Below are 72,089 nucleotides of genomic sequence, written 5' to 3' on the forward strand. Positions count from 1 at the left end.
ATTATGTAATCTTGAGATACCATAGACACGTATACAATGTTTCGACCTATCATGTCGACACATCTATATATATTTCGGAACAACCATAGACACTCTATATGTGAATATTGGAGTTAGCTATACAGGGTTGAGGTTGATTCCAAAATATATATAGTTTGAGTTGTGATCAATACTGAGATACGTATACACTGGGTCGTGGATTGATTCAAGATAATATTTATCGATTTATTTCTGTACATCTAACTGTGGACAACTAGTTGTAGGTTACTAACGAGGACAGCTGACTTAATAAACTTAAAACATCAAAATATATTAAAAGTGTTGTAAATATATTTTGAACATACTTTGATATATATGTATATATTGTTATAGGTTCGTGAATCAACAAGTGGCCAAGTCTTACTTCCCGACGAAGTAAAAATCTGTGAAAGTGAGTTATAGTCCCACTTTTAAAATCTAATATTTTTGGGATGAGAATACATGCAGGTTTTATAAATGATTTACAAAATAGACACAAGTACGTGAAACTACATTCTATGGTTGAATTATCGAAATCGAATATGCCCCTTTTTATTAAGTCTGGTAATCTAAGAATTAGGGAACAGACACCCTAATTGACGCGAATCCTAAAGATAGATCTATTGGGCCTAACAAACCCCATCCAAAGTACCGGATGCTTTAGTACTTCGAAATTTATATCATATCCGAAGGGTGTCCCGGAATGATGGGGATATTCTTATATATGCATCTTGTTAATGTTGGTTACCAGGTGTTCACCATATGAATGATTTTTATCTCTATGTATGGGATGTGTATTGAAATATGAAATCTTGTGGTCTATTATTATGATTTGATAATATATAGGTTAAACCTATAACTCACCAACATTTTTGTTGACGTTTTAAGCATGTTTATTCTCAGGTGATTATTAAGAGCTTCCGCTGTTGCATACTTAAATAAGGACGAGATTTAGAGTCCATGCTTGTATGATATTGTGTAAAAACTGCATTCAAGAAACTTATTTCGTTGTAACATATTTGTATTGTAAACCATTATGTAATGGTCGCGTGTAAACAGGATATTTTAGATTATCATTATTTGATAATCTACGTAAATCTTTTTAAACCTTTATTGATGAAATAAAGGTTATGGTTTGTTTTAAAATGAATGCAGTCTTTGAAAAACGTCTCATATAGAGGTCAAAACCTCGCAACGAAATCAATTAATATGGAACGTTTTTAATCAATAAGAACGGGACATTTCACCTTGTACATAATTTCACCCCTGTTTTAATAATTCCATAGACTATTAATCCATTCCCGTGTCCGGTTAAATGAACGATTATTCGTACATATAAATACCCCGCCCATCGTGTCCGATCGAGTGTATATGGTTATTTATAGGGACGTCCAATTGTAAATCTTTATATTAAAATTAACAAACTATCATTTAGTTAAACAAATATAAAGCCCATTAATAGCCCATAGTCTAATTTCCACAAGTGTCGTTCTTTTGTCCAAATCCTAATTATGGTACAAAGCCCAATTACCCCGTCTTTAATATTTAGTCCAACATCATGATTACTTTAGTCCAACATCATGATTACTTTGGCTCAAATAAGCATAATAATAAATTAAGTACGAGACATTAATTTAAAAAGGAGAACATAACTTACATTGAGTATTTATCGCGTAGTGTTACACGGACAGAATTTCGACTTCAAAACCTGTAAAAATAACCTTTACATAACCCGAACTAATCTAATATAAAACTACCCTATATATATATATATATATATATATATATATATATATATATATATATATATATATATATATATATTATTATATATTACAGAGGAGAATTATTATTTTTATTTTATATTTTTAAACTCGACAGAATGCATGGCCTTTTATAGGCATTTCTGAAATTTCAAACTCCGCGAGTTGCGGCACTTTTACCCTTCAAACTCCGCGAGTCGCGGAGTTCGTAAATCCAGCTCATCCCAGTTTGGAACCTAGCTTGTCGACATAATATATATATAAATATAAAATATAAATAATTAATATAATGTTATAATATATAAATATATATATATAAATGGATAGTCAATTATTGATACACAAAAGTAATATTATTGTATTACCTAAACTTGTGATATTTTTGCTATAAATAGCCATGAATGCAAGCATTAAACTTGCACCATTTCTCACACTTACAAAGTGTTTCTTTCTTTCTCTCCATTATCATCTTTGTTCTTACACTTCATTATTAGTATTCTAAATCAAGAATCAAATCACTAAAGGTAGTTATAAGCCTACTGAATTATAACATCAAGAATCAAACCACTAAAGGTAGTTATAAGCCTACTGAATTATAACACGTTATCAGCACGATAATCTTAATACTAATTATGGTTGGCTCTGCCACCTAAATGATATATGGTCGGTTATACCACCTGAATAATATATGGTCGACACTGTCGTCTAATTATCATTTATGTTACTAACATTTATATTTCAATTATCTAACATTTATATGGCCGACACTGTCGCCTAATTATCATTTATGTTACTAACATTTATATTTCAATTATCTAACATTTATATGGCCGACACTGTCGCCTAATTATCATTTATGTTACTAACATTTATATTTCTATTATCTAACATTTATATGGCCGACACTGTCGCCTAATTATCATTTATGTTTACTAATATTTATATTTATGTTATATAACATTTATTAATGATTGCTTACATATGGTCGACACTGTCACCTACTTATCATTTATGTTATATTAAATTTATGTTTAATTTTTATATACTTATGAATATAAAGTGACTATAATTTATCATGTTGTTTGTTTTAATAGAAAATGTCGAATCTGGAAAAGCTTAAATTTACTCCTTTAGAATCAACTGGAAACAACTACATGCCATGGGTTATAAAAGTAAAAATGCATCTTAAATCAATGGGTATTCTTGAAGCCATAAATGAAAACAACACTTGTTCTGAAAAAGAACAAGCAACGGCATGTTGCTTTATTCATCAACATATTGATGAATGCTTACAAAATAATTATGTGACTGTAGAAGATCCCCATGTTTTATGGGAAGGTCTCAAAAGCAGATTCAATAATCAAAGAGAAATTTTACTTCCAGCTGCTATGGAACAATGGAGAACATTAAGGTTCCAAGACTTTAAGAAAGTAAATGAATATAGCTCAGCTCTGTATAATACATGTTCACAACTTAAATTCTGTGGACATGAAATAAGTGATGCAGACATGATGGAGAAAACTTTCTCCACAATGAATGCTGCAAACATCACAGTGCAAAGAAATTTGAGAATGCTAAAGTTCAAAACATATCCTGAACTTAATTCATATCTCTTAGTTGCAGAGCAAAATGATGAGCTATTAATGAAAAATCAGCAATCCCGTCCTACTGGTACACTTGCAATCCCTGAAGCAAATACTGCAAATAATTATAAACAGGGACAAGGACGCGGGCAAGGTCGTGGTTATAATAACCATCACCATCATCATGCCAAAAGCCATAACTATGGTAGAAACCATCCTTATGGTAATGGTAATGGGCGAGGACATGGTCGTGGTCGTTGCCGTGGTGGTCAAAGAAATAATAATCCACGAAAATATAAATATCAACCACAAAACAAGCCCACTAAACAAGATGTTGAAGAAAATTCTTCTAAAAATTCTGAAGAATCTTGCTACAGATGTGGTAGAATGGGCCACTGGGCTAATACTTGCCGAACATCTAAACATCTTGTTAAGATGTATCAGGATTCGCTGAAAGATAAAGAAAAGGAAGTAAACTTTGTGGATAACGTCGATCCAACAGTCACTGAGAAACCATCTGATTTATATGAAGATTTCTTGAATGTTTAAGTTGTGTGTCTTTCGAAAAATAAACGATTTAATATCGTCTGTCTTTGTCATTATGTTTGCTAAATGTTTCAGTACTATCTATTTGCGTTTAAAATATTGTGTAATATTAATGTACTCACTATTTATTTCTTATATATGAAGTTCAATATGAATTTTGCTGGAATACAACATCAATCAAGTGGTGGAGATCTCTGTATAGCAGACAGTGGAACTACACACACTATACTTAAATCCGAGAAATATTTTATTGATCTAAAACCAACGGAAGGAACTATACATACAATATCAGGACCTGCTAACTTGATAAAAGGGATAGGAAAGGCAAATTTCATACTACCAAATGGTACAAAATTTTTAATAAATGATGCCTTATTTTCTCCCAAGTCAAGCAGAAATTTATTGAGTTTCTCCGACATATACCTTAACGGGTATGATTATCAGTCAGTGACAACAGAAAATGAGAAATATTTAAGTATCACTGACAAGAGTCATGTGGTTGAAAAACTGCCAAGACTTAGTTCTGGATTACATTATACACATATAAATGTACCAGAAATACATATGGTAGTTAACGAAAAATATATTGATCCTGGTGTATTCAGTTTATGGCATAACAGATTAGGCCATCCAGGATCAACAATGATGAAAAGGATTATTGAATGTACTCATGGACATCCACTAAAGGATAGAAAAATCCATCATGATACAATGGTTCCATGTACATCTTGCTCTCTTGGAAAATTGATAACTAGACCCTCACCACTTAAGGTTGAGAAAGAATCACCAATGTTTCTTGAAAGAATTCAAGGTGATATATGTGGACCAATTCATCCACCATGTGGACCATTTAGATATTTCATGGTTCTAATAGACGCATCTAGCAGATGGTCTCATGTTTGTCTGTTATCAAGCCGTAATGTGGCATTTGCAAAATTTCTTGCCCAAATTATTAAATTGAGAGCTCATTTTCCTGATTACACCATTAAAAGGGTGAGACTTGATAATGCTGGTGAATTTACATCTCAAGCATTTAATGACTATTGCATGTCTATAGGAATTGTTGTTGAACATTCTGTTGCTCATGTGCATACACAAAATGGTTTAGCCGAGTCATTGATTAAACGTTTACAGTTAATCGCTAGACCATTGATAATGAGAACAAAACTCCCTGTATCTATATGGGGTTATGCAATTTTACATGCTGCTGCATTGATTCGCATCAGACCAAGTGCAAGTCATAAATATTCCCCCCTACAACTTGCTTTTGGTCAAGAGCCAAATATTTCCCATCTTAGAACATTTGGTTGTGCAGTGTATGTTCCAATTGCGACACCACAACGTACAAAAATGGGTCCTCAAAGGAGGTTGGGAATATATGTTGGATATGAAACATCTTCAATATTAAGGTATATTGAACCTATGACAGGTGACGTTTTTACAGCACGTTTTGCTGATTGTCATTTTAATGAAACATTGTTCCCTAGATTAGGGGGAGAAATGAAAAATAAAGAAAATGATGTTTCATGGTGTGAACCTCAATTAAAGTATCTTGATCCTCGCACAAAAGAATGCGAGACAGAAGTTCAAAAGACAATGCATATACAAGAACTTGCAAATCAATTGCCTGATGCATTTACAGATACAAAAACGGTGACAAAATCATATATACCAGCAGTAAATACTCCAGCTCGAATTGAAATTCCAAAAGCTGGCAATAACGTCACTCATGAATCTTTGCCACGTCAGAAACGTGGAAGACCAATTGGTTCAAAGGATAAAAATCCTCGAAAAAGAAAATCAGCTGATAATGAAGTAAAAGAAAGTGTTCAAGAAGAACCACAAATCAGTACTCCTACTGCAGAGGAGATTGATGATGTCAATACAGAAATTGCAATCAATTATGCATATTCAAAAATATTATGGAACCGAAATGAAATGAAAAATCTTGATGAGAAATTTTCATTTAATGTTGCATATGACATCATGAATAATGATGATGATCCAGAACCAACATCTATGGTTGAATGTCAAAATAGACATGATTGGGCTCAATGGAAAGAAGCAATACGAGCTGAATTAGAATCACTCAATAAAAGAAAAGTTTTCGGATCCATCATTCTCACTCCTAAAGATGTGAAACCTGTAGGATACAGATGGATTTTTGTCCGAAAAAGAAATGAGAAAAATGAAGTTACAAGGTATAAAGCTAGACTTGTAGCTCAAGGTTTTTCTCAAAGACCGGGAATTGATTATGAAGAAACTTATTCCCCTGTTATGGATGCAATTACTTTTAGGTACTTAATCAGTCTGGCAGTTTCTAAAAATTTAGAAATGCATCTCATGGATGTTGTGACTGCTTACCTATATGGATCACTTGATAGTGATATATATATGAAGATACCTGAAGGATTTAAGGTACCAGAAGCATCAAATGCAAAACCCAAAGAAATGTATTCGATTAAATTACAAAGATCTTTATATGGGTTAAAACAATCGGGACGTATGTGGTATAACCGATTAAGTGATTACTTGATAAGCAAAGGTTATACAAATAACCTTACTTGCCCTTGTGTTTTCATTAAGAAAACAACATCCGGATATGTGATCATAGCTGTTTATGTTGATGATCTTAACATCATAGGTACAAATAAAGAGATCTATGAAGCCATTCAACTTCTAAAGAAAGAATTTGAAATGAAAGATCTCGGAAAAACCAAGTATTGCCTTGGTTTACAAATTGAGCATATGCCTAATGGTTTACTTGTACATCAAACAACATATACTGAAAAGATTTTGAAACGTTTCAATATGGACAAGGCAAAACCATTAAGTACTCCTATGGTTGTTAGATCACTCAATGTTGAAACTGATCCATTTCGTCCATGTGAAGATCATGAAGATATTCTTGGACCAGAAGTACCATATCTTAGTGCAATTGGAGCTCTTATGTATCTTACAAATTGTACAAGACCTGACATTTCTTTTGCAGTTAATTTGTTGGCAAGGTTCAGCTCTGCTCCTACCAAAAGACACTGGAATGGGATCAAACACATATTTCGATACCTTCGAGGAACTACTGATTTAGGATTATTTTATTCTAACGAATCAAAACAAGATTTGGTTGGTTATGCTGATGCAGGTTATTTATCTGATCCACATAAAGCTAAATCTCAAACTGGATATGTATTCCTAAATGGAGGTACTGCAATATCATGGCGTTCTCAAAAACAAACACTTGTTGCTACATCATCAAATCATGCCGAAGTGATTGCATTACATGAAGCTACTCGGGAATGTTTTTGGTTGAGATCAATGACACAAATCATTACTGATTCTTGTGGACTAGAACGCGATAAAAGTCCAACAATTATCTATGAAGATAATGCAGCTTGCATAGCACAGATGAAAGAAGGGTATATCAAAAGTGACCGAACCAAACACATACCTCCTAGATTCTTCTCATACACTCAAAATCTCATTAAGGAAAACGAGATTGAAATGAGATATGTTCAATCCAGCAAAAACTCTGCTGATCTTTTCACGAAAGCACTTCCAACTGCTATTTTCAGAACACACGTTCATAACATTGGCATGAGACATGTTCAAAAGATGTAACAACCGAAGCGATGTCTACTTGAGGGGAAGTCAACTCCATGCTGCACTCTTTTTCCCTTAGCTAAAGTTTTTCCCACTGGGTTTTCTTTAGCAAGGTTTTTAACGAGGCAGTAACTTACAGTTGATCTTCAACAAACAAAATTGCTATCCAAGGGGGAGTGTTATAATATATAAATATATATATATAAATGGATAGTCAATTATTGATACACAAAAGTAATATTATTGTATTACCTAAACTTGTGATATTTTTGCTATAAATAGCCATGAATGCAAGCATTAAACTTGCACCATTTCTCACACTTACAAAGTGTTTCTTTCTTTCTCTCCATTATCATCTTTGTTCTTACACTTCATTATTAGTATTCTAAATCAAGAATCAAATCACTAAAGGTAGTTATAAGCCTACTGAATTATAACATCAAGAATCAAACCACTAAAGGTAGTTATAAGCCTACTGAATTATAACATATAATTATTTATATATTATAAATATTCTTGTGCATAGTAGACTTGTAATTTTTAGTCCGTTGCGTCGGGCGTTGATAGTTGACTCATGTCCCGGTTCCGGATTTTCGAACGTCCTTGCGTACAATTTAATATCTTGTACTTTGCGTTTTGTAACTTGTACTCTTGTCATTTTTAGACCTTTTTCATCAATAAATTGAACCTTTTAAATTGTATCTTGTACATTTGAGCTTTTTGGACGTTTGTGTCTTCAAATCTTCGTTTTCGCCTTTTGTCTTCGCACTTATTTATTTAAACAATTACAATGAAAATATAATACAATTACATATGAAAACCTATTATTTAGGAGGGATATTGCTATGAAATATATGTTCCTTTTTAGCCTTATCAATACACTTAGGAAATTTGTTTGTGTTTAATTAAGGAAACAAAATAAACTTATATATATATATATATATATATATATATATATATATATATATATATATATATATATATATATATATATATATATATATATAAATTGACATATACATATATATACTTGTAAAAAATAAATTTTTGTATATATATATATATATATATATATATATATATATATATTTATATATATACATGACATTATATACATATATATACTAAAACCCTAAACCCTAATTACACCTAAACTATACTACTTTAATCAAAACCCTAGTTATATTAAAAACCTAATTAATTATTAAACCCTAATTAATTAAACCTAAACTCTAGGACATTAATTACTAAACCCTAATTATTTATTACTACTTTAATTAACTAACCCTAATTAATGAAACCCTAATACTACTTATACTATTAAATAACATGTATACACTATTACTATTATTAGCACCTATAACCTACTACTTATATTGTAGCACTTAAGAACATTTTGGGATATGTATTAGAGATGTATAGATCTTCGAACTTTCTTGACGAATGGTTCCTACGAGACTCTAGGCAGAGGGTTTGGATTTCTGATTTAAAGGGTCCTATGGCTCAAGCCCCTAGATCTGAAATGGCCATTCGAAGGGAAAGGGGTGATTGGAAGCTTATCTAATATGACAAGTATCTTAAAATGGAAAACACTCTTTAAGTAGAAACTTTCTAAGTATAGAAACTTACTAAAATAGGGAACCTACTAAAATAAGAAACTTTCTAAAAATGGAAACTTTCTAACTTATTAGGAATAGAAACTTAGTGAAACAAACTATGCATAAACACGTACTTAAACTCAAACATGGGCAAAACACTTAACTACTCTTAAATGTCAATAGGTTGACTTTCCTGCTCACTCGTTCAACTCTCTATTCCGAGGAATAACTCTCTCTCTACTTACTAAAGTGAATTCATAGCCCCTCTTTACTGCTAGCAAACTTACTTACTTTACTTGGGGTGAGACACATGCTGTTTTTACTTTTTACAACTTAGACACAAGTACCAAACTGTTAAACTATGCTATACCCAGCTATGTCTGACTAAGTCCCTACAGTGATATTTTTAATTGTTGCTGCATGCTTAATTATTGGGGGTAGGCCTATCGGGAGTAACATCCCCGATACATTTGACTAATTCTTTGTATTACTTGATAATGAAATTAAAACCGACAAGGACAGACACAACTTGTCATGGGGCAAACTTGAACGTTTAGTCTAAATATCACGCTTTGGCATAACTTTAGATCCTTCAGGAGATCAACTTTACAAACTAAATTTTGTGGTCTAAAACAACGGTCAAACTTTTGTTAAACGTATGAACTTCACTCAACCTTTTTGGTTGACACTTTAGCATGTTTTGTCTCAGGTGCTGTTTGATTCAAGCTTACTTATCTACTGCTTATGTGATGCTACTTGGACATTGGATCAAGAGATTATCGCATATTTTACTATTGCATTTAAACATTTACTTTAATCCTTTGTAACGACATTTCATTTTCCGCTGCGTACTCATTAAAGTTAATTTTCTCATTTAGTATCGTTCTCGTTATTATAATATGTTGGTATATTTTGGTATTAAGCCACATTTCGCCCAGGCCCTAACTGGGGGTGTGATACAATTACCCTTCGACTATCTCCGACGTTTCACGAATAATTATTAGTAAATAGATACATATATATATATATATATATATATATATATATATATATATATATATATATATATATATATATATATATATATATATATATATATATATATATATATATATATATATATAGTATATTAAATGATTCTTTGATTACAGGTTTAGTCCTTGTGATTTGTCCACAGCCTTCTTCATAGTTTGCTCAATCCGTTTTTCAGTTCCAAACTTTTTCTGAGCTTTGTCAACACACTATTCTTTATCATCAAACTTTTGGCTGTTGAGGCTGTCTACAGTTTTTGCTGCTTCATTCAGCTTTTTCAGAACTCAAAGAATGGATTTACAGGCTGAGGTGCTTTTCAAAATTTCAGATTTGAAGTACATAAGTCCAGGAGGTAGACGTTATATGTATACATATAACTGTTGTTTTGGAAATGCTACGAACTTTAAAAATAATGATTGATGATTCCTAGTATTTGGTATGGCAATTATCATTACATGAGGCAGGTGAGTACATGATAGGGTTTCAATGAATAAATATAGTGATTTGTCAGAGAGACTTACGCTACAGAGTAATAAAGTTGCTGGTACGTTTTCTGTTAATATGGTGGGATGTAAAAGGTTCCCCGGTAACAAGGGCAAACGTATACGTCAAGGTAATAGTAAGGCTAGTCTGACTGAAAAGTCAAAGTTGCTGGTTGGAAGGGTGATAACACTAGATACATATATCTTGATAGATGCTGACTGGTTCACCATTGGGATCAGCATCAATTTTGATAGATGCTGCCATTGGAGTCCATATATCTTTTAAACAGGTCAGACCAAATTTCTTTAACATATCTTTGATATATTTATCTTGACTTATAAAAATTCCATCATCAAGTTGTTTAATTTGCAATCCTAAAAAGTATTGCAAATCTCTTTGTAAGCTCATTTCATATGTCTTTGACATAAGTTTTGAAAAATCTTGACAATGTTTCTCATTTTTAGATCCATAAATAATATCATCCACATATATCTTTACCAGCAAGAGATCACCATCTATCTCTTTTGAGAATAGAGTGGTATCAATTGTTCCAACTTTAAAACCTATACCAGTGAGATATACATGAAGTGTCTCATACCATGCTCTTAGTGCCTGTTTGAGGCCATAAAGAGCTTTGTCTAGTTTGTAGACATGGTCTGGATATTTAATGCTTACAAAACCAGGAGGCTGTTTGAGGTAAACTTCTTCTTGCAGCTTCCATTTAGAAATGCAGACTTAACATCCATCTGGAATACCCTAAAGTTCATCTTAGTAGCATGTGCCAAGAACAATTTGATAGCTTCCATCCTAGCCACTGGTGCATATGTCTCTCCATAATCCAATCCTTCTTCCTGTGATGACCCGAAAATTTCCGACCAAATTTAAACTTGATCTTTATATAATTCTGACACGATAAGCAAAGTCTGTGATGTTGAGTCTCAAAATTTTTGAACTGTTTTATTTCATTCATTTAACTTCGACCAGTTTTGACGATTCACGGACAATTAATTGTAAACAGATATGTGTGTGTATATATATATAAATGAAAGTATATATGATAAATGAGGAATAATAAAATATAATTTAAACATAAGAATTAAATATATAAAATCGGATACATTTAATTACTAATATTATTGTTATCATTATTAATATCAGTATTATTATATATAGTAGTAAAAATGATGATTTTGTTATTATTAAGATTTTTATTATTATTATTATTATTATTATTATTATTATTATTATTATTATTATTATTATTATTATTATTATTATTATTATTATTAGTATTAGTATTGTTATTAGTAATTATTATTATAATTATTATTATTATTATTATGTTATTACAAATATTAAAAATATAAATATTAGTATCATTATTATTATTAGTAAAATCATTATTTTTTATAGTTATTATTATTAGTATTCATTATTATTAAAAAGTAACATTTTTAAAGTATCATTTTTAATTAAGTTATCATTTTATCATTAATATTACAAGTATCATATCTAACTCTGTTATCATTATTATTATTTTATCATTACTAATATTATTTTAATATTATTATAATTTTAATAAACAAACAAACAATATATATATATATATATATATATATATATATATATATATATATATATATATATATATATATATATATATATATATAAATTTGTGCGATTATAGTTATGTGTGTTAATATATATGTAAATGATATAGGTTCGTGAATCCGAGGCCAACCCTAAACTTGTTCAATGCCGTCATATGTATTTTTATTACAAAATACAGTATTGTGAGTTTCATTTGCTCCCTTTTTAAATACTGTTGCAATATATATTTTTGGGACTGAGAATACATGCGCTATTTTTATAACTGTTTTACGAAATAGACACAAGTAATTGAAACTACATTCTATGGTTGAATTGTTATACCGGATATCTCCCTTGTTGAACTTGGTAGCCTAAGAATTGGTGTTTATTATAATTGCCACCAATTGACGCGGATCCTAAAGATAGATCTATGGGCTTTGACACGCCCCAGTCAGAGAATTCGAACTGCTTTAGTACTTCGATATTTATATATGGGGATATTCTAGATGCATTTTGTTAATGTCGGTTACCAGGTGTTCAATCTATATGAATGAATTTTAAACACTTGGGAGTGTATGATTATTGAATAAAGGAAATCTTGTGGTCTATTAAAATTATGAAAATGATTGATTACGATAAACTAATGAACTCACCAACCTTTTGGTTGACACTTTAAAGCATGTTTATTCTCAGGTATGAAAGAAATCTTCCACTGTGCATTTGCTCATTTTAGAGATATTACTTGGAGTCATTCATGACATATTTCAAAAGACGTTGCATTCGAGTCGTTGAGTTCATCAAGATTATTATTAAGTCAATTATAGTTGGATGTATTATGAAATGGTATGCATGCCTTCAACTTTCATTGAAATGAAAGTTTGTCTTTTAAAAACGAATGCAATGTTTGTAAAATGTATCATATAGAGGTCAAGTACCTCGCGATGTAATCAACTATTGTGAATTATTTATATTGTATATGAACGGGTCCCTTCAGTTGGTATCAGAGCGGTGGTCTTAGCGAACCAGGTCTGCATTAGTGTGACTAACTGATAAGTCATTAGGATGCATTAGTGAGTCTGGACTTCGACCGTGTCTGCATGTCAAAAGTTTTGCTTTTCATTTTTGTCGAAAATTGCCTACTTATTATTCTTAGTCTAGACACGTCTTATTGCATTAATTGCATGAATAGTGTATAGATAAAATTAATATCTTAGCGTATCTGCTAATTCATATCTTAGCGTATCTGTTACTGTAAAATTTGCCTGACATATTTCGTAAATTTCTCCGTAATCTGCGGGACCTTCTGTACTATACATTGATATTCTATATAATTAAAATACCATCCGATAGCCGGAAATCATTTCATATCGAAAAATCCTTTATTCAATCGTACGAAATGGAACTCGCCACTAGTTCAAGTTCTTCGGAACCCGACAGCTATTCCGACATGGATGTTCACCTAAGCTCAGAAAGCAGCGTCACCAGAATGAATCAACCAATCAACCATCCCCAATTCATCCGACGGATTCGTAGTCTACTTAATCATTGGAGACAAAAAGAAGGTGATCCTTTCCATCAACCGAATTCACCTCTTGATGAAAAACTCGAATCACTTACTAGCGAACCTGTTCGTAATACCATCTTCTCTCTCATTTCTAGAGTAGCTCGACACGATTATATTCTACCCACAATTCTAAACCTTATTCATCCACTCGTACCGACAAATAATCATCCCGGAATAATGGAAGAAGTCAACGAGCTTCGCTCTCGAGTAATCAATGTGGAGAATATGGTGCAAAACTTACCAGCTTCAGCAACATCACCAGTACCATCAACAATCCATGCCTCAACATCTTATTCTGTACCTTGAGTATAATCATCGTTCTACGTATCGTTCTACATCATTTATATTCGTTCGACATGGCGATTATGTAATCTCTAATATTTTAAAGATTATGTACTCTAGTTCTAACCGTAAAACAAATGAGATTAATATCATATTAACTCATTAAATATATATTACATCTAAAGAAAATATATATATGTAAGTATATTTTCATAAAGATTGTAATTAAAAATTCTGTTGTACAAACTGTTAATGGTGAAAATATTTTAACGGGTAGGTAATACCCGAGAAATATTTAGATTTCACATTAATAAGTTACACTGTACATTCTTCGAATCTGATTCAATAGTCATTTACTATCCTACTTACAACCACAAAAGTACGAATCCGTTCATCACAGAATAACCATTTTCATTCAATTTCATATTTGGATTTTGACCTATCAGAGTCCAACAAGTAGCATAATGAAGAAAACGTTGGACAAAAATAAAATTTGTTAGAAACAAACAATTTAACTATGAGAAGAATTTTGGTAGGAATCCACGCTAACTGTTCCTAGCTAACTGATTAATTCTGTATTACATTTTATTTATCGCAATTTATTTATCACAATTTAAATTCTCGCAATTTTATTTATCGTCATTTAATTTTTGTTATTTATTTTACGCACTTTAAGTATCGGGACACGTATACAAGGTTTTGACATATCATATCGACGCATATATATATATATATATATATATATATTATTTGGAATAACCATAGACACTCTATATGCAGTAATGTTTGAGTTAGCTATACAGGGTTAAGGTTGATTCTAAATAATATATATACTTTGAGTTGTGATCGAGTCTGAGACATGTATATAACGGGTCACGATACGTAATAATTAATTCGAATATTATATATTAAACTATATATGAATTATTGGACTGTTAACTGTGGACTATCGACTGGGGACTAATAACATTGAACAATTAAAATGAATTAAAATATTGATTATAACATATGAAACTAAACATTTCTTCAAGTTTGTCACTTGATTTCGTCTTAAACCTCATCTGTATCTTGACGATTACAATCTGCGTTCAAACCTTTCATGATTCTTGAAAACACCTCAATCGAAAGGATGAACCAACCGCACTTCATTTACGAAAGAAAAGATTGATGCATATAGTGATGCACCTGAAAACACTCTGAACCTGAGTAAACATTTAACACTTATCTGTGCTAGCTCCGTTGGCATTGTTATTACCGAAAATAACATTGCAATCCTTTTTCAAATTAACCATTTTTGTCACAGCTCCAGCAAATCAACTTCGACTTTCATTCGAATAAACTCTATTATAACTTTGATATATAAGTTCGCCTTTCGTCATCATTACAGGAGAACCGTTTATATTCCACCACATTAGCAGTAAACTTACCAGCAACTTCATTAATCATTGACTTTCCAAAAAATCATTCCATTCATCGAAACCCTGTCATATACTCATCCACATCTTGTGATGAGAATTGCCATATCAATTTCTGGTAATCAGCAATCAATATTTTGAATCTCGCCGCGCTTCTACATGAATAGTTAAATATATATATATATATATATATATATATATATATATATATATATATATATATATATATATATATATATATATATATATATATATATATATATATATATATATATATATATATATATAACATTTATCTCTTAGAATTATGATCTTCCATTCTGAAATTCCTGAAAAGCACTCTAGCTTATGAATCAGATCTCTGAGTTCTGAAAGAAAGCTAATGAAGCATCGAAAACTGAAGACTGTTTAAAAGTCAAAAGTTTGATAATAAAGAGCGACATACTAAAAGAGCTCAAGAGTTTTGATACTGAACAACGAGTTGAGAAAACCATGAAGGAGACTCTGAACAAAATCACAAGGATCAAACTCTGTATTTAAAGAATCCTGATAATTCTATTTCTGATAAAATCTTTAGCGAATACCTTACTTCTAAATTGCTCTAAATCATTGTGAATGAATTTCTTCATCACTCTATGATTCTAAAATTCTAGGATATCATCATATATTTCATTATAAATATCCTCCATATTTCTGAAGATAATTTCATAATTATTCTTACCTGAAATTATTTATCTCTTCGCGAAATTAGTGTTACATCAGAAATGAAACTGTGTTAGTTTCTAAATTCTGGAAAAAAATTAGAATTTGAATTATGAATGATTTTGAAGTAGTGTTGGAAATTGATGCATGAGTTAGTATAATATAATGACACTTGATCAACGTGATTATATTACGGTAAGTCATGCTGAGTTTCTAATGAGACGTGATGATTCACAGACTATAACTTCATCATGTGCCATGTTACACGACTCTTACATTCTACATAATCTCCAAACATGTCGAGAACATATCTTCCTGATAGTTCTATATTTTCTCTTAAATTCTGGTAATTTAACCAATCAAGATTGTGCTATTACAATCTCTCTCTCAGAACATTAGTTATATTCATTTGAAACTCCATAACTACGAATTCTGGACCATTATTCGCTTGACTTAAAGTCGGGAAGAGAAAGCAAAAGTGTGGAACTCCAAAATATAAAGGAAAGGAAGAGGGTGGATTTATAGTGAAATATCCGATAGGACAATCGAGACAGATCGTCGCATTTAATCAAGAAGATTCTAACTTCCTTAAATTTCAAAGGATCAAATCTTATATAGGTTTCAAATATTATCTTTAAATCTCTTGAATTCCGAAATTCAACCATGACTAGTTAAAAGTTATGATGAAATTTGTCTTTCTCATTTCACTATTTAGTGATAGCTTCATTCGTACTCTTCGAGTAATCGAATTGTCTTATTACTCAATGATGATAAAACTCTATTTATCAACTCATATTCATCATGAAAACATTTTTATTGTTAGCCATGACTACCTCACTCAAATTTCGGGATGAAATTTCTTTAATGGGTAGGTACTGTGACGACCCGAAAATTTCCGACCAACTTTAAACTTGATCTTTATATGATTCTGACACGATAAGCAAAGTCTGTGATGTTGAGTCTCAAAATTTTTGAACTGTTTTATTTCATTCATTTAACCTCGACCAGTTTTGACGATTCATGAACAATTAATTGTAAACAGATATGTGTGTGTGTATATATAAATGAAAGTATATATGATAAATGAGGAATAATAAAATATAATTTAAACATAAGAATTAAATATATAAAATCGGAAAAATTTAATTACTAATATTATTGTTATCATTATTAATATCAGTATTATTATATATCGTAGTAAAAATGATGATTTTGTTATTATTAAGATTTTTATTATTATTATTATTATTATTATTATTATTATTATTATTATTATTATTATTATTATTATTATTATTATTATTATTATTATTATTATTATTATTATTATTATTATTATTATTAGTAATTATTATTATTATTATTATTATTATTATTATTATGTTATTACAAATATTAAAAATATAAATATTAGTATCATTATTATTATTAGTAAAATCATTATTTTTTTATAGTTATTATTATTAGTATTCATTATTATTAAAAAGTAACATTTTTAAATTATTTTTTTTAATTAAGTTATCATTTTATCATTAATATTACAAGTATCATATCTAACTCTATTATCATTATTATTATTTTATCATTACTAATATTATTTTAATATTATTATAATTTTAATAAACAAACAAACATATATATATATATATATATATATATATATATATATATATATATATATATATATATATATATATATATATATATACACACACACACACACAAAGATATACTTAATACACATAACATAACATAACAAAAGTAATATTTTTATTTATTTTAAATATATAAAAAGTATATATGAAACATATAGATTATTAATATAACTAGTAAATTTATATATATATATATATATATATATATATATATATATATATATATATATATATATATATATATATATAATTTGTGCAATTATAATTATGTGTGTTAATATATATATATATATATATATATATATATATATATATATATATATATATATATATATATATATATATATATATATATATATATATATATGATATAGGTTCGTGAAACCGAGGCCAACCCTACACTTGTTCAATGCCGTCATATGTATTTTTACTACAAAATACAGTATTGTGAGTTTCATTTGCTCCCTTTTTAAATGCTTTTGCACTATATATTTTTGGGACAGAGAATACATGCGCTATTTTTATAACTGTTTTACGAAATAGACACAAGTAATTGAAACTACATTCTATGGTTGAATTGTTATACCGGATATCGCCCTTGTTGAACTTGGTAGCCTAAGAATTGGTGTTTATTATAATTGCCACCAATTAACGCGAATCCTAAAGATAGATCTATGGGCTTTGACACGCCCCAGTCAGAGAATTTGAACTGCTTTAGTACGTCGATATTTATATATGGGGATATTCTAGATGCATTTTGTTAATGTCGGTTACCAGGTGTTCAATCCATATGAATGAATTTTAAACACTTGTGAGTGTATGATTATTGAATAAAGGAAATCTTGTGGTCTATTAAAATTATCAAAATGATTGATTACGATAAACTAATGAACTCACCAACCTTTTGGTTGACACTTTAAAGCATGTTTATTCTCAGGTATGAAAGAAATCTTGTGCATTTGCTCATTTTAGAGATATTACTTGGAGTTATTCATGACATATTTCAAAAGACGTTGCATTCGAGTCATTGAGTTCATCAAGATTATTATTAAGTCAATTATAGTTGGATGTATTATGAAATGGTATGCATGCCTTCAACTTTCATTGAAATGAAAGTTTGTCTTTTAAAAACGAATGCAATGTTTGTAAAATGTATCATATAGAGGTCAAGTATCTCGCGATGTAATCAACTATTGTGAATTGTTTATATTGTATATAAACGGGTCCCTTCACTTCCTGTTTGAAACGTTGAGCTACCAATCTAGCTTTGTTTCTGATCACAATCTCATCTTCATCAATCTTATTTTTGAAAACCCAATTGGTACCAATGATCTTTTTAGTTTCATCATCAGGTTGAGTTACCAATGTCCAAACCTTATTCCTATCAAACTGGGAGATCTCTTCTTACATAGCTCCTGCCCAGCTCGGATCTTTGATTGCTTCTTCATGACATGTAGGTTCAATGGTAGATACAAAGTTTACATGCATACAAAAATTGCTGGTTGCATGTCTTCTTGTTTTAACACCACTGGCCAGATTACCAATAATTTATTCAATTAAATGCTCCTTTGTCCATCTAGTGTTATGAACAGGTGAGCTTGTTGTGGAACACACATCATCTTGATCATCAGCTGGCTCAGAGGAATGAGCAGCAGTGGGAGACAGCTATTTATTATGAGTGTAACCAGTACCAGCTTGAGATCCTTCGGAACCAGTAGACCTATGCTCAAGTTGTAAAACTTCAGTAGAGCCAGTAGGTCCACCGGGTTTAGACACAGATGGAACATAGTGTTCCATCTCATCATCAGAGAACCCAGCAACATGGATTGGTGAGGGATTTGCTGCTGGTTCTTCTTCATCATCTAGAGCTTGCTGAGTTGGCTCTTCAAACAGTAAATCCTTATCTTCTTGACCAGAAGATGAAGTAGGGGCAGTTTCATCAAATGTAACATTAATAGATTCTTCAAAATAGCCCTTTCTTTTATTGAAAACCCTATATGCCTTTGACATGTTGGAACATCCAAGAAATATACCTTCATCAGCCTTAGCATCAAACTTGCCTAGCTGATCCATATTGTTTAAAATGAAACAGGGAGTGCCAAATACATGAAGAAATGAAATTGAGGGTCTTCTGCCTTTGAGAACTTCATAAGCAGTTTTCTGGTGTCTTTTCACTATTAAAGATCTATTCTGGGTAAAACAAGCAGTGTTCACAACTTCTGCCCAGTATGAATTTTTCAGCCCAGACTTAGCCAACATAGATCTTACTGCTTCAATGAGAGTTCTATTTCTTCTTTCTGCAACACCATTCTGTTGAGGTGTTCTCACAGCAGAAAAGTTATGTGAAATACCTTTGTCAGCACAAAATTCTTCCAATGTAGCATTTCTGAATTCTGTACCATGATCACTTCTAAGTTGCTTCACCAGTTGCCCATTCAGTAGTTCCATTCTTTTGATAAAATTGATAATTTCATCAGCAGCTTCACTCTTTTGCTTCAAAAAGAATACCCAAGTGTACCTGGAATATTCATCAACAATCACCAGTGTATACTTCTTTCCACTACAGCTGGCTATATTAACAGGATCAAACAGATCCATATGAAGTAGGTGAAATGGTTTCTCAACAGATGAAATCTGCTTTGACTTGAATGAGGCATGGTGATGCTTCCCTTTTTCACAACCAGGACACAATCTGTCCTTCACATAAGACATTGTGAGTAGCCCAGACACCAAACTTTTACTAGATAATATGTGAATATCTTTAAAGTTAAGATGTGAGAGTCTCTTGTGCCATAACCATTTGAGGTTGTCTGCTGCCTTTAAATAAAAATAAGTATCAGTTTTTGTGACTGCTGTGTTCAAGTTAATTTGATACATGTTCTCATGTCTTTTAGCTGTCAGCAGTGGCTTCCATGTCTTATCAAAAATAGTGCCAATTTTTCTTCTGAATTGAACTATCTTATTTTTGCTTGTCAGTTGGCTTATGCTGAGTAAGTTGTGTTTAAGCCCAACGACATATGCTACATTTGAAAATGTAACATTCCCATTTGTTAAAGTACCAAAACCCTTTGTGTAACCCAACGAATTATCTCCATATGAAACAACTGGACCATCCTTTTCTTGATAGTCCATTAGCAGGGACTTACTTCCGGTCATATGTCTCGAACATCCACTATCGAGATACCAGATTTGCTTGTTTTGAATTTCATGCACAGTAGCTAAGAGATTAGTTCTTTTTGAGAACCCATCTAAGGATGCGTTCTGGAAGGGTCATCTTTGATGATCTCTACCTGTCTGCTGGTTTGCTTGAAGAGGCAGCAGCAGATGGGGTTAGGGTTAGAGTACACCAGTTAGCTAAGTGAAACTTACTGCCACACTTGTAGCATTTTCTCACATTTGGTATTGGTGACTGGTCATACACTGAGTAAATGGGTGCAGTAAGATCAGGTATGCTTTCAGATATGGCAGCTATGAGCTGGTCAAGCTTGACATTCATTATCTCAGTGATAGATGACTCAGCACATGATTCCACAATTTGGTTCACTTTAGCTTTTCCCTTAAGGGCAGCTTTCTTCTTAGAACCAGTACCATAATCATGATACACTGCTTTGCCTTTATTGTTTGACGAGCCAGTGTGGGAAGTTACTGACCCGTCAGCTGATACCGGTCGATTCGTATGAATCTTGACTGCTGCCTTTGACTTGCCATTATTGCGTTTTGCTGGCTTGTCAGCAGCTATTGGTTGACCAGTACAAATTTCATCAGCTGGCTTGAAATGTCCCGTTCATATTTATTATAAACGTTTCATATTAATTGATTTCGTTGCGAGGTTTTGACCTCTATATGAGACGTTTTTCAAAGACTGCATTCGATTTTTAAAACAACCATAACCTTTATTTTATCGATAAAGGTTTTTAAAACATTACGAAGATTATCAAATAATGATAATCTAAAATATAGCGTTTCCACACGACCATTACATAATGGTTTACAATTAATATTACACATCGACATAAATCTTCGAATGCAGATTTTAAACAATATTATACAAGCATGCAGACTCCAATCTTGTCTTTATGTAGCATGTAACGGCGGAAGCTTCTTAATAATCACCTGAGAATAAACATGCTTAAAACGTCAACAAAAATTTTGGTGAGTTATAGGTTTAACCTATGTGTTATCAATTCATAATAATAGACCACAAGATTTCATTTTTCAAAAGTAACATACAGGCATATAGCTATCTGTATATAAATCATTCATATGGTGAACACCTGGTAACCGACATTAACAAGATGCATATAGAATATCCCCATCATTCCGGGACACCCATCGGACATGATAAACTCGAAGTACTAAAGCATTCCAAATTCCAGAATGGGGGTTGTTAGTTCCCGTAGATCTACCTTTAGGATTCGCGTCAATTAGGGGTCAGTTCCCTAATTCTTAGGCTACCAAGCTAAAAGGGGCATATTCGATTTCGATCATTCAACCATAAAATATAGTTTCACGTACTTGTGTCTATTTTGTAAAACATTTATAAAACTGCATGTATTCTCATCCCAAAAATATTAGATTTTAAAAGTGAGACTATAACTCACTTTCACAGATTTTTACTTCGTCGGAATTTAAGACTTGGCCACGGATCGATTCACGAACCTATAACAAATATATACATATATATCAAAGTATGATTGAAATATATTCACAACATTTTTATTACCTTTTTAATGATTTAAGTTTATTAAATTAGCGGTCCAACGTTAGTAATCTACAACTAGTTATCTACAGTTAGATGTACATAAATAAATCAATATATATTATCTCGAATCAATCCACAACCCAGTGTCTACAAGTCTCAGACTCGATCACAACTCAAAGTATATATATTATTTTGGAATCAACCTCAACCCTGTATAGCTAACTCAAGCATTACTGCATATAGACTGTCTATGGTTGTTCCAAATAATATATATATGTGGGTCGATATGATATGTCAAAACATTGTATACGTGTCTATGGTCTATCAAGGTTACATAATATGTTAGAGTACATGTATAATACAATATAAGTTAGTTAAGTTATGGTTAGAATAGATTTGTTACAAATTTCACGTAGCTACAAGCAAAAATATCCAATTTTGTTTTACCGATAACTTCTTCGTTTTAAATCCGTTTTGAGTGATTCAAGTTGCTATGGTTTCATAATGAACTGAAATTTTTGAAACTAAACAGAAAAAGTATAAGTTTATAGTCATAAATATAGGTTACAAGTCATTTTTGTAAGAGGTAGTCATTTCAGTCGAAAGAACGACGTCTTGATGACCATTTTGAAAAGCATACTTCCACTTTGAGTTTAACTATTATTTTTGGATATAGTTTCATGTTCATAAGAAAAATAATTTTCCCAGAAGAACAACTTTTAAATCAAAGTTTATCATAGTTTTTAATTATCTAACCCAAAATAGCCCGCGGTGTTACTATGACGGCGTATGTCCGGTTTTATGGTGTTCTTCATGTTTCCAGGTTTTAAATCATTAAGTTAGCATATCATAAAGATATAGAACATGTGTTTAGTTGATTTTAAAAGTTAAGTTAGAAGGATTTTCAAGATTGGAAGTAAGCTAGTAAACTTGAAAGTATTCTTGATGTGTTCTTGAGTAGTTGTTTTGTAAGTTCGTTTATGTATGGATTTATGAACTAGATTGATGTAGTTTTTGATGAAGATGATGAAGAATACTTAGAACAATGGAAGAACACTTGAGAGAGAGTTTTTTGATGCAAAAATAATTGAAAATGAATGTGTTTGTGATGAGTACCAAAAACGTGTACTAGCTAGTCAATATAAGGTCACATTAGTTTGTTATTTTGTGTAATCATTCATGCTAGTTGCCAAATGATAGTTCCCACATGTCTTGGTGACTCACAAGGGCTGCTAAGAGCTGATCATTGAAGTGTATATACCAATAGTAAATACATATAGAAGCTGTGCATTGTACGAGTACAAATACGAGTGCATACGAGTAGAATTGTTGATGAAAATGAATGAGAATGTAATTGTAAGCATTTTTGCTACGTAGAAGTACTTTGGTATGTGTCTTGAAGTCTTTCAAAAGTGTACTAATACATCTTAATACACTACATGTATATTCATTTTAACTGAGTCGTTAAGTCATCGTTAGTCGTTATATGTAAGTGTTGTTTTTAAAAGCTTTAAGTTAACGATCTCATTTAATGTTGTTGAAAGCTTTAAATCAAATTTTAACATATTTTTAATAAAGCGATATTAACCCAAACAAAAAAAAATTCCAAGCTGACATGGCAGCTCGACCCCAGCCAGGGGCTCTGCCCCTTGGACCCCGCACCGCTATGGGGGGCGCTGCCCCTGAACCCCCATCGTAATCAAGATAAGTTTAAACAAGTGTGCACTCTACACTTTCCCAAACTTGTTCGATAGTTATCAAGGTTATTTTGGTTAACAAATTAATCCCATTACACTTAAATCATATTGGTGACACAAATCACCAACAATGAATATCTCTTAATATGATATATATATATATATATATATATATATATATATATATATATATATATATATATATATATATATATACACACACACATACACACACACATAGAAATGTCATTACAACGATAATCGTTACATATATGTCTCGTTTCGAAATTCTTAAGTTAGTAATCTTGTTTTTACATATGTAGTTCATTGTTAACACACTTAATGATATATATAATTATCATTTTATCATGTTAAATATAGTGTAACAATATCTTAATATGATACATATGTATTTAGTAAGACGTTGCTATAACGATAATCGTTATATATATCGTTTCGAGTTTCATAATTCAATAGTCTCATTTTATGTATATAACTCATTGTTAATATACATAGTGAGATAATTACTTTTCATAATATCATGTTAGCTATATACATATCCATATATATATCATCATATAGTCTTTACAAGTTTTAACGTTCGTGAATCACCGGTCAACTTGGGTGGTCAATTGTCTATATAAAGCTCATTTCAAATAATCAAGTCTTAACAAGTTTGATTGCTTAACATGTTGGAAACATTTAATCATGTAAATATCAATTTCATTTAATATATATAAACATGGAAAAGTTCGGGTCACTACATGGCTCGGCATTGGTGGAATTTGAACACGAAGGGGAATCAATTGTTTTCAACTTTCTTTGATTGTTTTCAGTGATTTCCCTTTTAATGCGTCTTTCTTTTGGATTCATATAGTAAATGCTTGAGGGATCAGTAGTTTCATCAATTGAAATACTGGTTTCCTTGGCTTTTACTTCATTCTCCAAAATTTCTTTCATGGACGGTGGTAGGGTCTATGTAGATCTGACAAACTTATTTGTAAAGACCTTTTTACCCTTAACTATCTTAGCAAAAGTATTTGGCAAGACAGCTTCAGGATCAGTTTCAAGAATAGGGTCCATAAAAGTAACTTCTACAAGAGCAGCAGCAGCATCATAGCCACCAGCAAAGAAGGCTTCAACTTGGGCAGGCACCTGCTCATTTACACACTTAGCTGTGCGTTGAGAGGATGTACACCATGAAGCAACAACCTTCTTGAGGTCGTTTAGCTGGTTCTTAATATCTGCTATCTCAATGTGAAGGGACTTTAGAGCAAAATTTTGTTTTTCAAGTTTTGAAATTTCATCCTTCAAGATTTTAATTTCAGCAGTTTTTCTTTTAAGTTTATCATTTAAAGATTTGTTATCATTTTTCAAAACTTCTTCACGTTTACTGCCTCTACATAGATCAACTCTTAGGTAGTCAAACATTTCAGCTTTTCCATCATCAGTATAAGTTCGAAAATTATCAACCTTATACAGCATTTCAGTTTTTCATTGAGGTAAATCCTTTTTCGGGTCAGCTTCCCTCATATCAGACACAAATGTACTACCATTATCATCCTCATCAGACTCCTCGACCTCCTTGGCCATCAAACACAGCTTTTTATAAGAAGCATAACCAGCATCATCATCATCAGTATCACTGTCAGAAGATGAAGAAGAGCTGGTTTCATCCCAGTCATGATGCTCAGCAACTAGAACCTTTTCTCACTTCTTTCCCTTCTTATCAGTCTTTGCACTCTCCTTCGTCTGAGCTTTCATAGCTTTGTACTTGTTCTTGTACTTATCAGCTTTTGAGAAAGAGTTAGCATGTGAGATTGAAGGTTTCCTGGACATGCATTCAGCAGCAAAATGTCTAACCTTCCCACAATTGTAACACTCAGATTTAGGACCTTTGACTGAATTGCTATTATACCTAGCACTCGGTTTCTTACTCCCTTTGTATGACTTGCTGGTTCTATTACGATTGAACCTTTTAAACTGCCTAGCCAGCAAAGCCATACCTTCAGCAAACCCTTCCACATCATTTTCATCATCACTGCTCTCTTCAGACCCAGTACCACTCTCCACATCATCTTCAGCTGACTCTTCTTCTGCTGTTAACTTTTGAACTAGTAAAGCCTTTTGAGCTTTCTTTTTAGCAGCAACAATAAGAGCAGTATCATTTGTTTTAGAAGATTTTGAAGTGGTGGGGGAAAACTTAAAGTTTTCTTTCAAGTTTAGTTCAAGTTTAACTTCTGCCTGCTCATGGTTCCAAAGTGTACCATAGAGAGAAGACATGTTAAAGTTCTTTAAAGTCTGGGTGGTTCTTAGAGGGTCAGTCACAGGTTTCCATTTAGCAGACAGTGAGTCAATGAAATTGTTTACTTGTTCAAAATCAGTATATGTGATTTTCAAAGTAAGCAGGTCAGTAACTAAGGAGTTAAACCTAATGAAGGTTTGCTTAAGGGTCTCATTCTTATAGGCAAAGAACATTTCATACTCTCTTTTTGAAGCAATAATCTTGTTCTGCCTAACCTCATCCATGCCTTCATAAGTGACATCTAGATAGTCTAACATAAGCTTAGCATTAAGTTTTCCCTTAATCAGTTTGAACAGGTGGTTAGGTAAAGTTATAGCTAACAGAGTTCTAATTTTAGGGTCAAGTCCAACACGACGTTTGTCCTCAGCATCCCATTTAGCTGTAGTGAGAACAACCTCTCTGCCAGGAATGGCAGGAGTGTCAGTAGTAGCTGGAATACTATCAATAGTCTCAGTTGGGACAAATGGACCATCTGTGGCAATACCAGGCATGAGTGGGTCAATAGACTCCAGGTGAAGTATGAACCTTGCCTTCCAAGTTTCATACTCATCTTCATCAAATTTGGGTGGTCTAATGGATGAGCCATTTTCAAGGTAAGCTGTATTTGAATATGCATCCATGAGAGAATTCACATCCAAGATATTAAATTATCAAGACTGAAGCTCTGATACCAGTTGTTGGTCCCTTGATAAACAACGGGAGTATTGTAGAGGGGGGTGAATACAATTCTTTTGATTAACATAACAGTCAAGACACAGTTTAGTATTCAAGCAAGTAAATTAAATAGAGTCAAAGGTAATTTTTTAACGGTTATTCTTTATTGATAAAATCACATAGAATTACAACTATCCTTGGTGGAATGATAGTTGGTTGATACAGATTTACCTAAGTATAGCTACAGAGGGTGTTCTAAGCTATTACACATTTTGAACTCTAAATAAATAAACCCACACCACTACTAGTTGTTACAATAGTGGATACATCAATTTATACTAGTCCTATTATCCGTGTAATTGTTCTATTATCCACTGGTACATAGGATGTCTATACTTGTGGGGACAACTGCATCAGAGAGCGTGCTCTCCTCTTTCCTCTTTGGTAGCTACTTGCAGGCACACCCCAATTCGGTTTGGCACCACTATTTGTTTAAACAAATGGAATGTTGTGTTCCCTAGGCATTGATAAGGTATAACACATGTCTGCACATGCGTTAAACTTCTGCATTCCCACGTGGTCTTGTAAGGTCACTTGTCAGCCGGCGACGCGTGTCCTTTTCTGTTCAACTTTGTCTTTGACTTCTGTTGAATAGTACAATTGATGTAGACCACTCAGGAAACCACTATGCTTGTAATGGAGCATAGCTGTCTTGTGTAGTAAGCTGCATTCCAGCTATGCTGGTTCTTCATTGCTGAGTCACTTGATATTCTTGAATTGCTGAGTACACATCCTGTGCTAATTGAAGAATACTGTCTACCTTGTGCTGGTAGACTAGGCAGCAACCTAAACACTCGACACAGCAATATCTGCTGTCTATACATAAACAAACTTGTGCTGGCTGCACATAACATTTTAGTGCAAATAAATTACAGTTTTGTCATAATTAAATCCTTAATTATTTTGGGGACTCAACAATACCTTTACAAGGTTATTTTCAATAATAACAATGCTAACGGATCTAGCACAGATACGTGTTAAACTTTTACTTAGGTTTTGAGAGTTTTCCAGGTGCATAATAATATGCATAAATCCTTCTTTTCATAGATAACGTATGGTTGGATCATCCTCTCGATTGTTTCTAAATTGAGGTGTTTTAAAGAATCATGAAGGGTTTGAACACAGAGTGCAATCGTCAATATACATATGATGTTCTAGAATTTTGAATGATATGAATATTTTTCTGGGTTTTAGAAGTGATGTTCTAGCACAGTTTTGAAGTCAAAGTATAGTTTTGAAAGGTCTAGGAATCTAAGAGTGATGATATCCGTTATATCTTGACTTGGATTCTGATATGTTAAAATCAGAATATGTAATTGGATTTGAATGAGAATGGTTGCTCAGATTTCTATGAAAGAATGTATATCGTTGTGAAAGTAGTGGGTATAGTTAATGATTATTGAATATTTGAAGAATGTACTGTGTAATATAATAATTGTGAACTTAAATTTTTCTCGGGTATTACCTACCCGTTAAAGATTTCACAAGTAATATTTTGTACAAAAGAATTTTTATTACGGTCTTTATGAAAATATATGTATGTATATTTTATTCAGATGTAATACATATTTATTGAGTTAATATAATATTAAACTCTTTTGATTTTTGGCTGGAACTAGAAATGAATAATCTCTAAAACATTAGAGATTTCATAATCTTCGCAGAGTTTTTCACTAAGGTAATCAATACTTCATCGTTTATTGTTGTTGGTACTCCTTGGTATCTATGGTGCGTATGACATTGATGCTCGTGGGATAGATTATGAAGTTGAGGCTTGCGATGCGGATGTGGTTGGTGGTGGTAATGGTGCTATTGGTGCTGATGCTAGTGGTCCTGTTGGTACTTGTAAATTTTGCACCATATTTTCCAAAGCCAATACTCGAGCGCGAAGCTCGTTGACTTCCTCTATTACACCGGGATGATTGACGGTTTGAACAAGGGGATGAATAAGATTTAGAAATTGAGATAGTATATAATTGTGATGAGATACTCTGGAAATGAGAGAGAAAATGGTGTTTCGGACTGGTTCACCGGTAAGTGCTTCAGGTTCTTCGCCTAGAGGGAAATGTGGTGGATGGAAGGGATCACCTTCTTCTTGTCTCCAATGATTAAGTAGATTACGAACCCACCCCCAATTCATCCGGAAAAGATGATGACTAATTGGTTGGTTCATTCCGATTACGCTGCCATTAGAGCTCGAGGAGTTCGAGGAATCAAGTGAGAAATCCGTATTATATGATCGAATAAAGGGTTTTCGATATGAGATGGGTGTTGAATACTGAATGATATCTTCGTCTCTTCGAATACGTATATATAGCAAAAAGATTCTATAATTTACGGAGGAAATTTAGGAAAGTGTCAGACAAAGTCTACTGTGATAAATATGATGAGATATGATTTGTCTATACTACCATTTATGCAATAATTACAGTAAAATGTGTCAAGACTTAAGAATGATAAGTATGTAATTTCTGACAAGAAATGATAAGCAAAAATCGGTAAAAATAAATACGGTCATAGTCCAGACTCACTAATGCATCCTAACAATTACCAGTTAAAAACACTAATACAAATTCTAGTTCCCTATGACCTCAAGCTCTGATACCAACTGTAACAACCCGTCAAAATCGCTATTGACGAGGTACGTTATTCATTGATTTCATAGTGAGGTTTTGACCTCTACATGATACGTTTTGTAAACATTGCATTCTTTTGAAAAGGCACACCATAAATGAATATCAAATTCCAAGGTTTTTGACATCTGATAATTTCTACATATTGACAATCACGGTAAATAATAGTTTACAATAATACATCCGTTGATAATGCAGTCAAAATAAGATACATGGTGATAATTTTGTGAATGCAAAGTTTTCTCGAATAAAGCATGTATGACTCTATGCACATAGCTTGTATAACGTATAAGCAAACAGCAGAAGACTTTTAGGGACCTGAGAATAAACATACTAAAAGTGTCAACATAAAGGTTGGTGAGTTCATAGTTTTAATATTGCGTATAATCTATATATAAAGGTGGACCACAAGATTTCAGTTGTTTCATCCAAAACGTTTATTAAAATATTCTACAAAATTGAGCACCCTGGTAACTAAAGTTAACGTATATATAAAAAGTACCCATCTTTTAACATACATGCAACCAACATGTACAATACACGCAAACCAACGTGTACTAAACTCAAATAGCATACGTCCGCTTTATAGTTCAGGCTAGGGTCTCTATACCTGGAACGGATGGGGATGTCAAGCCCTATGAATCCATATACAACTACTCGCGCACACCAGTTCTTATAACCGGCATTTACTATGTAACGACCCGGATTTTTCCGCTAATATATAGAAGATTAATATTTACATAATTAAGGTTTCCAACATGTTAGGCAATCAAATTTATTAAGACTTGGTTATTTGGAATGAATTTTATAAAAACGTTCGGCCACCCAGTCTGTCTGACGATTCACGAACGTCATATATCGTAATAATTAATTAAAAGAATATATATTTGGATATATATATATATATATATATATATATATATATATATATATATATATATATATATTATGATTTGATTAAATGATATTTAAGTATCTCATTAAGTATAATAACATTGAGTTATATATATATAAGATGAGACTACTAACTTAAAGACTTTGAAACAATATACGTATATGTATCGATTATCGACGTATTAACTCTTAAGTTAAAATCAATATATATGTATTGTATTAAGATGTATTAATACTCTTTTGAAAGACTTAAATACATATATCAATATACTTATACTCAACAAAGATAGCTATATTCATATTCCCATTCAATTCCATCAAGAATTCTACTCGTATTCATACGGTATTTATACCCGTATTGTAACCAGTTTCTATACGTATATACTATTAGTATATACACATAAAAACATGCATATTACCAACCCTAGGACAGCAAGAAACATGTAGGAGCCATGGATTGACAACTAGTATTAACCATTTAGCTAAAATTCAACATAAGGATCCTATACACTTACCTTAACCTCATGCCATCTTTACTGCTTATACATCCATTCCATTCTCATTTCTACTTCATATTTTTCTAACTAAAAACACACATACTCAAACACTCTCTCAAGAACACAACACAATTCAGCAAGTTTTAGAATCAAAAGCTAAGTTAGAATCATCATAAGAAAGCTTGATCAAGAACATATCAAGATAATCTTCAAACTCCAAGAAGTTTGCTTCCAATCTTTCAATCCAACTCCACAACTCTTTAGAATCCATAATCCTACTTTCATATCAGTAGCTTTCCATCTTATAATCAAGGTAATAAACATATTCAAGCTTTGGTTCAATTCATATAATCATAACAATCTTAAATCAAGATAGATTTCTTACTTGACACTTTTGTTGATTCCATGATTCTACTTCAAGAATTTCAAGCCATCAAAGCTACCTTTGAGCTAAAGATTATTTACTATATTTTCCAGTAGCTTTACCCTAGTAAGTTGAGGTAATAGCTTTGTTCAAAATCTCGTTCGATTCATATTCATATAGCTATCTTATTTTGAGTTATAACTAATAACAACAAGAACATAGTTTAGATTATTTCTAAACTTGTTTGCAAATAAACTTGATCATTCTAACTTGACTTTTAAAATACTTCAACACATGTATTATGACTATATGTCAAGCTAACATAAGGATATAAAACTTGTAAACACGAAGAACACCTTAAAATCGAATATACGCCGTTTTAGTCGAACGGGGGCTGTTTTGGGTTTAATTTTAAAAACCTATCTTAAAATTTGAATTAAAAGATTTTATTGGGTGAAAAATCTTATTTTATATGGATATGAAATATATTCAAAATCCATGGTTAAACTCTAAGTGGAAGTATGATTTTCAAAAGGGTCATCAAGATGTCGTTCTTACGACGGATATGACTATCTTCTCTTATTTGACACCTAATCTGTATTTTTGACTATAAACCTATACTTTTTCTGTTAATATTAATAATGTTGAGTTCGATACGAATCCATGGCAACTCGAATCACTCAAAACGGATTTGTAACGAAGAAATTATGGGTAAAACAAAATTGGATATTTTTCTTAATTTTTAGCTACGGACATGATTCATAAAAATGGATGCTAACCTTATCCTAGCTAACTTACCTTGTATCCTACATGTATTTATACATGTCTTGTTCCCGAACTTATGGAAATACAATTTATAATAGTCGTGATTAAGTTCTACGACAATATATTATAGTCTTAATAAAGATCGTAAGGCACCATATATATATATATATGACTTGATCACCGTGGATCCGTATACAGCGTTTTGACATATCATTTTGATTTCTTCTATATATATTATTGGAACGAACTATAAGACACCATTGGCAGTAATTTCGAGTTAGCTGTGGGTCGAAGTGGATTCCAAAATATTATATACTTTGAGTTGTGATCGAGCCTGAGACATGTATACAATGGGTCGCGGATTGCTTCAGACAATATACATATTATGTGTCTTATTATATTAAGACAATATATTATAGTGTTAGTGAATTCTAACACAATATACGCATTTATATTTATATATATATTTATATTGTTGGACTATCGGACTATTGGACTACGAACGTTGGACTACTAACAATGGACAATTAAAATTATCACAAGTATCATAAGTATGGAATATTAATTCTATATATATCTTGACACAAGAATATTATTATTAGGTTCGTGAATTTTTCAAAGGCCAAGTCTTACCACCATCTATTCGGAAATCATCACAAGTGAGTTATAGTCCCATTTTTACTATCTAAATTATTTTGGGATGAGAATACATGCAAAATTTATAAATGTTTTACAAAATAAGCACAAGTTCATGGAACTACATTCTACAATTGTTTCGTTATACCAGATATCTGTACTTATTATTATTATGCTTGGTAACCTAAGAATTAGTGAAAAACACTAATTGACGCGAATCCTAAAGGTAGATCTATGGGCACCAACCACCCCCCATTTTCGAATAGTGGAAATGCTTTAGTACTTCGAAGGGTTCTTGTCATACATTTGAATAGTGGAATGTATGATGTCAGATATCTTAAGCGCTCTATGTTAAGGTCGGTTACCAAGCGATTCATCGTATGAATGATTTTTGCAGTTGTAATGATCCTGCGCATTTAATTAAATGAAATCTTGTGGCTTATTAAATGTTATGATTATTATATAGAAATTAAACCTGTGACTCACCAATATTTTTGTTGACGTTTTAAGCATGTTTATTCTCAGGTGAATATTAAAAACGCTTCCGCTGTCGTATGCCAACCCAAGGTCAAGATTTGGAGTCGGCATAATTGTTTATATTGTTTAAACTTGCATTCGGAGTATTTGTTGTAATATATTTGATCATATTGTAATGGGTTGTGTAAAAACTTATTTATTTGAGGAGATTGTCTTTGATAGACAATCTAAATTATGTCATTAAGACCTTTATTCAATAATAAAGGTTACGGTTGTTTTTAAAAACGAATGCAAGATTTGAAAAACGTCTCATATAGAGGTCAAAACCTCGCAAAGAAACCAATTAATATGAAACTTTTATAATTAATATGAACGGGGCATTTCATACTAGTTACCAAAGCTAAGGGATTTCGGTTGAAACTCAGTGTAGAATTAAGTATGTACTTGTGTCCATTGCGTTTAAAATAAAGTGCATGAATTCTCAGCCCAAAAATATATATTGCAAAAGCATTTAAAAAGGGAGCAAATGAAACTCACGTATCAATATTGTGGTTCAATATTGTAGGAAAAGTATGCAGGTGCAATGGAAATGATAAATGCAAGGTTGGCCTTTGATTCACGAACAATACCCATAACCTCCATAGCTATAACTCATAATTTCCTTAGCTCTATCCAGCTCGAAAACTCGTTTGAAATTACCCGCTCATAACCCCGTCGTAATATTTTATGTAATATTAATCATAATACTAATACTAATACTACTAATAATAATAAGATTAATAATAATAATAATAATAATATTATTATTATTAATCTTAATAATAATAAAAATAATAATAATAATAATAATAATAATAATAATAATAATAATAATAATAATAATAATAATAATAATAATAATAATAATAATAATAATAATAATAATAATAATTTATATATATATATATATATATATATATATATATATATATATATATATTATATATATTTATATATGTTACAGAGAGCGAGAGATATAGATTGAGGTGTGTGTAATCGAGTAGCAAACGAATTCAATTTATAGAGTTTTGCTGGAACCGACACTCATGTGATCGCATGGGTTTTGTGCCTAATTTCCATGCGATCGCATGGCTCATAATATCATCTCATTTAGTTTCTACTCAATCGCGGAGGTGTTGTATGTAAGGAGCTACGACTTATGAACCAACGGAAAAGTTAACTTTTGGTGCTACCATTAAAGTGGAAAATTGTTGGGAAAATTGGGAAGATTCACAATTGCTAGAAGAGGTTCCGAAAGAGGATCCGGAAGAAGATCCAGAGGAGGAACCCGAAGAAGAGGATCCTGAAGAAGTTGTGGAAATTACCGAACCTCAACGTGATTTGGGAAAATCTTTGGCTGTTATACCCGATCTCAAACCCGATGAACCTATTATGACCCAAAATGTTTGTGATCATCCACCTGAACCACCTAAGAGACCAGTTTATAAAATGACCGCTCGTATAACGACTGTTGGTTTTGCTCCGAAACAATTAGCCGAAAGAACCAATTGGGAGGAATTGGAAAAAGAACTATCCAAATGAAAATCCAAACGTTTGGCCGAGAAAGAAACAACGTCAACATGTTTACCGTTCTTGAACCATTGGCAGCTATCCTGTATTCCATGCATTGTATAATATGTATTATATTGTGTGTTTAAGTTTGTAAGAAAATCCGCAATGTAATTTTCCTTATGATTGTATAATAATAAGAATAAGCATGGAAGGTTTATTATTATTATTACAACTTATTATTACGTAGTAACGTAATAACTTACCATAGTTTTTCATATTAGAATTTTAGTAGTTAATTTGTGTGTTAGCTGCTAAGTATGAACATTATTATAGTTATAAAACGCTAATATGAAGAAAAGGCTTTTATAATAATAAGTTCATATTAAGCTACAAAATACTTTTTGGCTACTTCTAAAAATTCTATATGATTAACTCATTCGGCAATTTTTGAATGAAATGGCTCCTCCAGCTACTAGACAACAACAATTGAACACAGAAGAACTTCAAGCTTTCGCTACAAATGTGGCTGCAGTGGTGAATGCAATGAACAACAATAACCAATCGGGTTCCAGCAGTGGAGGAAACAATGGCAACCGGATAGGATGTTCCTACAAAGCTTTTATGGCCTCCAAACCCAATGAGTTTGAAGGAACCGAAGGACCCGTTGGACTAAAGCGGTGGACAGAGAAGGTTGAAGCTATGTTCGCAATTAGCAACTGCGCAGAAGAGGATAAAGTTAAGTATGCCACACATACTTTCAGGGGTACTGCTTTGACATGGTGGAATACCTACATGGATTACGTAGGACAGAATACCGCCTACGCACTTCCATGGTCCGCTTTCTAGCACATGATGACGGAAGAGTACCGTCCCAGAACCGAAATCAACAAGCTCAAGGCAGAGCTTAAAGTACTGACAACCCAAGGGTTAGATGTCATTACCTACGAGCGACGTTTCAATGAACTGGCTTTAATGTGTCCTGGAGCATTTGAGGACGAAGAAGCAAAAATTGAAGCATTCATAAAAGGGTTGCCGGAACGAATCCAAGAGCATGTAGGTGCTAACGACCCTGCAACAATGCAGAAAGCGAGCCGTATAGCCCACAAATTGATAGGCCAAATTATAGGAAGGATAAAGAAAGAAGCGGCCGAGGAGGCCATAATGAAACAGGGGAAAAGAAAGTGGGAGGAAAGTGGTGATCAGGGTCACCAGTACAACAACAACAACAATCAAAACAACAATTACAACAACAATCGCAACCACCCCAACAACAACAATAATCGCAACAACAACCGCAACAATAACCGCAACAACTATCCCAATAATAATCTCAATCACAATAATAACAATAACAACAACAAACGTCTCAACAACAATAACCCTAACAACAACAACAACAACAACAACAACAACGACAACAAAAATCAAAGGACTATATGCCCAAGGTGTGATACGTTTCATCCGGAATGGTTTTGTAGAGAATTATGTACCAAGTGCAATAGGAATGGCCATATTGCGGCAAAGTGTGAAGTCTACGGACCAAATAGAAACAAAGGAGTAAATAATGCCGGAACAAATAATAACGGCGTTGTTTGCTATGGATGTGGAAAACCGGGCCATACCATAAACCAGTGCCGGAATGAAAATAGGCAAGGCCGTGGGAGAGCTTTCAACATTAATGGGGAGAAAGCACAGGAAGACCCGGAACTTGTTACAGGTACGTTTCTTATCAACAATACACCTGCTTATGTTTTATTTGATTCGGGTGCCGATAGAAGTTATATGAGTAGAGAATTTTGTGCCAAATTAAATTGCCCGTTAGCGACTTTGGATAAAAAGTGTATAGTTGAAGTAGCAAATGGTAAACTAATTAAGGTTGATAAAATTTGCCGAAATTGAAAAATTTGTTTAGTTAGCGAAACGTTTGCAATTGATTTAATACCGGTGGAATTGGGAAGCTTCGACGTAATTATTGGAATGGACTGGATGTCCAAGGCGAAAGCTGAAGTTGTTTGTCATGAGAAGGCGATTCGCATTCCGAGAGAAGACGGATTACCCTTAATGGTGTACGGAGAAAGGGGTAATGCCAAATTAAATCTTATTAGTAGTTTGAAGGCGCGCAAACTAATAAGAAAAGGTTGATATGCCGTACTAGCACATGTCGAGAAGGTTGAAAAAGAATAAAAGAAAATCGATGACGTTCCCGTTGCAAGAGAATTTCCTGAGGTGTTTCCGGACGAATTACAGGGACTACCTCCACACCGATCCGTTGAATTCCAAATAGATCTTGTACCAGGAGCCGCACCAGTAGCTCGTGCTCCATATAGACTTGCACCCACCGAAATGAAAGAATTACAAAGTCAGCTACAACAATTATTAGAACGTGGTTTTATCCGACCGAGTACGTCACCATGGGGAGCTCCAATTTTGTTCGTTAAAAAGAAAGATGGGTCTTTTCTCATGTGTATCGATTACCGTGAGCTGAACAAAGTAACCATCAAAAACCGATACCCTTTACCTCGAAACGCCGACCTATTTGATCAACTCCAAGGTTTGAGCGTATACTTCAAAATTGACTTAAGGTCGGGTTATCATCAACTGAGGGTTAAAGAAGCTGATATACCAAAAACAGCCTTCAGAATTCGTTATGGCCATTACGAATTCATGGTTATGCCATTCGGTCTAACCAATGCACCCTCAGTTTTCATGGATCTCATGCACCGAGTATGTAGTCCATATTTAGATAAGTTTGTTATTGTCTTTATTGATGACATTCTTATCTATTCGAAGAATAACCAAGAACACGAACACCACTTGAGACTTGTGTTAGAGTTGTTAAGAAAAGAACAACTTTATGCAAAATTCTCTAAGTGCACTTTTTGGTTAAATGAAGTATAATTTCTTGGCCACGTAGTCAGTAGTAATGGAATCAAAGTTGATCCCGCCAAGATTGAAGCCATAAAAAATTGGGAGACCCCGAAAACTCCAACGCAAATACGTCAATTTTTGGGTCTAGCCGGTTATTATAGGAGATTTATTCAAAATTTCTCCCGAGTAGCCAAACCTTTAACTGCCTTGACACATAAGGGGAAGAAGTATGAATGGACTTCCGAACAAGAGGGTGCCTTCCAATTGTTGAAAAAGAAGTTGACTACGACACCTATTTTATCGTTACCTGATGGAATGGAAGATTTTGTTATTTACTGCGACGCATCAAGAATGGGTTTTGGGTGTGTTCTTATGCAACGGAAGAAGATGATTGCATATGCTTCTCGACAACTCAAAATTCATGAACAAAACTACACCACACATGATCTGGAATTGGGCGACGTTGTTTTTGCATTAAAGATGTGGAGACATTATCTGTATGGGGTCAAGTTTATCGTATACACCGACCACAAAAGTCTCCAACATATTTTAAATCAAAAGCAACTAAACATAAGGCAGCGTAGATGGGTTGAGCTGCTAAATGATTATGATTGTGAAATCCGTTACCACCCGGAGAAAGCGAATGTGGTAGCCGATGCCTTGATTCGAAAGGAAAGAGAACCTATTCAAGTAAAAGCTATGAACATGATTATTCATACTAATCTTACTACTCGAATAAAAGAGGCACAACAGGAGGTTTTGAAGGAAGGAATTTTTGGAAAGGAAATACCCAAAGGATTAGAAAAACAGCTTAATATTCGGGAAGACGAAACCAGGTATTTAGCTGAAAGAATTTGGATACCAAAGAATGGGGATTTGAGGAAAGTGGTACTAGATGAAGCACATAAAACCAGATATTCAATACATCCCGGAGCGGGGAAAATGTACCAAGACCTCAAGAGAAACTTTTTATGGCCAGGAATGAAGGCCGATATAGCCACATATGTAGGAGCATGTTTGACTTGTTCTAAAGTCAAAGCTGAACATCAGAAACCATCGAGTCTACTCCAACAACCTGAAATCCCAGAATGGAAATGGGAAAACATTACCATGGATTTCATTGCTAAGTTACCGAGAACTGCAGGTGGTTATGATATGATTTGGGTAATAGTTGATCATCTTACTAAGTCAGCACACTTTCTGCCAATAAAAGAAGAGGATGGTATAGAGGAATTAGCACGATTATACCTGAAAGAAGTTGTTTCTAGACATGGTATACCAATCTCTATTATCTCTGATCGTGATAGCAAATTTACTTCCATATTCTGGCAGGCATTACACGAAGCGTTGGGAACTCGTCTAGATTTAAGTACTGCCTATCACCCACAAACTGATGGGCAGAGTGAAAGGACGATTCAGACACTCGAAGACATGCTACGAGCATGTGTTATTGATTTTGGAAGCAGTTGGGATCGACATCTACCATTAGCTGAGTTTTCCTACAACAACAACTATCATTCTAGTATTGAGGCGGCACCATTCGAGGCACTTTATGGGAGGAAGTGCAGGTCTCTGATTTGTTGGAGTGATGTGGGGGATAAACAGATTACAGGTCCAAAAATTATCCAAGAAACCACCGATAAAATCATTCAGATTCAGCAACAATTGAAAATAGCCCGGAGTCGACAAAAGAGCTATGCGGATGTTAGAAGAAAACCTTTAGAGTTTGAGGAAGGTGATATGGTTATGCTTAAGGTATCACCTTGGAAAGGTGTTATTCATTTTGGAAAGCGGGGGAAATTGAGCCCAAGATACATTGGGCCATTCAAGATTGAAAAAATCATTGGGCCGGTGGCCTATCGACTTGAGCTACCTCCACAATTAGAAAAGATTCACAACACCTTCCATGTTTCAAACCTGAAGAAATGCCTAGCTACCGAAGATCTAATTATTCCTTTAGACTAGATTAAAATTGACGAGAAACTAAATTTCGTCGAAGAAACCGTCAAAATTATGGATCGTGAGGTCAAACGACTCAAACAAAGTAAGATACCAATCGTTAAGGTTCGATGGAATGCTCGTAGAGGACCTGAATTTACTTGGGAACGAAAAGACCAAATGAAGCTGAAGTACCCACATTTATTTCCCGATTTCGCACGTTAACTAGGTACTATTCTAAATTTCGGGACGAAATTTAATTTAACGGGTGTGTAATGTAACGACCCGGATTTTTCTGCTAATATATAGAAGATTAATATTTACATAATTAAGGTTTCCAACATGTTAGGAAATCAAATTTATTAAGACTTGGTTATTTGGAATGAATTTTATACAAACGTTTCGGCCACCCAGTCTGTCTGACGATTCACAAACGTCATATATCGTAATAATTAATTAAAGGAATATATATTTGGATATATATATATATTATGATTTGATTAAATAATATTTAAGTATCTCATTAAGTATAATAACAATGAGTTATATATATAAGATGAGACTACTAACTTAAAGACTTTGAAACAATATACATATATGTATCGATTATCGACGTATTAACTCTTAAGTTAAAATCAATATATATGTATTGTATTAAGATGTATTAATACACTTTTGAAAGACTTAAATACATATATCAATATACTTATACTCAACAAAGATAGCTATATTCATATTCCCATTCAATTCTATCAAGAATTCTACTCGTATTCATACAGTATTTATACTTGTATTGTAACCAGTTTCTATACGTATATACTATTGGTATATACACATAAAAATCTGAATCTTACCAACCCTAGGACAGCAAGAAATATGTGGGAGCCATGAATTGACAACTAGTATTAACCATTTAGCTAAAATTCAACATAAGGATCCAATACACTTACCTTAACCTCATGCCATCTTTACTACTTATACATCCATTCCATTTTCATTTCTACTTCATATTTTTCTAACTAAAAACACACATACTCAAACACTATCTCAAGAACACAACACAATTCAGCAAGTTTTAGAATCAAAAGCTAGGTTAGAATCATCATAAGAAAGCTTGATCAAGAACATATCAAGATAATCTTCAAACTCCAAGAAGTTTGCTTCCAATCTTTCAATCCAACTCCACAACTCTTTAGAATCCATAATCCTACTTTCATATCAGTAGCTTTCCATCTTATAATCAAGGTAATAAACATATTCAAGCTTTAGTTCAATTCATATAATCATAACTATCTTAAATCAAGATAGATTTCTTACTTGACACTTTTGTTGATTCCATGATTCTACTTCAAGAATTTCAAGCCACCAAAGCTACCTTTGAGCTAAAGATTATTTACTATCTTTTCCAGTAGCATTACCCTAGTAAGTTGAGGTAATAGCTTTGTTCAAAATCTCGTTCGATTCATATTCATATAGCTATCTTATTTTGAGTTATAACTAATAACAACAAGAACATAGTTTAGATTATTTCTAAACTTGTTTGCAAATAAACTTAATCCTTCTAACTTGACTTTTAAAATACTTCAATACATGTATTATGACTATATGTCAAGCTAATATTAGGATATAAAACTTGTAAACACGAAGAACACCTTAAAATCGAATATACGCCGTTTTAGTCGAACTGGGGCTGTTTTGGGTTTAATTTTAAAAACCTATCTTAAACTTTGAATTAAAAGATTTCCTTTGGTGAAAAATCTTATTTTATATGGATATGAAATATATCCAAAATCCATGGTTAAACTCTAAGTGGAAGTATGATTTTCAAAAGGGTCATCAAGATGTCGTTCTTACGACGGATATGACTATCTTCTCTTATTTAACACCTAAGCTGTATTTTCGACTATAAACCTATACTTTTTCTGTTAAGATTAATAATGTTGAGTTCGATACAAAACCATGGCAACTCGAATCACTCAAAACGGATTTGTAACGAAGAAATTATGAGTAAAACAAAATTGGATATTTTTCTTAATTTTTAGCTACGGACATGATTCATAAAAATGGATGCTAACCTTATCCTAGCTAACTTACCTTGTATCCTACATGTATTTATACATGTCTTGTTCCCGAACTTATGGAAATAAAATTTATAATAGTCGTGATTAAGTTCTACGAAAATATATTATAGTCTTAATAAAGATCGTAAGGCACCATATATATATATGACTTGATCACCGTGGATCCGTATACAGTGTTTTGACATATCATTTTAATTTCTTCTATATATATTATTGGAACGAACTATAAGACACCATTGGCAGTAATTTCGAGTTAGCTGTGGGTCGAAGTGGATTCCAAAATATTATATACTTTGAGTTGTGATCGAGCCTGAGACATGTATACAATGGGTCGCGGATTGCTTCAGACAATATACATATTATGTGTCTTATTATATTAAGACAATATATTATAGTGTTAGTGAATTCTAACACAATATACGCATTTATATTTATATATATATTTATACTGTTGGACTATCGGACTATTGGACTACGAACGTTGGACTACTAACAATGGACAATTAAAATTATCACAAGTATCATAAGTATGGAATATTAATTCTATATATATCTTGACATAAGAATATTATTATTAGGTTCGTGAATTTGTCAAAGGCCAAGTCTTACCACCATCTATTCGGAAATCATCACAAGTGAGTTATAGTCCCATTTTTACTATCTAAATTATTTTGGGATGAGAATACATGCAAAATTTATAAATGTTTTACAAAATAAGTACAAGTTCATGGAACTACATTCTACGATTGTTTTGTTATACCGGATATCTGTACTTATTATTATTATGCTTGGTAACCTAAGAATTAGTGAAAAACACTAATTGACGCGAATCCTAAAGGTAGATCTACGGGCACCAACCACCCCCATTTTCGAATAGTGGAAATGCTTTAGTACTTCGAAGGGTTCTTGTCATACATTTGAATAGTGGAATGTATGATGCCAGATATCTTAAGCGCTCTATGTTAAGGTCGGTTACCAGGCGATTCATCGTATGAATGATTTTTAAAGTTGTAATGATCCTGCGCATTTAATTAAATGAAATCTTGTGACTTATTAAATGTTATGATTATTATATAGAAATTAAACCTCTGAATCACCAACATTTTTGTTGACGTTTTAAGCATGTTTATTCTCAGGTGAATATTAAAAACGCTTCCGCTGTCGTATGCCAACCCAAGATCAAGATTTGGAGTCGGCATAATTGTTTATATTGTTTAAACTTGCATTCGGAGTATTTTTTGTAATATATTTGATCATATTGTAATGGGTTGTGTAAAAACTTATTTATTTGAGGAGATTGTCTTTGATAGACAATCTAAATTATGTCATTAAGACTTTTATTCAATAATAAAGGTTATGGCTTTTTTTTAAAAACGAATGCAAGATTTGAAAAACGTCTCATATAGAGGTCAAAACCTCGCAAAGAAACCAATTAATATGAAACGTTTATAACTAATATGAACGGGGCATTTCATACTAGTTACCAAAGCTAAGGGATTTCGGTTGAAACTCAGTGTAGAATTAAGTATGTACTTGTGTCCATTGCGTTTAAAATAAAGTGCATGAATTCTCAGCCCAAAAATATATATTGCAAAAGCATTTAAAAAGGGAGCAAATGAAACTCACGTATCAATATTGTGGTTCAATATTGTAGGAAAAGTATGCAGGTGCAACGGAAATGATAAATGCAAGGTTGGCCTTTGATTCACGAACAATACCCATAACCTCCATAGCTATAACCCATAATTTCCTTAGCTCTATCCCGCTCGAAAACTCGTTTGAATTTACCCGCTCATAACCCCGTCGTAATATTTTATGTAATATTAATCATAATACTAATACTAATACTACTACTACTACTACTACTACTAATAATAATAATAATAATAATAATAATAATAATAATAATAATAATAATAATAATAATAATAATAATAATAATAATAATAATAATAATAATAATAATAATAATAATATTATTATTATTATTATTATTATTATTATTATTATTATTATTATTAATCTTAATAATAATAATAATAATAATTTATATATATATATATATATATATATATATATATATATATATATATATATATATATATATATATATATATATATATATATATATATATATATATATGTTACAGAGAGCGAGAGATATAGATTGAGGTGTGTGTAATTGAGTAGCAAACGAATTCAATTTATTGAGTTTTGCTGGAACCGACACTCATGCGATCGCATGGGTTTTGTGCCTAATTTCCATGCGATCGCATGGCTCATAATATCATATCATTTAGTTTATACGCGATCGCGGAGGTGTTGTATGTAAGGAGCCCACGATCGCGGAGCACTCTTTTCCAGCTCATGCACAATTTGGCCTCATGCATGTCGACATATTATTATATAATATATTCAATTTATATAATTTTTTATATATTATATTATATTCTTGTGCCTAGTTAATTTGTAAATTTAGCTCCGTTGTCTTGTACGTTGCTGCTTGGTTTATGTCTCGGTTTCGATTTTTCGAACGTCTTTCGTATGCTTAGAAATCTTGTACTTTTTCGTTTCGCGGCTGGTACTTTTGTCAATATCTAAACTTAATTCTTCGATAAACTATATTCCTCGAAGTGTAACCTGTACGTTTGTGTGTTTTGGTTATTTACGTTTTTAAATCGTCGTCTATGTCTTCCGTCTTCGTATTTAAATTTGTTTAATTGCAATTGCGAGTGTTACTGTCGTTTACTAAATAAATTCGAAATCTTATAAATTTATATATTACAATAAATCAAAACGTTTTATATTTAAGTTATTGTTTTCTATCAATATATTTTATTATAATATATTTAAATAGTATTATTTAAAATCTTTAATATACAAGAAAAATAAATATAATCAAATTCTATTATATCGAAAAACGTTTTCGTACGTTTGAGACTAAATTAAATAATATTATAAAGTTAAATTTTCCAAAATCACTTATATTTAAAATCATTTTATTAAAAGGTTTTAATAGAAATTGTTATATCATAAAACGTTTTCATTTAATAAAGTAAAATCACATAATATGTAAGTCATCACGGTTTCCAGTTTTTAGCTTACAGTTTATTCGTGATTCGTAGGGTTAAGTCCAACGAATAATTAAACGTATGAAATCATCTTAATGTAACATGTCAAACGGGTTTATCTTGTCGACAACCATTATCTCAATTATTTACCTTCCAGGTTCTAAGTATTAAATATTTATGAAAGCTAAATAATTAACACATCAAAAGACATGTGGAAATTATTGTAAAGCTTGCATTGAAAATTAAGCAGGAATCTCCACTAACTTTTGTCTAGCCCTCGTTAAATGACACTTTGTTCTTACTTGTAGATCACTTTACCAAATTCCGAATATTGTTAAAAAAGAAAGATTTCTCAAATCAACGTAGACTTCAATAAATCGCGTTTTTAATCTTAGCCATGAACCGCGTCTATACCTTGAATTTTGATAGTCTTGATTGATGTTTTTGAGTTTCAAAGATCATATACACAATTTGTCAACATCCTTGTCCCACAACGTTTTTGTCACTTATCATTTCCCCCCAAATTGTATCTTCCAATACACTCCATGAGATCTTTTTATAAAGTTTCGTATTTAATTATTAGATTTTCCATCTCTTTATCATAAGATAAGTATAATATAATATTTTAAGATGGTACAAATTTTACGTTTTCAATTGTATATGATAAATTTCAGTGGGGGATACCTACTCGGTTAAAGTTTAGTATACCAAGACTAGATATGATGAGGTCAACCACACAAGATGTTACTCCGTAATTTTTAGTGCATTTAAATGGACAAGGCGGGAATAGTTTTGTCACCTAAAAAGATTCAAAAAAGGGTGACGTTTAAGTTGCTAGATAACGAAGATGATGTTGCTTTTGGTGAGGCGACTCAAAGTTTTTTTCAACATAATCACTCCATTAGCGATGATGATGAGTGTTCATTGCAAACGCTTGGTTTTGACGGATGCAGTACTTCTTCGAGCAAGAGTACCAGTTTCTTTGAAGAGGGTATGAAATGTTCCGAGCATTTGCGGGTGGAAGGTAAACTTCTTTGGCCCGAACCCAATCCAAAACCGAGAAAAGTTAGAGCTAAAGGTAAAAAGGTACACGCTGCAATTTTAGCAAACTTTATTGTTGATGGTATTTGAGCTGCTTGGTGGTAGTAGAGTGGTCAGTTTGTTGTGTTGGTGTCCGAATTTGTTGTTAGTCGTTTTTTAGTTGTCAATAACCGATTGCATTTTAGATGTTTGGAATCGGTCCTTGTGGTCTTGATTTCTCACAATCTTTTGTTTAGTTTTAGCGAGTTTTTTGTTTGGGCGTGGTTAGTTAGATAGGTTGGTTTGGTTGTATCAAGTTGTTGCTTTGGCTCATGGCTTGTCTTGTACGTTCTTTTTGTTGAATAGAAAGTTATCGTTATTTAAAAAAAAAATAATGCTCCTCCATCTGATTGTTTTAATTGTAGTTCAACTATTTGAAATAAAAGGATACGTCATGAGCGATATGTAAACCATACATGTTACAAGTTACACATTTGCATAAAACGTGTAGAGTCAATTCCATCTTACAACAGCAACAAAATTCAATCTTACAAAAGTGGATTAAGCGAAAATAAGATGTACACAATCTTTCTCCTGTTTTAAAATAAAGAGAAGTCATTTCTCCAACTAGAGTGAAACACTCCAAGAGTAAAAAAAAGTTCTCCCTCTCAATGTTCTATGGATAGAGGGATTATTTCTGAATGAACCTCCGACCAGTAAATAGGTTAAAAAAAGTGTAAGACGTCATTAAAATGATAGAATCAAATTTTGTTGGTTTTATGTGACGACCCGGGAATTTGCGACTAAATTTAAACTTAATCTTTATATGATTTCGATACAATAAGCAAAGTATGTAATGTTGAATCTAGAAAATTTTGAAACGATGTTCATATATTCAATTGACATTCGACTGCTCTCGACGATTCACGAACAATTAATTGTAATTAGATATGTGTGTATGTATATATAAATAATAATTCGAAATATAATTTGAAGTATTATATGTTGTTGTTATTAAAAATTAATAAAATAAAAATGGAATATTATAATAATAATTATTATTATTTAAAATATATCTCTATATATAAATAAGTTATATTAAAAATAAATATTAAATGAATGTAATACTCATTTGATGTTTCGATTGATATTAAGCAAGTTAAATTCAAACTTATGTAATTTTAAAATAAACGGTGATACGAAAATGAGTTCTATAAACTTTAGGCTTATTAAAAATGTATTTAGAAACTATTTGATAAGTTTTATCACTTTTTATATTTTACCCATAAATGAGAGGGACAGTTGATGTAATTTTTATTTAATGATTGAATTTTATACCATAATAACCAAAATAAATAAATATAGTTAATTTAAAAATATGAGATTTTTCTGAACACTTTTATCCGCCAATGATTAACAACGGATCACGAAACCCAGTCCGTGATTTGGTGTCGGTAGAGTATTCCAAATCTCTGGCTGCTTAATATTTAAATTGGAATTACTTTTGGCTTTTCTCAACATGATTGGTGATATTTTACCTTTATATTATTATTAAGTTATTATATATAGTTATATATACATACATAATTATAGGCATAGAATCACCAAACCATTCTCATTTCCTGTTAAATACTCGTTCGTGTTCTATGAACAACCACCTTCATGATAATCAATCATCACACTCGCTAAATCGAAACCCACGTGTTGCTCGATTCCGATCACCACCCAAGAACACCTTCATCTCTCTCTCTCTCTCTACAATCCATCAATGTAAACAATAACCATCTTCAACCACCTTAATTCGTTTACTATCAACATCTTGAAAACAACCATCTTCACCACCCTAACTCCACCGGTCACTAACCCAAACACGAGAACCACCATCGAACCACTAACCATCATCTCAATACTTCTCTCTTTCTCCTCTCTCTAACCCTCTTTCCTTTCTCTCTATATCACTTCTCTATCTCATCTTCTTAATCGAAAATCACAACCAAAATTCTATATTTTTGCTATTATGAACACCACCACTGCAACCCACATATAACCACCGAATTACAGCTACTACTGCGTGTTTCTGTCTGTTTTTGCTCAGCCTCAAACATCTTCGAACACCACCCTACCCCACCACCTTCCTTCTTGCTTTACTATATCGTGAAACTCACTCCCATCACTTCAACCAATTGCACCACCAGCTTGCAACTAACATCAAGTGCCACTGCTAATAGTTACTGTTAATTACTACTGCTTTTAGTCATGATCAAGCGAAACCACCGGCTACAATTACTGTTACGGTTACTTCTTCAATCTTTTTTTTTTATTTCCTTTCCTGTCTCGATCGAACCACGCCAACACCATTTGTTTACTACTCCTTGTTAATACTACTACTAAGCTACATATACTTTCGGTGTTAATTATATTTCAACCGAACACCTCATCAAACCAAACCGTGTATCATTGTTCCTTAATGTTTCTGGCTCGATACAAACAGACCAAAACCCCATTTAAATATTGTTGCTGTACACTCCTTCTTCTGTTTTAATGATGATGCGATGAGCTGTATAGGAGAAGAAGAGGCGATTAATGTTCCTGTGTTAACAAACAAACCACTTGGGCAACTTGTTAATTAAATTGCAAGTAAAGTGATCCATAATTAATTAAACTTTCTTGTGTTAGTGCTATAACACGTGGGATAATAAAAGTTAAACAGATAGAGACGTTTTATTCTTGCTGTAGAAACCTAAGTCCAACCGAATGTGGCTATGGGCCGTTTCTATTTTGAACCGTGATATACTTGGGCTGTATTTTATTAATTGGACATCTCTTATTCATCATGAACTAAAGGCTATTAGGTTAGGATCCATTTTATACTTGGGCATTTGTGATTAGATTTTATTTTGGGCCGAAATCCAATTGTAGATAGTATGATGATATTGGTACCGTGATGATAAATGGTGGTTGAGAATGATGATACGTTAATGATATTGCTACGATGATATTAATGATGTGACCATAACATGATGATCGTAATGACTATGAATGAGATGATAAACGAGGTCGTAGACGAAGGAGTTAAAAGAAGATGATGATTATTAGGATTGTGAGTATGATGAACATAAGGATGAAAAAGATGATGATAATAGGATGATCATGTTGATGTTATGATTATGGTGAATTCGGTTAATTTTAGGAACAATAAGAATTGACAGAAAAAGGTTAAAAGAAATTAAGATGGTGATTATTTCAGGAAAAAAACACAAATGGCGTAATGGTTAGGATTGTTTTCGGGTTAGCGGAACGTCGCGGGTTCAAACCCGGACTTGGGCGTTTTTATTAGGACTACTTCCTTGAGATAGTTTACTTATTATGCATTATTATTATTATTATTATTATTATTATTATTATTATTATTATTATTATTATTATTATTATTATTATTATTATTATTATCATTTTTAACATTAATATTATTATTTTTATTATCATTTTTTTATTTCTAGTATCATTATTATCTTTATAAGAATCATATTATTATTATCAATATTATTACTAATATTATTATCATTACTACAATAAAAACTAGTCAATATAGGAATATACTTAACTAAACTATATTAACATTTTAATTATTTATACTATATAAAATAAATACATTTAATTAAGTTATTAGTGAAAAACATAATTTATTAAAATAACAAGTATATCACTAATAATATATAAACTTGTTCGATTATCATTATATGTGTTAACATATGCATAAATGATATAGGTTCGTGAATCCGAGGCCAACCCTACACTTGTTCAATGTCGTCATATGTATTTTTTACTACAAAATACAATATTGTGAGTTTCATTTGCTCCCCTTTTAAATGCTTTTGCAATATATATTTTTAAGACTGAGAATACATGCGCTGCTTTATAAATGTTTGACGAAATAGACACAAGTACTTAAAACTACATTCTATGGCTGAATTATTAAACCGAATATGCCCCTTTTTAGTCTGATAATCTAAGAATTATGGAACAGGCACCGTAATTGACGCGAATCCTAAAGATAGATCTATTGGGCCCAACAAGCCCCATCCAAAGTACCAGATGCTTTAGTACTTCGAATTTATCATGTCCGAAGGGAGTCCCGGAATGATGGGGATATTCTATATGCATCTTGTTAAGGTCGGTTATCAGGTGTTCACCATATGAATGATTTTTATCTCTATGCAGTTTGCGAAATGCCTGATATGAGATGTATATATATGGAAAAATTGAAACCTTGCGGTCTATTAAAATTATGGAAATGATTGATTACGATAAACTAATGAACTCACCAACCTTTTGGTTGACACTTGAAAGCATGTTTATTCTCAGGTTTGAAAGAAATCTTCCGCTGTGTATTAGCTCATTTAGAGATATTACTTGGAGTCATTCATGGCATATTTCAAAAGACGTTGCATTCGAGTCGTTGAGTTCCTCAAGAATATTATTAAGTTAATTATAGCTGGATATATTATGAAATGATATGTATGCCGTCAAATTTTGATGTGATGAAAGTTTGTCTTTTAAAAAAACGAATGCAATGTTTGTAAAATTGTATCATTTAGAGGTCAAGTACCTCGCGATGTAACCAAATGTAATGTATTCGTCCTTATGGATTAGGAAGGGTCGCTTCAGTTGGTATTAGAGCGGTGTCTTAGCGAACCAGGTCTGCATTAGTGTGTCTAACTGATAAGTCGTTAGGATGCATTAGTGAGTCTGGACTTCGACCGTGTCTGCATGTCAAAAGTTTAGCTTATCATTTTTGTCAGAAATTTCCTGCTAATCATTCTTTGTCTAGACACAACTTATTGCATTGATTGCATGATTAGTGTATAGACAAAATTCATATTTTAGCGTATCTATTACGGTAAACTTTGCCTGATATCTCCCGTAAATTTCTCCGTAATTTAAGGGATCCTGGTACTATATATATCTATGCATATTATGCATTAAGAATACCATCCAACTATCAATTGCCGTCACTAAACTTTTCATAAAAAAAAAAAAAAATCTTTTCTGTGATCGCGTAAGATGGCCTCTACGAATCGACCAAGTTCCTCTGACTCCGAAGACAGCGTAACGGGAGCGCACCAACCGATCAACTACCGTGATTTCTTTAGAAAGTGGGGATGGGTTCACGAAATACTTACCTTATGGAGAAATGAAGAAGGTACTCCATATCACGAGCCAAACTTACCACCTAACGTCAGAGTGCTCGATCCGCTTACCGGCGAACCTGTTCACAATACTGTTTTCACACTTTTCGCACGGATTTTCCACCTCGAAGGTCGACTCGATGTTGTTAAAGATAGTATTCGTCCCCTACTCCCGAATTCTAATCAAATAGGATTATTAGAAGAAGTTAGAAGACTTCGAACTAAATATCAAGAATTGACAAATCTTACGGAAGAATGGGTAGAATCAATTCATAGACTCGAGCGTTGTAGTGACCCGAACTTTTCCATGTTTATATATATATTAAATGAAATTGTTATTTACATGATTAAGTGTTTCCAACATGTTAAGCAATCAAACTTGTTAAGACTTGATTAATTGAAATAGGTTTCATATAGACAATTGACCACCCAAGTTGACCGGTGATTCACGAACGTTAAAACTTGTACAAACTATACGATGACATATATATGGTTATATATATAGTTAAGATGATTTTATTATAAGTATGTATCTCATTACATAAAAATGAGACTATTAATTTAAGAAACTCGAAAACGATATATATAACGATTATCGTTATAACAACGTCTTACTAGGTACATATGAATCATATTAAGATATTGATACACTTGGTTAATTATGTTAAATGATAAGTAAATATATTATTAAGTGTATTAACAATGAAATACATATGTAAAAATAAGACTACTAACTTAATGATTTCGAAACAAGACATATATGTAACGATTATCGTTGTAACGACATTTAACTGTATATATATCATACTAAGATATATTATATATCATAATATCATGATAATATAACAATTTAACATTTCATTTGTTATAATAAACAATGGGTTAACAACATTCAACAAGATCGTTAACCTAAAGGTTTCAAAACAACATTTACATGTAACGACTAACGAAGACTTAACGACTCAGTTAAAATGTATATACATGTAGTGTTTTAATATGTATTCATACACTTTTGAAAGACTTCAAGACACTTATCAAAATACTTCTACTTAACAAAAATGCTTACAATTACATCCTCGTTCAGTTTCATCAACAATTCTACTCGTATGCACCCGTATTCGTACTCGTACAATACACAGCTTTTAGATGTATGTACTATTGGTATATACACTCCAATGATCAACTCTTAGCAGCCCATGTGAGTAACCTAACACATGTGGAAACCATCATTTGGCAACTAGCATGAAATATCTCATAAAATTACAAAAATATGAGTAATCATTCATGACTTATTTACATGAAAACAAAATTACATATCCTTTATATCTAATTCATACACCAACGACCAAAAACACCTACAAACACTTTCATTCTTCAATTTTCTTCATCTAATTGATCTCTCTCAAGTTCTATCTTCAAGTTCTAAGTGTTCTTCATAAATTCCAAAAGTTCTAGTTTCATAAAATCAAGAATACTTCCAAGATTGCAAGTTTACTTCCAAGTTTTCTAAATCCATTCCATGTAATCATCCAAGATCAAGAAACCTTTGTTACTTATAGTAGGTTATCTTTATAATACAAGGTAATAATCATATTCAAACTTTAATTCAATTTCTATAACTATAACAATCTTATTTCGAGTGGAAATCTTACTTGAAATTGTTTTCGTGTCATGATTCTGCTTCAAGAACTTTCAAGCCATCCAAGGATCCTTTGAAGCTAGATCTATTTTCCTCATTTCCAGTAGGTTTATCCAAGGAACTTGAGGTAGTAATGATGTTCATAACATCATTCGATTCATACATATAAAGCTATCTTATTCGAAGGTTTAAACTTGTAATCACTAGAACATAGTTTAGTTAATTCTAAACTTGTTCGCAAATAAAAGTTAATCCTTCTAACTTGACTTTTAAAATCAACTAAACACATGTTCTATATCTATATGATATGCTAACTTAATGATTTAAAACCTGGAAACACGAAAAATACCGTAAAATCGGATTTACGCCGTCGTAGTAACACCGCGAGCTGTTTTGGGTTAGTTAATTAAAAACTATGATAAACTTTGATTTAAAAGTTGTTATTCTGGGAAAATGATTTTTATTATGAACATGAAACTATATCCAAAAATTATGGTTAAACTCAAAGTGGAAGTATATGTTTTCTAAAATGGTCATCTAGACGTCGTTCTTTCGACTGAAATGACTACCATTACAAAAACAACTTGTAACTTATTTTTCCGACTATAAACCTATAATTTTTATGTTTAGATTCATAAAATAGAGTTCAATATGAAACCATAGCAATTTGATTCACTCAAAACGGATTTAAAATGAAGAAGTTATGGGTAAAACAAGATTGGATAATTTTTCTCATTTTAGCTACGTGAAAATTGGTAATAAATCTATTCCAACCATAACTTAATCAACTTGTATTGTATATTATGTAATCTTGAGATACTATAGATACGTATACAATGTTTCGACCTATCATGTCGACACATCTATATATATTTCGGAACAACCATAGACACTCTATATGTGAATGTTGGAGTTAGCTATACAGGGTTGAGGTTGATTCCAAAATATATATAGTTTGAGTTGTGATCAATACTGAGATACGTATACACTGGGTCGTGGATTGATTCAAGATAATATTTATCGATTTATTTCTGTACATCTAACTGTGGACAACTAGTTGTAGGTTACTAACGAGGACAGCTGACTTAATAAACTTAAAACATCAAAATATATTAAAAGTATTGTAAATATATTTTGAACATACTTTGATATATATGTATATATTGTTATAGGTTCATGAATCAACCAGTGGCCAAGTCTTACTTCCCGACGAAGTAAAAATCTGTGAAAGTGAGTTATAGTCCCACTTTTAAAATCTAATATTTTTGGGATATGAATACATGCAGGTTTTATAAATGATTTACAAAATAGACACAAGTACGTGAAACTACATTCTATGGTTGAATTATCGAAATGGAATATGCCCCTTTTTATTAAGTCTGGTAATCTAAGAATTAAGGAACAGACACCCTAATTGACGCGAATCCTAAAGATAGATCTATTGGGCCTAACAAACCCCATCCAAAGTATCAGATGCTTTAGTACTTCGAAATTTATATCATATCCGAAGGGTGTCCCGGAATGATGGGGATATTCTTATATATGCATCTTGTTAATGTCGGTTACCAGGTGTTCACCATATGAATGATTTTTATCTCTATGTATGGGATGTATATTGAAATATGAAATCTTGTGGTCTATTGTTACGATTTGATATATATAGGTTAAACCTATAACTCACCAACATTTTTGTTGACGTTTAAAGCATGTTTATTCTCAGGTGAATACTAAGAGCTTCCGCTGTCGCATACTTAAATAAGGACAAGATTTGGAGTCCATGCTTGTATGATATTATGTAAAAACTGCATTCAAGAAACTTCTTTCGTTGTAACATATTTGTATTGTAAACCATTATGTAATAGTCGTGTGTAAGCAGAATATTTTAGATTATCATTATGTGATAATCTACGTAAAGCTTTTTAAACCTTTATTGATGAAATAAAGGTTATGGTTTGTTTTAAAATGAATGCAGTCTTTAAAAAACGTCTCATATAGAGGTCAAAACCTCGCAACGAAATCAATTAATATGGAACGTTTTTAATCAATAAGAACGGGACATTTCAGTTGGTATCCGAGCATTGGTCTTAGAGAACCAGAATTTTGCATTAGTGTGTCTTATCGAGTTTGTTAGGATGCATTAGTGAGTCTGGACTTCGACCGTATTTACTTGAAAAATGATTGCTTAACAAATTTTGTTGGAAACTATATATTTTTAACATGTGAATATTATGTGATATATTAATCTCTTAACGCGTTTGATATTATGTGATAGATGTCTACCTCTAGAACAAGTCCCATTGACTCACCTAATAATAATGAAGAGTCAAATGTAAATTGGAATGATTCGTGGACTGATTCACAAGTTCCCGAAGAAGAACCGGAAGAAGAGTCGGAACCGGAAGAAGAATCGGAACCGGAAAAAGAATCGGAACCGGAAGAAGAAATAGAACCAGTGGGGGAAATAATAAAACGGTTAAGTAGAAGAAAATCCTCAACCAACCGACCAAAGTTAATTATGGTCAATGGTGTTTCCGCCAAGGAAGCAAAGTATTGGGAGGATTACCAATTCTCCGATGAATCGGATCCCGACAAGGATTCCGATGATGTTATAGAAATTACCCCGACACAATTTAATAAGGCAAAAGAGAACAATAAGGGAAAGGGCATAAAAATAGATAAATTTGATTCCAAACCCGATGAACTTTATATGTATCATCAACACCCGTATTTCTTAAGTTGTGACAATAACCCGGGAACCTCTAAACCACCAGGTTTTTCTAAACCGTTGTGGAAAACGACAGCTCGTATTAGGGGAACATCATATATCCCTAGAAACTTGGCAAAACGAACCAAAACCGAAGAAGAAGAAACGAGCGAGTCTGAATAAGATAGTTGTATTCGTGTGGTGTAATATATGTAATATAGTGTGCTTATGCTTTATGATATATGTAAAAATTGCTTGTATTAATAAGTATTTTTTTTTATGAATCTAACTCTTGTCTATTTTACAGTATAAAAACACAAAATGGATAGACAACCCAATATTTTAAGAGACCTACCCGGAGACATGATTGATGAAATCTTGTCTAGAGTCGGTCAGAATTCTTCGGCACAACTATTTACGGCGAAATCAGTTTGTAAGACATTCGAAGAACGTTCCAAGAATGTCTTGGTTTATAAGAGACTTTCATTTGAAAGATGGGGGATATCACATTGGGAAACCCATAAGTTACGATGTGTTTACTTTGACGCATATATTGCGGGGAACCCAAATGCTATTTTACGCAACGGGTTAAGAAATTATTTTGACTCAATGTATCTGAATATAGGACTTCATGATTTAGAAAAAGCGGCTAACATGCAACATAAAGAAGCATGCTATGCTTACGGGTTAGTAATGTTCGCTTCTCACCAAAGTGAGAAAAAGAACATTGGGCTACAACTATTAAACAAAACGTTCCCACAAGTGACGGAGTCGGTAATTGGGGTAAGAAATGAGGTTTTTAGGTTATTACGAGACTGTTGGTCATTACGTAACCCTCGTCCCTTTGACGACGTTACAACACGCTGTCTTATCAACGGCCATAACGGTTACGTTCTACAAGACCAAGGATGGGAAGTATTCCTAGTAAAACCAGAATGCATGACTTGTTTCTGGACGTATGAATTACGTGTCTTTATTGCCTTTGTTGAACGACTTGTGTACTAGCTAGAATTATCTTCACAACTATCTTGTATCAAAGTTATTGTGTGCTATATTTCATGCTTTATGTAAAAAATAAGCGGTATTGTAAGTTTGTAAAATATTGTATAAAAGTTTGAACGCGAAATATTATTATAATCAGTTTTTCATATAGAATTGTAGTAGTTGAATTGTATATTAGCTACTAAGTATGAACTTAACGGGTAGGTACTACCCGAATTTAAACTTATAAAACACTAATATGAAGGAAAAAGCTTTTATAAATGAGTTCATATTATGCTACGAAATACTATTAACTACTCTTAATATTCTGTATGATTAACTTGTTCCATTTGACTATTTTGAAGGAAATGGCACCGAATACTCGACACACCGTGAATATGAATGAAGAGGAATTCCGTACTTTTCTAGCTTCAAACATAGCCGCAGTACAGGCTGCGCTACATACCAACAATAACCTTGGATCTAGCAGTACAGGAAATCGTGTAGGATGCACCTACAAAGAATTCACTGCCAGCAAACCTTTGGAATTTGATGGAACCGAAGGACCGATCGGATTGAAACGGTGGACTGAGAAGGTCGAATCGGTGTTTGCCATAAGTAAGTGTACTGAAGAGGACAAAGTGAAGTACGCTACGCATACCTTCACAGGTTCTGCGTTAACATGGTGGAATACCTATCTAGAGCAAGTGGGACAAGATGATGCGTACGCACTACCGTGGTCAGCATTCAAGCACTTGATGAACGAGAAGTACCGTCTCATAACCGAGGTCAATAAGCTCAAGACAGAACTTAGAGGGTTACGAACCCAAGGATTTGATATTACCACGTATGAAAGACGATTCACAGAATTGTGCCTATTATGTCCGGGAGCGTTCGAAGATGAGGAAGAGAAGATCGACGTGTTTGTGAAAGGATTACCGGAAAGAATCCAAGAAGATATAAGTTCACACGAGCCCGCCTCCATACAACAGGCATGTAGAATGGCTCACAAACTAGTGAACCAGATTGAGGAAAGAATTAAAGAACAGACGGCTGAAGAGGCCAATGTGAAGCAAGTCAAAAGAAAGTGGGAGGAAAACGGTGATAAGAATCACCAATACAACAACAACAGCAATTACAATAATAATCGCAACAATTATCCCAACAATCGCAACATCAATCGCAACTACAACAAACGGCCCAACAACAACAACAACAACAATCAGAAGCAGCTATGCCAAAGGTGTGAAAAGTATCACTCGGGGTTCTGCACCAAATTTTGCAACAAGTGTAAAAGAAATGGTCATAGTGCGGCGAAGTGTGAGGTCTACGGACCAGGGGTTAATAGAACAAAAGGAACAAATGGTGTCGGAACGAGTAATGGCGGAGCAAGTAGTGTCGGAGCAAGTTATGCCAATGTAGTTTGTTATAAATATGGAAAACCGGTCCACATTATTAGAAATTGCTCAAACCAGGAGAACACGAATGGACAAGGCCGCGGAAGAGTTTTCAATATTAATGCGGCAGAGGCACAGGAAGACCCGGAGCTTGTTACGGGTACGTTTCTTATTGACAATAAATCTGCTTACGTTTTATTTGATTCGGGTGCGGATAGAAGCTATATGAGTAGAGATTTTTGTGCTAAATTAAGTTGTCCATTGACGCCGTTGGATAGTATATTTTTACTCGAATTAGCAAATGGTAAATTAATTTTAGCAGATAATATATGTCGGAATCGAGAAATTAAACTGGTTAGCGAAACATTTAAGATTGACTTGATACCAGTAGAGTTAGGGAGTTTTGATGTGATAATCGGTATGGACTGGTTGAAAGAAGTGAAAGCAGAGATCGTTTGTTACAAAAATGCAATTCGCATTATACGAGAAAAAAGAAAAACCCTTAATGGTGTACGGAGAAAAGGGCAACATGAAGCTACATCTTATTAGTAATTTGAAGGCACAAAAACTAATAAGAAAAGGTTGCTATGCTATTCTAGCACACGTCGAGAAATTACAAACTGAAGAAAAGAGCATCAATGATGTTCCCGTCGCAAAAGAATTTCCCGATGTATTTCCGAAAGAATTACCGGGACTACCTCCACATCGATCTGTTGAATTTCAAATAGATCTTGTACCAGGAGCTGCACCAATAGCTCGTGCTCCTTACAGACTCGCACCCAGCGAGATGAAAGAACTGCAAAGCCAATTACAAGAACTTTTAGAGCGAGGTTTCATTCGACCAAGCACATCACCGTGGGGAGCTCCTGTTTTGTTTGTCAAGAAGAAAGATGGTACATTCAGGTTGTGTATCGACTACCGAGAGTTGAACAAACTTACCATCAAGAACCGCAACCCACTACCGAGAATCGACGACTTATTTGATCAACTACAAGGCTCGTCTGTTTATTCAAAGATTGACTTACGTTCTGGATATCATCAAATGCGAGTAAAGGAGGATGATATTCCAAAAACTGCTTTTAGGACGCGTTATGGTCATTACGAATTTATGGTTATGCCGTTTGGATTGACTAACGCACCAGCTGTGTTCATGGACCTTATGAACCGAGTGTGTGGGCCATATCTTGACAAGTTTGTCATTGTTTTCATCGATGACATACTTATTTACTCAAAGAATGATCAAGAGCACGAAGAACATTTGAGAAAAGTGCTAGAAGTATTGAGGAAAGAAAAACTGTACGCTAAGTTTTCAAGGTGTGCATTTTGGTTGGAAGAAGTTCAATTCCTCGGTCACATAGTTAACAAAGAAGGTATTAAGGTGGATCTGGCAAAGATAGAAACTGTTGAAAAGTGGGAAACCCCGAAAACTCCGAAACACATACGCCAGTTTTTAGGACTAGCTGGTTACTACAGAAGGTTCATCCAAGACTTTTCCAGAATAGCAAAACCCTTAACTGCATTAACGCATAAAGGGAAGAAATTTGAATGGAAGGATGAACAAGAGAAAGCGTTTCAGTTATTGAAGAAAAAGCTAACTACGGCACCTATATTGACATTGCCTGAAGGGAATGATAATTTTGTGATTTATTGTGACGCATCAAAGCAAGGTCTCGGTTGTGTATTAATGCAACGAATGAAGGTGATTGCTTATGCTTCTAGACAATTGAAGATTCACGAACAAAATTATACGACGCATGATTTGGAATTAGGCACGGTTGTTTTTGCATTAAAGACTTGGAGGCACTACTTATATGGGGTCAAAAGTATTATATATACCGACCACAAAAGTCTTCAGCACATATTTAATCAGAAACAACTGAATATGAGGCAGCATAGGTGGATTGAATTGTTGAATGATTACGACTTTGAGATTCGTTACTACCCGGGGAAGGCAAATGTGGTAGCCGACGCCTTGAGCAGGAAGGACAGAGAACCCATTCGAGTAAAATCTATGAATATAATGATTCGCAATAACCTTAATACTCAAATAAAGGAGGCGCAACAAGGAGTTTTAAAAGAGGGAAATTTAAAGGATGAAATACCCAAAGGATCGGAGAAGCATCTTAATATTCAGGAAGACGGAACCCGGTATCGGGCTGAAAGGATTTGGGTACCAAAATTTGGAGATATGAGAGAAATGGTACTTAGAGAAGCTCATAAAACCAGATACTCAATACATCCTGGAACGGGGAAGATGTACAAGGATCTCAAGAAACATTTTTGGTGGCCGGGTATGAAAGCCGATGTTGCTAAATACGTAGGAGAATGTTTGAAGTGTTTTAAGGTCAAAGCTGAGCATCAGAAACCATCAGGTCTACTTCAACAACCTGAAATCCCGGAATGGAAATGGGAAAATATTACCATAGATTTCATTACTAAATTGCCAAGGACTGCAAGTGGTTATGATACTATTTGGGTAATAGTTGATCGTCTCACCAAGTCAGCACACTTCCTACCAATAAGAGAAGATGACAAGATGGAGAAGTTAGCACGACTGTATTTGAAGGAAGTCATCTCCAGACATGGAATACCAATCTCTATTATCTCTGATAGGGATGGCAGATTTATTTCAAGATTCTGGCAGACATTACAGCAAGCATTGGGAACTCGTCTAGACATGAGTACTGCCTATCATCCACAAACTGATGGGCAGAGTGAAAGGATGATACAAACGCTTGAAGACATGCTACGAGCATGTGTTATTGATTTTGGAAATAGTTGGGATCGACATCTACCGTTAGCAGAATTTTTCTACAACAACAGCTACCATTCAAGCATTGAGATGGCGCCGTTTGAAGCACTTTATAGTAGAAAGTGCAGGTCTCCTATTTGTTGGAGTGAAGTGGGGGATAGATAGATTACGGGTCCGGAGATAATACAAGAAACTACCGAGAAGATCATCCAAATTCAACAACGGTTGAAAACCGCCCAAAGTCGACAAAAGAGCTACGCTGACATTAAAAGAAAAGATATAGAATTTGAAATTGGAGAGATGGTCATGCTTAATGTTGCACCTTGGAAAGGCGTTGTTCGATTTGGTAAACGAGGGAAATTAAATCCAATGTATATTGGACCATTCAAGATTATTGATCGTGTCGGACCAGTAGCTTACCAACTTGAATTACCTCAACAACTCGCGGCTGTACATAACACTTTCCACATCTTGAATTTGAAGAAATATTTTGCTAAAGAAGATCTCACTATTCCATTAGATGAAATCCAAATCAACGAAAAACTTCAATTCATCGAAGAACCCGTCGAAATAATGGATCGTGAGGTTAAAAGACTTAAGCAAAACAAGATACCAATTGTTAAGGTTCGATGGAATGCTTGTAGAGGACCCGAGTTCACCTAGTACGAGAAGATCAGATGAAGAAGAAATACCCGCATTTATTTCCAGAAGATACGTCAACACCTCCAACTGCTTAAAATTTCGGGACGAAATTTATTTAACGGGTAGGTACTGTAGTGACCCGAACTTTTCCATGTTTATATATATATTAAATGAAATTCTTATTTACTTGATTAAGTGTTTTCAACATGTTAAGCAATCAAACTTGTTAAGACTTGATTAATTGAAATAGGTTTCATATAGACAATTGACCACCCAAGTTGACCGGTGATTCACGAACGTTAAAACTTGTACAAACTATACGATGACATATATATGGTTATATATATAGTTAACATGATTTTATTATAAGTATGTATCTCATTAGGTATTTTAACAATGAGTTATATACATAAAAATGAGACTATTAATTTAAGAAACTCGAAAACGATATATATAACGATTATCGTTATAACAACGTCTTACTAGGTACATATGAATCATATTAAGATATTGATACAATTGGTTAATTATGTTAAATGATAAGTAAATATATTATTAAGTGTATTAACAATGAAATACATATGTAAAAATAAGACTACTAACTTAATGATTTCGAAACGAGACATATATGTAACGATTATCGTTGTAACGACATTTAACTGTATATATATCATACTAAGATATATTATATATCATAATATCATGATAATATAACAATTTAACATCTCATTTGTTATAATAAATAATGGGTTAACAACATTCAACAAGATCGTTAACCTAAAGGTTTCAAAACAACATTTACATGTAACGACTAACGATGACTTAACGACTCAGTTAAAATGTATATACATGTAGTGTTTTAATATGTATTCATACACTTTTGAAAGACTTCAAGACACTTATCAAAATACTTCTACTTAACAAAAATGCTTACAATTACATCCTCGTTCAGTTTCATCAACAATTCTACTCGTATGCACCCGTATTCGTACTCGTACAATACACAGCTTTTAGATGTATGTACTATTGGTATATACACTCCAATGATCAGCTCTTAGCAGCCCATGTGAGTCACCTAACACATGTGGGAACCATCATTTGGCAACTAGCATGAAATATCACATAAAATTACAAAAATATGAGTAATCATTCATGACTTATTTACATGAAAACAAAATTACATATCCTTTATATCTAATCCATACACCAACGACCAAAAACACCTACAAACACTTTCATTCTTCAATTTTCTTCATCTAATTGATCTCTCTCAAGATCTATCTTCAAGTTCTAAGTGTTCTTCATAAATTCCAAAAGTTCTAGTTTCATAAAATCAAGAATACTTCCAAGATTGCAAGTTTACTTCCAAGTTTTCTAAATCCATTTCATGTAATCATCCAAGATCAAGAAACCTTTGTTACTTACAGTAGGTTATATTTCTAATATAAGGTAATAATCATATTCAAACTTTAATTCAATTTATATAACTATAACAATCTTATTTCGAGTGGAAATCTTACTTGAAATTATTTTCGTGTCATGATTCTGCTTCAAGAACTTTCAAGCCATCCAAGGATCCTTTGAAACTAGATCTATTTTTCTCATTTCCAGTAGGTTTATCCAAGGAACTTTAGGTAGTAATGATGTTCATAACATCATTCGATTCATACATATAAAGCTATCTTATTCGAAGGTTTAAACTTGTAATCACTAGAACATAGTTTAGTTAATTCTAAACTTGTTCGCAAATAAAAGTTAATCCTTCAAATGTGACATTTAAAATCAACTAAACACATGATCTATATCTATATGATATGCTAACTTAATGATTTAAAACCTGGAAACACAAAAAACACCGTAAAATCGAATTTACTCCGTCGTAGTAACACCGCGGGCTGTTTTGGGTTAGTTAATTAAAAACTATGATAAACTTTGATTTAAAAGTTGTTATTCTGGGAAAATAATTTTTATTATGAACATGAAACTATATCCAAAAATTATGGTTAAACTCAAAGTGAAAGTATGTTTTCTAAAATAGTCATCTAAACGTCGTTCTTTCGACTGAAATGACTACCTTTACAAAAACGACTTGTAACTTATTTTTCCGACTATAAACCTATAATTTTTATGTTTAGATTCATAAAATAGAGTTCAATATGAAACCATAACAATTTGATTCACTCAAAACGGATTTAAAATGAAGAAGTTATGGGTAAAACAAGATTGGATAATTTTTCTCATTTTAGCTACGTGAAAATTGGTAACAAATCTATTCCAACCATAACTTAATCAACTTGTATTGTATATTATGTAATCTTGAGATACCATAGACACGTATACAATGTTTCGACCTATCATGTCGACACATCTATATATATTTTGGAACAACCATAGACACTCTATATGTGAATGTTGGAGTTAGCTATACAGGGTTGAGGTTGATTCCAAAATATATATAGTTTGAGTTGTGATCAATACTGAGATACGTATACACTGGGTCGTGGATTGATTCAAGATAATATTTATCGATTTATTTCTGTACATCTAACTGTGGATAACTAGTTGTAGGTTACTAACGAGGACAGCTGACTTAATAAACTTAAAACATCAAAATATATTAAAAGTATTGTAAATATATTTTGAACATACTTTGATATATATGTATATATTGTTATAGGTTCGTGAATCAACCAGTGATCAAGTCTTACTTCCCGACAAAGTAAAAATCTGTGAAAGTGAGTTATAGTCCCACTTTTAAAATCTAATATTTTTGGGATGAGAATACATGCAGGTTTTATAAATGATTTACAAAATAGACACAAGTACGTGAAACTACATTCTATGGTTGAATTATCGAAATCGAATATGCCCCTTTTTATTAAGTCTGGTAATCTAAGAATTAGGGAACAAACACCCTAATTGACGCGAATCCTAAAGATAGATCTATTGGGCCTAACAAACCCCATCCAAAGTACCGGATGCTTTAGTACTTTGAAATTTATATCATATCCGAAGGGTGTCCCGGAATGATAGGGATATTCTTATATATGCATCTTGTTAATGTCGGTTACCAGGTGTTCACCATATGAATGATTTTTATCTCTATGTATGGGATGTATATTGAAATATGAAATCTTGTGGTCTATTGTTACGATTTGATATATATAGGTTAAACCTATAACTCACCAACATTTTTGTTGACGTTTAAATCATGTTTATTCTCAGGTGAATACTAAGAGCTTCCGCTGTCGCATACTTAAATAAGGACAAGATTTGGAGTCCATGCTTGTATGATATTGTGTAAAAACTGCATTCAAGAAACTTCTTTCGTTGTAACATATTTGTATTGTAAACCATTATGTAATAGTCATGTGTAAACAGAATATTTTAGATTATCATTATGTGATAATCTACGTAAAGCTTTTTAAACCTTTATTGATGAAATAAAGGTTATGGTTTGTTTTAAAATGAATGCAGTCTTTGAAAAACGTCTCATATAGAGGTTAAAACCTCGCAACGAAATCAATTAATATGGAACGTTTTTAATCAATAAGAACGGGACATTTCAAGCGTAAAGTAGAAACCTTGGAGGTGACGGTGTTCGATTTGGAAGCTAGGCTCGCATCTACTACACAGGTACCACAAGCAGTACCAACACCAACAGCAACACCACCAGCACCAGCATCATTTCCATCACCATAAGCTCCGTAAACATCACCGGCACCAACAGTACCATCAATAACAGCACCAGTACCATCAGCAATCCATGCCTCAACATTTCATTCTGTACCTCGAGTATAATCACCGTTCTACGTATCGTTCTACATCAATTATCTTCGTTCTTCATGGCGATTATGTAATATCTAAAGTCTTAGAGATTTAAAAAAAATCAAATGAGTTTAATATCATATTAACTCATTAAATCTATATTACATCTGAAGAAAATATATATATGTAAGTATATTTTCATAAAGATTGTAATTAAAAGTTCTTCGTACAAACTGTTAATGGTGAAAATATTTTAACGGGTAGGTAATACCCGAGGAATATTTAGATTTCACATTAATAAGTTACACTGTACATTCTTCGAATCTGATTCAACGGTCTTTACTATCCTACCTACATCCACAGAGATACGTATTCGTTCACCGCAGAATAACCATTTTCAATCAAATTCATATTTGGATTTTGACTTATCAGAATCCAACAAATGGCATAATGAAGAAAATATTGGACAAAAATAAAATTTGTTAGAAACAAACAAATTAACTATGAGAAATTTTATTAAGTATCCACGCTAACTGTTCCTAGCTAACTGTTCCTAGCTAACTTATTACATTTAGTTATCGCAATTTATTTTCGCAATTTTAATTCTCGCAATTTTATTTATCGTCATTCAATTTCTGTTATTTATTTTTCGCACTTTAAATATCGGGACACGTATACAAGGTTTTGACATATCATATTGTGACGACCCGGAAATTTCTGACCAAATTTAAACTTTAATCTTTATATTATTCAGACACGATAAGCAAAGTTTGTTAAGTTAAATCTCAAGAATTTTAAACTGTGTTCATACATTCATTATAACCTCGACCAAATTCCGACGATTCACGAACCGTTATATATAAATAGATATGTATATGTATATATATATAATAACTTGAGAATATTAATAAAGTATTAAACGTATAATACTTTACACGAACGTATTTGTTTCAATATGATTTTCGACGAAAAAAAATATATTAAATGATTGAATTATCAGAAACATTGAATTATGATTACAAGTCTCTGTTGAGAGGTCCACTATGATTTGAGAAAATCTATTCCTCTTAATGATATTCAGAATAATTTGTAAAGCTATTTATAAATAAATACAAAAAGTGTCATTTACGAAAGTTAGACAAAAGTTAGTAGAGAATTGGTTTCCATAATATTCTATTAATCTATTTTCAAACGTACAAAGACGTTTTTAGTTTAAAAAGAACTTTATTATTAAAACGTATATAACTTTTATAAATATCTAGAATCACTTTTGACAACTCATTACTTAACCAGTATAATAAATATAACGATATTTATATTTTATTTCATTAAATATATATAACGATTTAAATTAATATTATATATATTTATACACGTATTATACATACATAGTTTTTATACTTTTACTATACTTTAACTTTACCTTTACTTTACTTTAACTTTAATAATTCATACTTTAATAATTCACTTTAATAATTCATACTTTAATAATTCACTTTAATAATTCATACTTTAATAATTCATACTTTAATAATTCATACTTTAATAATTCACTTTAATAATTCATACTTTAATAATTCACTTTAATAATTCAAAAATCTATTATATATAGAATTCAATAGGTTTCATTATTTCATAGAAACTTGAAAATATATTTCTCTAAACTCTCTCAATTGATATATATATATATATATATATATATATATATATATATATATATATATTTTTGCTCTGTATAATTTCAAGATATTATTAGTATACATAAAATATTACGATGGAGTGCTGTCCGAGTGATTTCAAAATAGTTTTTTTGAATGAGTCGAAGCTAAGGAAATTATGGGTTATAGCTATGGAGGTGATGGGTATGGTTCATGGGTATGCTCGTGAGGTCAATCTAGTGTTTATCATCTCCGTTGCATCTACGTACTTTCCTGCAATATTGAATCTCAATATTGATACGTTCGTGAATCCGAGGCCAACCTTGCACTTATTAAATGGCGTTATATGTATTTTTACTACGAAATACAGTATTGTGATTTTCATTTGCTCCCTTTTATATATATTTTTGGGACTGAGAATACATGCGCTGTTTTTATAAATGTTTTACGAAATAGGCACAAGTACTAAAACTAATTCTACGTGGGTTTAAACCAGAAATATACCCTTAGCTTGGTAACATTAAACTACTTGTCTATGTACGGTAGGCGCGAATCCTAAAGATAGATCTATTGGGCCTGACAAACCCCATCCTGACTATGGGATGCTTTAGTACTTCGAGGTTATTTTAAAACACACCTGATCTGGTGTACTTCAGAGGGTAAAACATGAATGTTAAGGCTTGTTACCGGGTGCCTACAACTTATAGAATACTTTTATACACTTGCGAGTGTACATATATTTATAAACGGAAATCTTGTGGTCTATTAATATATTGAAATGATTGTTATGATAAACCTGTGAACTCACCAACCTTTTGGTTGACACTTTAAAGCATGTTTATTCTCAGGTATTAAAGAAATCTTCCGCTGTGCATTAGCTCATTTTAAGGATATTACTTGGAGTCATTCATGGCATATTTTGAAAGACGTTGCATTCGAGTCATTGAGTTCATCAAGATTATTATTAAGCCAATTATAGTTGGATGTATTATGAAATGGCGTGCATGCCGTCAACTTTCGTTGTAAAGAAAGTTTGTCTTTTAAAAACGAATGCAATGTTTGTAAAATGTATCATATAGAGGTCAAATACCTCGCGATGTAATCAACTATTGTGAATCGTTTATAATGTATATGAACGGGTCCTTTCAGTTGGTATCAGAGCGGTGGTCTTAGCGAACCAGGTCTGCATTAGTGTGTCTAACTGATAGTCGTTAGGATGCATTAGTGAGTCTGGACTTCGACCGTGTCTGCATTTCAAAAGTTTTGCTCATCATTCTTGTCGGAAATTACCTGCTTATCATTCTTAGTCTAGACACATCTTATTGCATTGATTGCATGAATAGTGTATAGACAAAATTCATATCTTAGCGTATCTGCTAATTCATATCTTAACGTATCTGTTACGGTAAACTTTGCCTGACATATTTCGTAAATTCCTCCGTAATCTACGAAACCTTTTGCTCTATATAATTAGAATACCACCCGATAGCCGGAAAATCATTTCATATCGAAAAATTCTTTATTCAATCGTACGAAATGGAATTCGTCATTAGTTCAAGTCCCTCGGATTCCGAAATGGAATCCCACTCAAGTTCCGAAAGCAGTGTGACCGGAATGGATCAACCAATTAGTCATCATCTATTCTGGATGAATTGGGGATGGGTTCGTAGCCTCCTTAATCATTGGAGACAAGAAGAAGGTGATCCCTTCCATCCACCACATTGCCCTCTTGGCGAAGAACCTGAAGCACTTACCGGCGAACCTATCCGAAATACCATTTTCTCTCTTATTTCTAGAGTATCTCGTCACGATTACATACTACACCAAATTCTAGATTTTATTTATCCGCTCGTCCGAACCGACAATCACCCCGGTGTAATAGAAGAAGTCAACGAGCTTCGCGCTCGGGTAGTGGCTTTGGAGAATATGGTGCAAAGGTTACAAACACCAGCAGCAGCACCAGCAGCATAAACAGTACCACCATCAGCAACACCAACAGTACCATCACCACCACCAACAACAACATCCACATCCCACACCGCAACATCACAATATGTATCTCAAACATCAACGTCATACGCCCTGTAAATATCCAGGAATATCAACAACAACAAACGATGAAGTATTAATTCATAAACTTCATTGAATAGATATCTCTGCGGCAGTTATGTAATCTCCAAAATCTTAGAGATTATTTAATTCTGACCGTAAATCGGATGAGTGAACGGAGATGGTAGAGTAGAAACTTTGATCAAAAATGGTGTACGATTTACAAGCTAGAATTGTTTTACCAACAGCATCAACAGGACCGCAGCATCATCAACACAGTCAGTGTCGTCAGTATCGTCAGAATCAACAGCACCTGTAACATCACAAACTCTGTCAGTTCAAGAATCATTGTGGACATCATTACGAATCAACAACAAATATATTGTATCAACGAGTTATGAAGTATTAACTCATTTCCAATCGAAAGATTTATATGTATATTTTATATGTATAAATTTTTAAACCATAATAAATCTTCCCGTACTAAGCTATTATGTGTGAATCTTAACTACTCAGTTAATTCATATTACAAATATGCAATGATGTACGTCCTTCGTCTGCAACTTAACCATCGTTAATTACAATCTCTGTCTCAATTCAATAAAAAATCCAATTTATAATAAATCAAGTGTATTATTCGAATATATGTTTGATTTTACGCTTTCATCATCGATGTACTCGAAACTTTTCAAATAACATCATTCGTACCTTGCGAACTTCACAAGAATTTCACGAAAACCAACAAATAACAAAGTAATGATTCATAATTTCAATATTATTGAAGAAATACTTATGCAATTTATAAAGTTTTAGGGATTACTCAATTCTAGTTCCAACCATAAAACAAATGAGTTTAATTTAATATTAACTCATTAAATCTATATTACATCTAAAGAAAATATACACATATATTTTCATAAAGACTGTAATAAACTTCTTTTGTACAAAATATTAATTGTGAAAATTTTTTTAACGGGTAGGTAATACCCGAGAGATATATAAATTCACAATTAATATATTACATTTTTCGAAACTGATTCAGCAATCATCAACTATACTCCCTTCTTTCACAACAATATCCATTCTTTCATATAAATCAAAACAATCATACTCATTCAAATTCAATTACATATTCTGATTTTGAAATCGCATAATTCAATTCGAAATATAACCAGTATCATCACTCTTAGATTCCTATATCTTTCAAAGCTATACTTTGACTTCAAAACTGTGTTAGAACATCATATGTATTAACGATTACAATATGTGCTCAAACCCTTCGAAATTCCTGAAGACACTTCAACTAAGGAACAATCGAGATGATGATCCAACCACATGTTACCCACAGTTATACACCTGAAAAACTCTCAAAACCCAAGTCATAGTTCGACACGTATCCGTGTTAGACCCTTTGGCATTTACTAGCTAAAATAACTTTTCAATTCCATTTCAAAATAGACAGTTTTGTCACAGCTCCAGCAAGTCATCTTCGACTTCTCAATCAAAACAGTTTTATTATAACCTCGATAGATACATTGCCCTTTCGCCAACGTTACCGGGGAATCATTTATATTCACCACATTAGCAATAAACTTACCAACAACTTCATTGATCTTTGACTTTCCAAAAAAAAATCATTATAATTATCGAAACCCTATCATATACTCATTCGTACCTTATAACAAGAATTGCCATACCAATTATTGAGAATCAGCAATCAGTATTTTGAAACCTCGCAGTATGTCTACATCAACAATTACATATACACACAACGTCTACCTCCAAGACTTACATTCTTTGAATGAGAAATTTCTGAAAAACACCCTAAACTGCGAACCAGTTCTCGAAATTTTGAAAAATGCTGATGAAGCAGCAAAAACTGTAAACGACCTTAACAGTAAAAAGTTGGATGATAAAGGATAGTATATTGGCAAAGCTCAGAAAAAGAGAAGCTTTGGAACTGGAAAACGGATTGAGCAAAGTATGAATGAGGCCGTGGACAAATCACAAAGGCTGAACCTGCCTTCAAAGAATCCAAATGATTCAGTACTTGCTGAAGTCATTAACGAATACCTTGCTCCTGACTCTAAACCCTTGCGGACAATATCCTTCATCATCCTCTGATATTAGACATTCTAAGATATCATCGTATCTTTCATTATAAATATCATCCATACTTCTGAAGATATTTTTATAATTATTCTTATCTAAAATCATTTACCTCTTCGCGCTATCTGTATTATATCATAAAAGAAACTATTTTAGTTTCTAAATTCTAAAACATTCGAGTTTAAAATAGGAATATTCTTGAAGAAGTGTTGGGAGCTGAAGCATGAGTTAGTATAATATAATGACACTTGATCAACGTGATTATATTACAGTAATTCATGCTGAGTTTCTAAATGAAACATGATGATTCACAGATCATAACGTCATCATGTGCTATGTTACACGACTCTTGTATTCTATTTGATCTCTAAATATCAAGAAAATATTTCTTGATGATTTGGCCTTTTCCGAGGTATTCTGGTAATTTGACAAGTCAAGATCGTGTCATTACAATTTCCTTCCTAGAACATTAACAATGTTCATTCCGAAATTTATATCTGCGAATTCTGGACCATTACAAGCGGTGCTTAATCGCAAGAAGAAGAAACGGAAGGACAAAGCTCCGAACTAGAAATGGGAGTATAAATCATAGAAAATAGAAGAGAGCATTAACTGTGGATGACAATGATTATAGAAGAAGCAAGGACTTTGAAATATAAGGGAAGATATAAAACCCAACAACAACCCAGAAATCACAAACCGTATATATCAATGCATATAGCAATATAAAGACACGGGAGAACTAAAAACACTATAAAACCAAGAGTATAGTAGAAGTAAATAGATTCTTCCGGAGGCAGATGAAAAAGAAGAGCGACAGATATGAAAGTGAGGAGTATATCAAGAATCAGCACTGGATGAAGCATATTGACAAATACTTTAAAATATGAGTTGAGAAGGTGTGAGTTGTAAGAAAAAAATGAGGTGGATTTATAGTGAAATATCCGACAGAGAAATCAAAATGGATTATCGCATTAATTCGAAGAGGATCATAATTTCCTTAATCGCCGAATAATCAAATCCAATATAGATTACAAAGATTTTCTTTTCGGAGATCAATCGTGATGACGTCAAAAGATACGACGAATCACTATTATCTTATTTCATTCATTTACGATAACTTCACTCATACGCTTCGAGTAATCGAATTATTTTAT

This window comes from Rutidosis leptorrhynchoides, chromosome 2, assembly GCF_046630445.1.
Source record: "Rutidosis leptorrhynchoides isolate AG116_Rl617_1_P2 chromosome 2, CSIRO_AGI_Rlap_v1, whole genome shotgun sequence".
In the NCBI taxonomy this organism is placed as follows: domain Eukaryota; kingdom Viridiplantae; phylum Streptophyta; class Magnoliopsida; order Asterales; family Asteraceae; genus Rutidosis; species Rutidosis leptorrhynchoides.